At 35.2% G+C, this 72,089-nt stretch overlaps 1 protein-coding gene and 2 pseudogenes across 1 annotated transcript; 2 read left to right on the plus strand and 1 right to left on the minus strand.

Moving 5' to 3' along the window:
* Positions 1-33,873: 33,873 nt before the first annotated feature.
* LOC150031972 (uncharacterized) lies at positions 33,874-34,586 on the minus strand (annotated as a pseudogene).
* Positions 34,587-36,324: 1,738 nt separating this feature from the next.
* Positions 36,325-39,986, plus strand: LOC150031973 (putative RNA helicase SDE3; annotated as a pseudogene).
* Positions 39,987-41,408: 1,422 nt separating this feature from the next.
* Positions 41,409-51,130, plus strand: LOC120067803 (pyrimidine d). Its single transcript, XM_039019394.2, has 11 exons — positions 41,409-41,931; positions 44,157-44,239; positions 46,078-46,401; positions 46,665-46,920; positions 48,726-48,806; positions 48,884-48,991; positions 49,084-49,113; positions 49,237-49,374; positions 50,187-50,224; positions 50,339-50,438; positions 50,780-51,130. The coding sequence occupies exons 1-11, from the start codon at positions 41,797-41,799 to the stop codon at positions 50,852-50,854; spliced, it is 1,368 nt and encodes a 455-aa protein (XP_038875322.1). The 5' UTR covers positions 41,409-41,796; the 3' UTR covers positions 50,855-51,130.
* The last annotated feature ends 20,959 nt before the right edge of the window (positions 51,131-72,089 follow it).

Genomic DNA, 72,089 nt, shown 5'->3' on the forward strand with positions numbered 1-72,089 from the left:
GTATGTTTTGAAAATTCAGGGACCAAACACACCTATTCTTCAAAACTTGGGGACTAAAAATGTAATTTTTTCTACAAATAATAGATATGTTAACTTGTATAAAAATTATAAAAGTAAACATAAAAACTAAGCAACAAAATGTCATTAGTGTAAATATAATAAAATAGACATGTTAGCTTGTTTAAAAATCATAAAAGGTTTATTTACTAATTTTAAATTTTAAATTTTTATTTTATAATTTTCCAGAAATATCTAACGAAGTCGATATTTTATAAATGCATTAAGATTTAGGGCAAATTTAGGTTGAACATTTAACAAGGAATAACCTTAATCAAACATTCGGTTGATTTGATTCTAGGTTGGTTAGGACAATGCTCATCTAGGTGATTTGCAAGCTACCCTAACCTATTGCTTCTTATTGATTGACAAAAGATTACATGTCACATATCCAATGCCAATCAAAAGAGAAAACTAAAACATTCCCAAGTGTCCAATGAATTAATCATAAACACAAGATAAATAGAATCGAAATCGAAAATTACAAATCTCTAGTTCGAAAACTCATGTATACATCATTTAGGCAAAAAATCCTAACAAACCTAAACTAGAACGAGGATTTTAACCCCTAATAGTCATGGAAAATGCCAAGAATTTGTCTCGATACATTCCCAAACTGAAAATAGAAGAAAGAGAGAAATTGAAGTTGAAATCGACTGAAGACGTCCCCCCTTGACCTAGGCGATCAAACAACAATTTATAATTGCAGTCGTATCGTTAACACTCACATCGAAGCACTGCATGTCTGAAGTTCGCAGCGTCGTAATGCTGATGGCAGCTTTGCAACACTGCCTTCATTTTCAGCTAATGCCTTTTAGTGTAGCTCAATGCTTTCCAAAGGGTTGCTACCCTGGATACAGGGGCATTTTTGTCATTTGGCCTTTAAGTTTCTGGTTGATGCAATTAAGCTCTGATTTGGCCTATTTTAGATCCATTTCGCTACTAATGCCCTATTCTACCTCTTAAATGTTCGATACATATAAAATAATAAAATAAACACATAAAATCCTAGAATAATTGAATTAAGCAGAGCCATGATAGCATTCAGTGCTATCATAACCTCCTGACACGTTAGGATGAGGTTGCGATCTCTAGCCCTTATGTGTTTAGGATCGGCCTCGACCATCTTCCATAGTGCGCATGGTGTGTATGGACGCATTTAGATGGTGAAAATAATCTTGATACGCTTAGGATCGACGTCAGTCAGCCCCATGTGAAATTTTGGTCATAATTTGATGCTCCATTAATAATTTTGAGCCTCGACCTCGACCTTAGCTCTTTGCCTCAACTTAGTCTCCTCGGCCTCGACATTGGTTATATTAGCCTCGACTATTTTTTTCAACATGGTCTCCTCGCCACGACATTGGTAGTTTCGGCCTTGACCTTCCGTTTCAACTCAGTCTCCTTAGCCTAGACATTGCCCGCCTCACTCTCTGCCTCTTTCTTGAATTTTCGCTTCAACTTGGCATTAGTAGTCACGACATCAGCCTTGGCCTCGACATTGGTAGTCTCGACCTCTGTATTGGTAGTGTTGACCTCAGCCTTGGTAATCAACCACTAGTAATTTATTTGTTGAGTTGATTTTACTGTTATTTACATCGGAAGTGAGTTTTCTAGAAGAATTGAACACGCTGATAAAATTCAAACAAATTCTAAATAGCAAATTGTAACTAAATCCAAGATCAAGTTTTAGCAAAAAGTAATAATGTACCCATAACCATTATTTATTTGCAACGATACTTTAGTGAGTCAGAATATGTGCTACCGTGGGACAGTCAGATAGTCCTTCACTAAAGCAAACAATTTTGACTAAACACTATCTTTGGAATAACTCTTATTCCTATTGTCTCTGGAATAACTCTTATTTCTATAATCGTTTAGTTATGGTTTTCGATCAAGATCTTTACTAACAACTTAGTAATTCTTGTAAGTGTGACCTGCCATTTTCAGATCTTATAGAATGGTATAAACTTCCCTCCGAAATTGAAGATAATATCCAAGACGGAACTATAAAACCCTATTCATTTTACTGAAGCTTGGGTTGTTCCGAATCCTATGTTACAACCATCCATAGGGATAGCCATCGCTAAATGACTAGCAAAGGGCCGTTTAAAGCTAACCAGCTGACGCAGCATAGGAATCTCATAGTATAGACTAATGGAGGAAACTGTAGGATATATTGACACATATCCTTCACCCAAGGTGACACGAAGTACCGCTTAAATCTGGAATCTCCCAGGGTGACACGAATCGTCATGTGAATCTCATGGTGTAAACTATGTGGAGATGTGGCAGTTGAAATCTATTTATCGTATAATAGACTTATGTTTGAACAACTTCCTCTTATTCATCGAAATCTAGATTTAAGCTAAAAAAAAATACTCTCCATAGGGAGGTGACTCCCAAGGTGACACGAAGTACAGCTTAAATCTGGATTATGAACTCTTAGAGACGTGAGAGCTAAAAATAACGTATCATATATGTTATTAATCTCCCACTGAAGTTTTCTAATAACTCTATCATATAGAAGTTATTAAACTGCCACTAAAATGTTCTATTTGGGTTGATTTATACTTAGGTTCTTTTCGGCTAATAAAACAACCCTAAGTCTATTTGGTTTATCCAAATATAACTCTTATAATTGGATTTTAACCTACAATGTCTAGGTGATAAACCATTTTATTACCTCACATCACTCACATATGCTCATAAAACCGGTTACCAATGCTCAATAATTTGGCTATAATCCCCAGGTAGAAGGTGTTCTGTAAACCGTCAACTTTAGTACCCCCAACCTTAGATAGGATTATATACTAGTTGAGTTTATAATCAAGGTTTTATAAGTTTTAACAATTAAAACAGGTGGTTAACCTATGTAAGCATGCAACTATTGTTTATGGATTTTAAATGTCTAACCCAATTTTATAACAACTTATAAAACTTTAGATATGCTAAACATCCATAACTTACATAAGGCATTCAATATTCAATATTTAAATACAAGAAACCCTAACATGCATACTATATATTATAACAATTACAAGATATTTACAATGCATGTAACATGCTTCCTATGGTGAGATTTTAAATCTAGATGGCATATTGTATGCACATACAAGATTTATTTAATTATAGCATACATCAAATGCATAAATAATTAAACACAGATTGATATGATTTTAGTTTTGACATAAACAAGCAAACAGAGACCTAACTATTATAAATAGCTTTAAAAACGTCTTTGAACCGCTCGAACCGTTTCAAATCGAACCCAAGCACCTTGAACTAGACAGGATGAGTCTGAATCGAACCAGCCATAAACACTTTTAGGCTGAACCGGATTTGACATTGAGAAAACCGGTCGAACTGGCTGCTCTCGGTCCAACCTCAAAGTTTTGCTAAGGCCGATCGTGTAGCGCTGAAGGCAATCGTCTAGCTCCATCGCCTTGTGTTGTGAAGGGATACACGATCGCTTAGTGTTTGCCGCAACTAAATGATCGTTTAGCTCCATCCCATAGAACTACACGATCTCTTAGTGTCTACCGAAGCTAAACGATCGTTTAGCTCTGTCGTATAGAACTACACGATTGTTTAACTCCATTGTTTAGCTATCGCTTAACTTTATCGTATAGAACTAAACAATCGCTTAACACCATCGCCTAGTGCTTCATGTCATCGTTTAGTATCCGCTGCAACTAAAAGATCACTTAGCTCTATCGTATAGAACATCATCGCGTCGTTCCGCATCGTAGGTAAGCGATCGTTTAGTTCCATCGCATAGAAATTTCAATGCATCGCTTAGCACTTCATCTACACGATCGCTTAACTCCGCATCTAAACGATCGCTCAGTGCTATCGTGTAGCACTTCATCGCATCGCTTAGCATGCATCATAGCTAAATGATCGTGTAGTGCCATCGTTTAGCAAATTCAACGTATCGTTTAGTTCCTACGCCAAAGCTAAACAATCGCTTAGTGCTATCGTATAGCAAATTGAACGCATCGTTTAGCTCTCGCAGGTACATTATCGTTTAGTGTTCAACATCACAACGACTAGTGCCCATTGTTATGCGATCGTCTAGCTTTTCTTCACACCATGTAGCGTTTGGAGCTAGACGATCGCTTAGCAACTGAACCTCAACACCGATTTTGAACAGAAGCTGAAAAACTGGAACAACAGCTCGACCTCCTTCACTTGTTTCTTCAATTACATCTTAATTTCAACTCTAATGACTCCAAATAAAATATAAACTCTTGCTAACACATAAAAGCTCATCAAACAAGAGTCAATTACAAATTTAAATGAGAAATTAAAGAGAATTAAAATGCCAAAACTCAGAAAACCACATAAGTGCATCAATTTCATATTTCTCATATAAAATACCCACCAAACCAAAATTAAACCAAATTGAATGTTGCTCTTATACCACTTGTAGGATTGTATCAACAATAGCAGAAGCACAAGGATCATCTAAGCATTCTAATTCACTAATTTTGGCAAAATATAAAGCATGCCTTTGTAAAAAACAAGTGAGTTCCAAGACATACCTCTTGTAGAACTTCTTTAAAGCTCATTCTCTAGCTGCTATCTTTTTCGAATCTGATTGCAGACCACCTCAAGATCTTCCCCAAAATTATCTTGGTACTCTAGATTGAGTTGTAGGACTCAAAACAAGCTTGAATCAAGGGATTAAGAAGAAAAACTCACAACAACAATCTTGGTGAAGAACCATTTCTTCAATCCGAATTTTCTCTAAAATTCTCTATAGATTGCATGCTCGAATTTCACTCCAATATCTTCATTATATTGCATATCAACATGCAAAAGAGAGAGTTGCATGAGTTTCAGCTCATGCTTGAAGAAGACAAGGCAAATAAGATGCTATTTGTGTGAGTAAGTTGAAAGATGGATAAAGGAAAATTTACTTTTTCCATTTTGTGTTTTGCTTTTCTAAATTTCCAATTTTATCATAAAATAAAATAATATTGTATAAAATCTATTTTGATTTTAAAACTGAAAAAATTAATTAATTTCATAAATTAGTTATTAAATAAAACTAATTAATTTAATATCAAATATCAAATTAATTTTAACACATATCCATCTTTATATATTTAAATCATATTTAAATATATAAATTCTCCTATTCCGTTTAATTCTCAAAATTAAACATGCAATTATATCTCATATAATTACTAATTCCCTTAATTCTAATTTGAACGTTTTAAATTTACTTATCACGCTATTCTAGAGTTAATCCGTTACGAGCTAGTAGGGGGACCTCGCGGACCTACAGATCATGTGCTCCAACGATCCGAGATTAATTGACTAAACTCATTAGACCAGATTAATCTCCATTCGTTAACTAATGGGTCACTCAACTAAAGGTCATAGTTGCACTCCCCCACTGTAGATATATTATGTCCACATGATTTAACCATAATCAGCAAGTCGACTCTTCACAAGTTGTTCGTAATAACGGCCGGGTCAAATATCTGTTTTACCCCCAAGATTACGTCTTATTTCTCAAGTCCTTACTGATCCTCTAATGAACAACTGATTTGTGATCCAATCACTAAACCAAACTCTCTCAGCCCAATGAGAGGGTGGGGCACCTTTTTCAAGACCTGGATTCAGTACTTGAGAGAACAATCTTTCTTCTATCCCTAAATCGAGTAGGCATGAACTTCATCTTGCACCCTATGTCCCCAGTTATCTATTAGGTCTTACCCTTGAAGTGGGAGTCTTATTGAGCTGGCACTATTGAGCCAACCCTCACCTATGCAAATCTAAGGGCAATCCCGAATAAACAAGAGTTCATAGTTAGCTCAGGATTAAGATCGAGTTACCTAGATCATCTAGGTGAAATAGTCATTCTTATACAGTAAACAACGTTATAAAGTAAGAGTGATTTATTTCTTGGTTCTGATTTTATGCAAACTCATTGCATAGGACGCCCCAACTTCTCATGTCATAACATATACGAATTAGGATCACATCGTATGTAGCACTTTACAACTCTTTGTAATAACTACAGAGTAGGTCACATCCAATGGTGTTACCAGAATAAGGTATCCAATCTTATTCATGTACCATAGATCATTTTGACTATTTACTCGAATCTGATCCACTCTTATGTCTCCATATAAAGTTCAAGTACTCATACAATAATATTGGGTCTTAGTTGATTGGATTTAGACTTTCATACAATTTATGAAATCAATAATAAGTATATTGATTATAGAATATATTTATCATTTTACAAACTGTGAGTTTTAGGATATAAAACCCAACAGGTAGTCCATGCCTTGGCCTTATCCTCAGCCTCGACCTTAGTAATCTTGACTTATGCCTCGGCCTAAGACGTCTTGAACTCGACTTTGACTCTTCAACTCATTAGCTTCTTCCTTTTATTTTGATTATGTGGGAATCTAATTCACCCAAGACTTCTATCTTTAAAATTTCTTCTTTAACATGATTGTGGAACTAAGCCATCGAGACCTTTATTTCCTTAATTTTGCAAAGATTCTCAATTTTGTATTGGTAGATCACTCTTGTCCTTACAGAAAACGCCAACTATTGATGCCAAATTTTGCCCAAGGAAAAACACACCTATCACATGATAACAATGGCAAATTTATAATTTAAGGAAGAGAGGACATGCAAAACAAAAAAAAATGGCATCGGTGTCTAAGTCAATAAGGGAATTATAGAATAGAGAAGAAGTCGGAAGTTCTTAGTTTAAGATCTAGATCCTAGATCAAGTTCAAGATGCCTTATATTTGAGTTATCATGATTTATTTATAGGGAGAATGAGATAGAGTTTACCTTTTTCTCTTATGATAAGGATGATATGGATCTTTTCTAATCCTAATAAGTTGGGATTAGATATGATTAGATTGTAGGGATAAAACCATAAGGCATCGAAAAAAAGCAAGACTCAACTAGTAATTATTTTAGATTTCAAGATACCAGTACACTGGAAAAAATAAAGAATAACATCGAGACCTAAAACCTTAACCTACTGTAAAATTTAAGTTAAGCATGTTTTACTATTTGGGAATTTAGTATTATAATGAAGAGAAAAAAAATTATTTACTGTCGTTGACGACTCAAACAAAAAGATCAATTCTCCTTGGGATTGAATGCAAAAACACCACCAATTAGGAACCTTCTTATTATATTCTTTGAGAATTTGGGGTAATTGGTTTGTGAGAAACAATCTAAAAATTAGGAAAAACAAAGGAGAGAATTTTAGAGAGCTTTTTCTTTCTAAAACGATTATGTGAAAAATATCATCATCCCTTTTTTTTTCCTTCTCAAAGGTATATTATCCATGAGAGCTTGAGAGATAAACGTGGGAAGCATCCCATGTTTTCTGATAACTCCCATACGTGAGAGTTATATCTTTTTCTCTTTTTTTTTTCTCTTTAAATAAAATAACTAATTTAATTAATTAATTCACCAATTAATAATTAATTAAATTAGTAGTTAATTAAATCTGGTTTAATTAATAATTCCATTTAAATCATATTTAAATGAACATCTCTTACATAACCTATCTTTTTAATTCAATTAATTTAATTAAATCAAATTTTATGAAAATAAAATAAAATAAAAAATTAATTAATCCTCCAATTAATTATACCAAATTAAATATCAAATATTTAATATAGACTACATTTGAATCATATTCAATTGTATTTCTCTCATATCCTATAGTATTAATGTACATCTAATACACATTAATTTTAACCGATAGTTTTAATATGAAGCCAATTCAAATTAAATTAATATTTGAACTCCTTCAAATATTTAATTCTTCTCTAAATTAATTTTGAATCATATCCAAAATTAATTTATATTATAAAGTTTAATTGAAATATAAACTTTATATTATAATGTGTACTATTTCCCTAAGTGAATTTGGATATTTCAAACTCTATTCAAGACATAATTACCTAAATGCCCTTTATGAGTTAGGAAGGGGACATCATGGACCTACAGATTATAAGCTTCAACGATATGAGATTAATCGGCTAAACTCATTAACCACATTAATCAATATTTGTTAAATGTGGGTACACTCCATTAAAGATTCACAACTGCAATCTTCTCACTGCGGATATATTTACTGTCCACAGATATATACCAATAACAGTAAGTTAGTCCTTCACGAGTATTCATAACATCAGTTGGGTCAAAATTATCATTTTACCCCAGGTTACTTTTTTATCCTTAAGTATCAGTGCTTCTTTAATGAACAACTTGTTTATGGTCCAACTATTAAAAGAAACCCTCTCGGGCCAATGAGAGGGTAGAGCCATTTGTGTTGGGATTGGTGTCCTAATTCTCCCAGAGTCTCGTTGTTTTGTAAAGATACACATTGTTCAATGAATAAAATAAATGTTATTTAATTCTGGCATTTACTCATATCCAATAAACAAAGCTCCTTGGTTATCTTATGTGAACTTAAGCATGCATATGTGATGTACAAGTGGATCATGCCTTAAGTGATAACTTAAATAGGTTTGTAGTATAAGGATTAAGGTGGGCTACCTGATCCTAGTGACACTATGGATACGACTTGCTTTGTAGAGGTTTGCAAATGTTGTATTATAATGTTGTAGATCCTGACCATTCATGTGGAGACGTGGAGCGGGGGTGTCTTATACAAAGAGTTTGTATAAGACCAGGACCACGAGATGATTAGACTCTGTATATAATGCCGTTGATACTAGAGACTTGCATCTTACCTAAACGACCATAGGTGACACGACCTCAATCCTGAGTGTTTTGGGAACTCTTACCTTTGAGGGCAGTCCTTTGATTAGTATGGGTGAAAGTGACCAGATTGCCAACTCAACATGCCTACCTTTTTGGGGACTTGTCTGATCTGGGAACTGGGAACTCAATCCACAAGATGGAATTCACTCCTTTCCCCAAGCAGGGATAAGTAGAAAGATTGCTCCCTTAAAGGCTGATTCTGAGGCTTGAACATAGTGGCTACAACTTCTCTTTGGAAGAGAAGACTCAGTTATAGTAAGACTATGACTTATGTTCATTAGAGGGATCAGTGGTACTTAAGGAGACAGATGTAACTACAAGGGCATAACGGTTATTAGCCCAGCTGTACTTACAAGCTATTTGTGAAGGGTTGTCGCACAGTTGATTAGTTAAGATGGACACATAATATATCTGTGGTAAGGAGAGTTTAGCTGCCGGTCTTTAGTGGAGTGCCTGACAATTAACGGATGGTAGATCCCATGAGTTTAGTAAGTTATTCACGTACCGTTGGAGCTTCGAACTACAGGTCCATAAGGTCCCCTTGGTAGCTCAATAGATTCAGTTGAGGATCAGTTCTTGGTGTTGATTTGAAATGTTCAAATTGACAAGAGGTATTTTGATTATATATGATATAATCGGTATGATGTATGAGATATATCTAGTGGAGGATTGATGTAAATGAGATTTACATTAAGTACCATGGAATAGAAAGAGAACTATGGTTTATATGTTTCATGAGATAAAATATTAAAACTATAGGTTATAAATATAGTATGATAAGTTGGTTATCATTTATGTTCATAATAATATTAATTATTGGATAATTAATTCTTTTTCTTTTAAATAACCAAAGTAGTGGGTGGTTATTGGATCATGGTAACCGTGAGTTTAAAAGGAAAATGGTTTTCCTATTTTCAAAAAAGAAGTTTTTATAAAAACGATTGAAAAGGTTTTGAGTTTTCTCTCCGCGAAAAAGAAACTCACGAAGTTGTCAAGTAAATTCAAATCTACTAAACGACAACTGGACGAGCTAAACGATCGTGCAGTGGCGAGCTAAACAATCGTACAGTATTTACTAAACGATCGCATAATTTTGCTAGACGATCGTTGGCTCGAAGTAAACGATCGTGTAGAGTCTGTAGGCGACAGACCAATCTAAATGATAGACTAAACGATCGCATAGCTGTTACTAGACGATCACATAGCTTTATCTAAACGATTGGGCATCAACCTATACGATAAGTCTCCGCCATCTCCCACTTGCCCAGTCATGTACGCAATCATTGTTTCCTCCTTTGTCTGCCTCAATCCAAGTCCGAACAGAGCCCACCCTCTGGATTCTCATATCGAGAATACCAAGGTAGCCTTGCTGGCGGTGTCAGACTCAATTCGACACCATCGAGGTTTTGTGGAGGCCGTTCGTGGTGTTGTGGAGGCCGTTCATGTTGCAAAAGAGTTCGTGGCCAAGGAGATCGTTGAGGACGAGCATGAAGTGTTTGTACTATGTTTTTTGTGGTGTTGCGATCGTGTAGATTGAGCGTTCGTGGTTGCTGATTATTCGAGCGGTCGCATAACAAAGTGTGGAGATGCATCTGTAAATGTGTGTTGAGTTTTCTTTTACTTCATTTGTATTTATTGATGCTGTAATTTCTCTGTATGAATTGTATAACCGCTTGTTTGAAGTCGACTGTAAATATATGTTTATTCATGATTGTAATTTGGAATAGTCTTGTTCTGCTGTTCATGAAAATCTCATATCTGATTTCCTTCACTTTGTTCTAGTCTCGGAGACACCACTTAAGGGAACGCTCATCTACTTACCTTAAAGACGAGAATGAGCGAAATCCATCTTGTATTATTATGCTCTCAACTCCTCTCACGGTTTTGTCCCCAAAATGGTAGGCATATTGAGTCGACGAACTAGCCACTCTCACCCATACAAATTAAAGGACAATCCCTCACGAGCAGAAGTTCGTAATACACTCAAGATTAAGACTATGTAGCTCAGGTCATCCTATTGAAATAGAAACCTGACTAGTCAATGGAGTTACATCTAGTGGTTACTATTTCACGGTTCGGTCTTATGCAAACTCATTGCATAGGATACCCCCACTCGTATGTCACTTACACGAACGTGTTGGATCATTGTGTTTGTATCAAATACAAAGTGGGTTGTATCCATAGTGTCATCAGGATAAGATATCCGTCTTTATCCCTATACTATAGACCCTTGATGCTATATATTGAACATTGATCCCCGTATGTCTCCACATACAGTACAAGACTCATAAGATAGCTTAAGATGTTAGCTTATTGGATTAGGGTTATTAAGACAAAAATAAATATAATATAATCAATACCACTTATTGAAATAATATCGATAACTCTTTATTGATGATAGTCAATTATTTACATTTTCTATCTACGAGTTTTAGGGCATAAAACCCAACATCGATAAATACACTTTATCTACTATTTTTCTTTCTTTATCTTATTAAGGTTCTACATTGGGCAGAACGTGTGCGGACCTTACTCGGATTGAGGCCGACCATCCTAACATTCTACCTAAGCAAGCTCGATTTCATCCTTTAAGACCTAATCATGTTGGGCCTTTGGCTATTAGACCAATCGAGGCTGACTAGGCCCAATTCGCCTATTGACCTGTCCTTTTGATATTCTCTTGCTCCTTCTAGATTCTATTATCCTTGATTCTAGAATCCACTTGTAACATATGTCTTATCATAGACTTAAGTTAGCATTTTTTATTAATCCAAAAGAAAATTGTGTCAATTTTTTACCACGATAGCCCAAGTGCCATAAAATTTTAGTAACGAAAGTTTTATTTTATAAAGGAGAAACAAACATATTCCTAATTCAACTCATTGAAACATATATATTTATTCTAATATTTCAATTCACTTCCACATATATATTTTTTTAATTTAAAAAAATTGACCTAAACCACTCTAGGGTTTAGAAGTTCGCATCATTTATTTGTTTTAATTGCATTGCTAAAAAATAAAAGAAACTTTAAGCTTAATGTTAGTGCATTGGTTCGACATTATCATAAGTTTGTTATTTTGACACCGATACAAGTTGTTTATGATATTTTATTATACTGAAAAATTTTTTATAAAGTGTTTTATAAAGAAATGCTACTAAATGTCAAACAAGGCCTCTTTTTTTTTTTTAGTTAATTGTTGAAGTGTGAAATAGCCTTGAACTAGCTTGCCCAAGCTGTTTCCCATGAAAGAACTAAAAACAAGAAGAAGATTAGCTTTAGTAGAATGCACTAATTAAATTCTTATCCTACCTTCATCTCTTGCCATTGACATGCTTCTTAAACCAAATGTAGTCTTAAAGCTTTAACTGGCCAAGTTGCAACAAGACAATTCACTATTCTGTTCAAAGGAATCTTGAAGATGGAACCATCATATTCACCACTATATAAAGTTGGTAACATCCTATACCTCATTATAAGTTACCCTTCTTTCACCATCTCAATCTTTTTTAAAAAAAAAAAAAATATGGTAGGTGAAGGAATCATAATCTAATTTCGAAGTTGATGATACAAGTCTATGTTAGTTGAGATATGCTTGTATTGACACATCTCAATCAAATTGATCTTAAATTCTTCAAAATGTTTAATATTAACTAGATGACCTCCTTCATAAGCTTAGGGAATGTAACCTTAAACCAAAGTTAAAAATAAATTTTATAACATAGTCCAACTCTCAATTTGACAAGAGTTTGCTTACTCATTCTTCTTTCAAATTTGCTTGAAATCTTCAATAATTAGAGGACCTAATCTTTGCATGATCCTCTTTTAACAAGACATAAATATCTAAGCAAAATGCACAACTTGTCTTGCTCATGATGGCCACTTTAGATGCAACAAACTATGTTATATATGCATAGTTAAGAGTGTTTTGGTTTTCTAATTTTCAAATGTTTGTCTTTTTGAAAAAAAAAATATTTTGAAAAAAAATGTAGTATTTGACAACCACTCGAAATAACTTTTTAAAATTGAGTGTTTCCATTCCTCATGATGCAAAAGATATCTTCCTAATTTGGACAATTTCAAGCTTTGCATGCCAATGGAGGATTTCATGCGAAAAGGGTGGTTGATCTTATTTCCCCCAATGGTGGCTGGAATATTAAGTTGCTAAAACAATGTTTTCCTTCCCCATGATGCGGAAGATATCTTCAACATTCCTCTTGGCAGTATCAGTAATGAGGGTGAATCATTTGGAATGCAGATAAGAAAGGCAATTTTTCTGTGAAAAGTACTTATCATTTGAGAAAAAACTCTTTCTCATCTTTCGATGGCTTCCCGGTCGTCAAAAGGGAAGCTTGCTAGTTTTTATAAGATTGTTTGGGAATTAAATGTTTTTCTTAAGATTAAAATTATTGGATGAAAATTTATTGACGATATTATCTCCATTGTCTTTAATCTTTCAAAGAAATGGATTGCTTACAATCTTTCCTGTTCTTTTTGTAGGGTGCATTTGAAAACCAAGTGTCACTTGATGAGAGAGTAAGATTACATAAAAGATTTGGAATTCTTTCTTATCTTCTAATGTTAGTGTGTTTTCGATTGGCAAAGGTAGCTTATGATTACTAAGAATGTCTAAAGGAGATTAATCCAAAAGATAAGTTGGGGAAAGTTCTCACTTTGCTTTGGAGCATTTGGAACCAGAGGAATGTTATTTGGTTCAATCACGGATCAACAAAAGAAAAATTCATTCTACGTCTGTGAAATCCTTGCTTGAGTTCTATCTAGGGTAGCTTCTCTATTCTTCTTCCTCCTTCCATATGCCTTGATGTGTGGATCGTTGTTGGCAAGCTTCAGAGGGGGGTCATTGGAAACTCAACATTGATACAACCTAGTATGTTCCCCTTCATCGTGGGGGTTCGGGCTGGATTCTAAGATATAGTACTCTTGGGCATCCAGTTCTGGGCAATTGTAAGCACATCTACCATAATTGGGGATGAAGGTTGTGGAAGCTAAAGCGGTAGTCTAAGGTTTAAAAGAGATTGATTGTTTGTGGCATGGCCAAAATCCTATGGTGGAGATTGAGCCTGATTCTCTAGAGGTCATTAGATTGTTGAATCTTTTAGATATAGACCTATTGGAGGTTGGTATTTTTGTTAAGGAGTCCCTTTGTCTCACTGTCAATGTAAATATTTATCACCTCTGTAAAATCTCTAGAGAGGAGAATAAGTTGCTCACAATCTTGCATCTTTGAACTTCTCTTTGAGACTTTTAAGGTTAAGAATAATGTCTTTTCGCCTTATGTTTTTCCCTTTATTCTTGAAAGAGGATGATGTGGTTTCTTGTTTGTTGGTGTTATTGATTTCAGTTTCTTATTGAATTTTTACTTAAAAAAAAAGGGAAAGAAAAGAGTGTCTGAAATGAGTTAGTTTGAGAGAAACACTTGAAATAAACCTTTAGAAAAAAAATGTTTTTAAATGTTTAATAGATAATCTCTCTCTAATTAATTCGTAGAATATATAAAATCACCAAAAACCTTTAGTAATCCTCTTCCTCACTTCTACCATGGTTGTTTTCGTTGATGACTATTGAAAAGCATATGAAAAGTGTTTTTCTTACCTTGGATTTGGAGCTAATATTGCTAGTTGGTGTGATTTTACATGGTTAAATTAGTTAATTTTAGGAAATCGAGTCATAAGAGTAATTCGAGCTTAATTGAATGAAAATTGGTGCAAATTTCTAAATACAAGGACTCTAGAACCAACCATGCAAGGAGAAGTGAAAGAACGAGGTCAAAATTATGAATTGAAAAAGAGGTGAGCGCAACTGCACTAAGCAAGGTGTTGAGGTCAGCGCTCTAGACCTAAAAGCACACTTTTGGTGAGTGTCCTTATGCTACCTTGGAGTGTCGTGGCACTCCGAACTTTTGCACGTGCATCATCAGCATAGTGCAATTGTGCTCCTCATGAGCCCAGTGGCGCTTCGACACAAATTATGTTTTAAACCCTCGCCATCAGCATGATTGAAGGAGGCTTTTCATTGAAATTTCGACCAAAAAGAGAGGAAAGACATCAGAGTAAGATAGCCACTATTGGAGATCGATCCAGAGCTCAACAATGAGAGTCAAGAGATCAAGATTGCAACATAATGACGATGAAGAGAGATCGATTACCTATTTTTCTTTCTTTCTTGCATTCCATGATAAATCTTTGTATAAGATCTATTATTTTGACAATCATGAGTAGCTAATTCTCTGAATTCTTGGGTGTTGTTCATGTTATGAATTCACATTGAACTGATTATTAACATTTGGATCGATTATATGATGATTGGATTTTAATCTTTTTATGCAAATTCTTTTGTTTGATTGGCCATCAAACAATTGCATTCTAGGTTGAATTTCCTACTTGTGAAAGAGAAATTAAGTTAGATCTAAGTGATTAAACTATTATTTGTTAATGCATGAAAATGATTAAATAATAATAGGAGCTGAAATTTAAGAATCTTAATGCGACATTGGTGTAACCGTTATAAAGAAATTCAAATTGGTACATTCGTGCTAGAACAGATTGAGCTTGACAAAGGATATCCTAACTTTAGACTTCTAGGTTCATTCGGTCTAATTCATTGATTCGTTTATTAACAACAGTTTATAAATCATAACAAAATGACACACTAGAATCGTTTTGCCATTGAATTGTTAGATTTATTTTCTTGTTTTACTTAGCTTAAACAACGAATCTTTTTGTCGATTATACAAATAAAATTAGCGAGTACATAACAATAGTTAATAAAAAATTCTTCATCACTAATCCCTAAGGACGATACCCGTTTTAGGATTTATTACTTTGATACGTATGCTTGTGTGTTATCAAGCTTTTGGCGTCATTGCCAGGGATTGGCAACATGATTTTTGTTTAATATTGTGAAAAAAAAGCTAGTCTTAATTTGGATTGTATTTTTTTTTTTTTTTTTTTTTTGCCTGAAGTATTCGGTGTATGCAATGAAATCGTTGAGTTAACATTTAACCTTTGGAGCTAGAAATCGAATGAATATTGAGAATAATAAAGAGAAATTTAAGAGTTGAATTTGCAACTATGGGAGAACAAGTGAACACAAGGACCATTAGAGATTATTTCCAGCTGGTTGTTCCTGTATTGTAACCTGGGATCGTTGGAACTCCAATAAGTGCAAATAATTTCGAATTAAAGGGTGATTGAATTCAAATGATGTGAGATGGTGCATTTAGAGGAAGACTGAATGAGGATTCACATAAACATATTCGTGATTTCTTGAAAATTTGTAGCACAATAAAATTAAATGGGGTTTTCAAAGATGCTATTCGTTTAAGAATATTTCCATTTTCTTTGTAGGACAAGGCAAAAGATTGGTTGGAGTCACCTAAACTAGGAAGCATAACCACCTGGGATGAATTCGCTCAAGCCTTCCTCAACTAACTCTTTCCACCATCAACCAGCAGGTTGAAAACTAAAATTGGAATATTTAGGCAGAAAGAAGATGAACAATTGTTTGAAGCTTGAGAGAGGTATAAGAAGTTATTACGAAAGTGTTCCCAGCATAGATATTCTGTCTGGCTCCAAATCCAATTGTTTTACAATGGACTGACTAGCACGATGAAATCTATATTGGACGTTGCAGCAGGTGGTTCCATCTTCTCTAAGACTACCGATGCAGCTCGAGCATTGCTTGAGGATATGGCTGCAATAAGTTATAATTGGCCAGTAGAATGGTCCACATTCAGAATGGCAGGGATCTATGAGCTTGATAAGGTAAATTCATTAAAAGCACAATTGGCTTCCTTAACTAATGTGATTAGTTATTTATCTACATGAACTCAACCATCAATTGCTTCGATTGTGGCACACAATGAAAACTCACAGTGGGAAACACCTAATTCTGAACAGGCCAATTATGTGCATCGAATCAATCAATTCCAAGGATCACACTAGTCTTCTCAATTTTCCTCATATCAGCCGCATCAACCTACCACTATCATCCAAGTTTGCATAATCATGAGAACTTTTCATACGCTAACAACAAAAATGTTTTGCGGGCTTTTCCAGGTCTTTTGCTTCTCATCCATATGCCGAGAAGAAACCATTTATCAAGGAATTACTAGAGGAATTTATTAAGGAATCAAGGAATCGAACAAACTTCTTAGAGAGCACTATAACAAGCTATGGGAAAGCCATCTAGAGCATAGAAGTTCAACTTAGCCAAATGGCAACTACAATGAATGTCATGCAAAAGGGCAATTTCCTTAATTGTACTAAGAAAAACCCCAAGGAAGAATGAAAAGCAAAACCTTGAGAAGTGAGAGGAATGTATCTTATCCAAGGGTGAATGAAGAAGAAGAGCAGGTTACTGTAGAACATGAGTTAAAGGAAAGAAAGAAGATGTTGAGAAAAATGCTGATGGAACCACCTAATTCAAGGAGTAATTCTGATCCCTTACTTACTATTCTTAATAGTATCCACTATCCCCAACATTTTAGAAAAAAGAAATTGAATGAATAGTTTTCAAAATGTTTAGAAATTTTAAAAAAGCTTTACATTTATATTCCTTTTGTAGATGCTGTGGAACAACTGTCACATTATGTGAAGTTCATGGAGAACATGTTATCAAAGAAGCAGAAATTTAAAAAATATGAAACAGTGAGCCTAACTAAGGAGTGTTGTGTCATTCTGTAAAAGAAGTTGCCTCAGAAATTGAAGGACCATGGGAGTTTCAAAATCCCCTGTGCCATAGGAAATTTGACAGTAAGTAAAGTTCTTTGTGATTTGGTAGCCTCAATGTGTATAGGAAGTTGGATATAGGGAAGGTGCAACAAACGACTCTATCTCTTCAACTAACAAATCGTTCTCTTACTTACCCTCGAGGTATAACAGAGGACATGTTAGTTAAAGTTGATAAGTTTATTTCCCCGTGGATTTGTTGTGTTGGATATGGAGGAGGACGCGAAAGTTCCAATCATCTTGAGACAACCATTGTTGGATGTCCAGGAAGGTAAGCTTACACTAAGAGTTGATGATGAAAAGAAAAAGTTTAACATCTTTTGATCTTCAAAATATGTTGATTCTGGAAATACTTGTCATAGGATAAATGGAATGGATAATATGTTGGGGTTGATTCTCTAAAGCTTGTAAATCCTGTAGTTTGTAATTGTAATGTATAAATAATTTATTTATCTAATAAAATAAGTGGTATTTTAGTTGACATTTAATAGCGTTAACCTACAAAACCAATAAACTAAGATCCAAGGTTATCTTCTGTAACTTAAACATGTATGTGGAGACATACAGATGGATCATGTTTAAGTGATAACCTAAACGGTCTGTAGTAGATGGATAAAGTTGGGTACCTTATCCTAGTGACACTACGAATATGACCCACTTTGTAGATATTAAAATTTTTGTAAAGTGTTACAAGTGATCTGATCCTAATCATTCATGTGGAAACATGTGAGCGGAGGTATTCTATACAAAGAGTTTGTATAAGATCGGACCACGAAATGAATAATCTCTCTATATACTGTTGATAGAAGAGACTTACATTTCACCAAGATGACCATAAGTAACTTGACCTGAATTATGAGTGAGTTATGAACTCCTAAATATGAAGGCGGTCCTTTGATCTGCATGGGTGAGAGTAACCAGTTTCGCCGACTCGATATGCCTACCATTTTGTGTATTCGTCTGATTGGGGAGTTGGAAACGAAGTTACACAAGAAGGAATTTACTCATTCTCTATAGTTAGAGTAAGTAGAGAAATTGTTCCCTTAAGGGATGATTCCAAGACTTGAACAATATGACACCACACCCTCTCCTGGCCCGAGAGGGGATTGGTCATAGTTGGACTATGAGTAATTGTTCATTAGAGGGATCAGTGGTACTTAAGGAGTTAGATGTAATGATAGGAGCAAAACGGTAATTTTGACCCAGTTGTACTCACGAGCAATTTCTGAAGGGTCAATGCATCGTTGATTTGGTTATATCCAATAAACATAGAAATATATCTGTAGTGCAAAGAGTGTAGATGTCGGTCTTTAGTGGAGTGATCGACAGTTAATGGAAGTTGGGTAATTTAATTAAAGAGTTTAATTAATTAACTAAGTATCATTGGAGCTTTAATCTATAGATCGATAAGGTCCCCTCGGTAGCTCAACTGGGATTATTGAGATTCGAATTAATTCGAATTGTTGTTATTAATTGAGGAAATTAATTATATATGATATAATTAATATAATATATTTGATACATTATAATATAAAGTTTTATTTGAGAGGAAATGAATAATTGAATATGATTCGAATATTAATTATATGAATGTGATTCATATAAATACTATAGGTTAAATTTAATATAAATTTGATTTATACTAAATACTATAAGTTATATTATATTTGATATAATATAAACTATAGGTTATATATTATATTAGATATAACATATAATATAATATATATGATATAATAAGTTAGTTATTATATAAATATATATTAATTAAATTAAAAAATTAGTTTTAAATTTTTATTATTTAATTTTTTTTTTTTTGGGAGGGGGGGTGAAGTTTAATAACTCCCTCCTCTTATTTCTCCCATTTTTAATCGTGGGAATGGGAGCAGTTTTATCGATCGCCTTCTTCTCCTTCTGTTTTGCCCAGAACAAGCTCTAACTCCCAAGCGATTACTTCTGCATGTTTCTTACTCTTAAAAGATCCTCCTTTCCCTCTGCAAAATTAATCAAAAGCACTCCTCTCGTAAATTCTCATCCCTATAGAGAATACCAAGAAAATCCGATGGTGGTGTCCGACCAATTGGGATATGGTGTTGCTTGTTCTTGGTTCGTGTTCTAAGGAGATTGCTGAGTTCATGATTAGAGAGGAATTCGTGAGTTTTTTGTGACTACAAGGGTAAGTAATACCTAACTCTAATTTCCTCTCTTATCTATATTGAAGCATGTTGTATTTTTAGAATGCATATGGTTTCCATCTTTTGAATTTTAATTTTTTCTGTAAAATAAATAATTGGGATCTGATCCGCTTCCGCTGTGGATGTTCGCGCATCCTTCATAGTGAATGTGATGTTAAATTAAGAATTGAAAATTGGAAGAGCATTTTGATAAAAAGCATGTTTCTACTTGTGTTCCTAGTGATTATACGTCTTTAAAATCTAGTACTAAGTTGGAGTGTAAAAAATAGATGGAGAAGTATATCAAAGAAGATGTGGTTAGTCCTGTGAGATTTCATAAAGATGGTACGTTGAATTTTCTTGATTATATTCATAAATGAGATGTGGGGTGGAGTGATAAGGAAAAGATGCATTATATATTTTCTGGCAAGGATAAATTTGATAATTATTGTTGCGAATGCCGGTGTAGGCGAAAACTTTTGATTCTAGGATATACAAGGAATGACATGACAAAAACACCTTTGGATAGGGCATGATGGATGAGCCCCATCTAGCTAAAGACATTAAAATTAACGCTTCTCAGGAGGCAACCTAAGTGTTTTTAGTTTTTCTTTGTGTTGTCCCAGATGACTATGATCAATTTGTTTGCAATCACAAACTAGTTAGAATTAATAGTAAAGACTCAGGGGAGGCTATATGCTTGAGGCTTCAAAAACTCTTCAATCGTTTACCTGATGGCAGCTCAATTGTGTAGACAAAACTCCAAGAACTAGACGATGGTTCAATTATGTAAATGATAGAACGAAGCACTAGACGATCGTGTATGTTGATTAGAGCTAAACGATTGTATAGACGATAGCTAAAGAGCTAGATGATCGTATCGACGATGCGATGGGAAGCTAAACGATCGTGTACATGATGCGATAGGAACTAAGGATCGTGTAAACGATACTTAAGTAAATGCTAAACGATCATAGAGTAAGAAAGAAAGAACACAAGAGTTTAAGTGGTTCAGCCAAAGGCCTACGTCCACTGTGCGAAACGGGAAGTTTCTTTTATTACTTCTTCTTCAAAGTTATTACAGAATGAATGTATTGTTCTCTCTTACGTTATTCTCACATTCGTTTTCCTTTTATACACAGGTGCTCAAGGTCAACGTTGAAACTCTGGTGGTTACAACAACATAACAGAAAGAAGACGACAACCTTTCAATTGCCTGCAATCTTTATTTCTTGTCTTCGGTCCTTTCTGTAACAATCTCCACCTTTGTAAGCATCCAGAGTACCTTTCCCTCTTTCCTTGTTGAGCCGACTTGAGCTAACCTTTTTTAGGTAACTCGAATCCGAGGAGGTCCAAGCATCGACCAAGCTTGCTTAGAAGAACTATTTTGGTCAGCATATCAACAGCCTTGTCTGCGGTATGTATCTTTACTACCTCTACTTCCCCTTTCTCAATCTCCTGTCTGATAAAATGGTATTTGATGTCAATGTGCTTGGTTCTACTATGAAACTGTTGGTTTTTAAATAAGTACATTGTGCTCTGGTTGTCACAATATATTTTTACCTTTGTTTATGTAATGCCGAAATCGTTTAGTAAATATTTCAGCCACAAACCTTCTTTCACATCCTCAGATAGTGCTATAAACTCAGCCTCTATTGTGGAAACGGCCACAATAGATTGCAAACTAGCCTTCTAATTTATCAAATTGTTTCCCCATAGGAAAACATAGCTAGACAGTGAGCGCCTTCTGTCTAAATCCCCTGCATAATCTGCATCAACATAGCCATACACTTCATCATTGGAAGGATCATTCTGTCTATATAAGACCCTTGCTTCCTTTTATGAACACATATACCTCATTATCCATTTGACTGCTTCCTAATGTCATTTACCAGGGTTTGCCATGTACCTATTGATACTTATAGCATATGATAGATCTGGTCTAGTTGAAGTCATTAAGTACATCAGAGATTCCACTGCTTGGGAATAGGGAACAACTTTCATATGGTTTAAGTGATCTTCATCTGTGCTTTTAGGACTGTTTATAGCTGAGAGCTTGAAGTGAGGTGCAAGTGAAGTGCCAACTGGTTTAGCACCCTCCATTTTGAACCTCTGCAATATTTTTCCACAATATTCTGATTGACTAACATGTAATCTGTCATGTTTTCTGTCTCGTTCAATCTCAATGCCTAGAATCCTTCTAGATTCCCTTAGGTCTTTCATATCAAACTCTTTCTTTAGAAGCATTTTAACCTGTCTCAACTCTTCTTTGGAATTTCAGCCAGCAGCATATCATTTACATAAAGGAATAGATAAACCGGTTCCTTGAAGCTATTAGAGTTAGTATATACACACCAATCATATGAGCTTATCTTGAACCCTATTTTGGAGACCACTTCATCAAACCTCTCATACCAACACCTTGGTGACTGCTTGAGGCCATAGATAGACTTATTTAGTAGACACAACAAGTCTTCTTTTCCTTTCTTCACATACCCTTGAGGTTGCTTCATGTAAATTGTCTCATTCAGCAATCCATGTAGAAGGGTTGTCTTCACATCCAATTGATCTAACTCCAAGTCCTTTTGAACAACTAAGGAGAGGAGTAGCCTAATGGATGTATGCTTCACCATTGGAGAAAAGACCTCGGTATAATCTATACCTCCTTTTGTGTGAACCCTTTAGGAACTAGCCTTACCTTGAATATAGACTTTTGAACCCCTGGAATTTCTTTTTTAAACTTGTAAATCCACTTACATGCAATAGGTTTGACTCTTTAGGCAAAGGCTCTAGTTTTCAGGTATCATTTTGGTTGAGGGACTTCATTTCATCATTCATTGCTTCAATCCAGTGTCTAGCATCAGGGTTGTTTGTTGCTTTCTCAAAGTTGGTGGATTCATTGTTGCTTAATGAAATGGTAGCACTTAAAGCAACACTAACAAAGTCATATTCAAGATATCTTACTGGTGGCACAATGGTTCTTCTAGTTCTGTCTCTTGCTAGGGAATAATTCTATAAGTCTCCATGTGTCTCTACTTGTTCACTTGACACATGCTCACTAGTCTCAGCAGTGTCATCACCTTCAACATCTAGATTTTGAGAGGAAGTAGAAGCTCTATGATCATTTTGAGGCTTTACCTCAAACCTTATGCTACTTGTCTTAGACATAGATGTAGTTGGTTGCTCAGACATCATAAACATCTTATTCTCTCTAAATACCACATCTCTACTGTTTACACATCTCTTCTCAATAGGGTGCCACAACCTATAACCCTTCACTCCCGGTATAAAGCCTAGAAACATGCATTTTACAGTCCTAGGTTTTGACTTACCTTGGCTTTGATATGCATAGCCTACACATCCAAACACCTTCAAGTGTTCCAGCTTGGGAGGTTGTTCTGTCCACCTTTCTTCAGGAGTTTTCAGCTCTATAGACTGATGTGGGCACTTATTTAGAGTGTAAATTGTGTAGGAAACAGCTTTAGCCCAATACTTTTCAAGCAAAAGGGCATTTGACAGCTGACATCTAACCCTTTCAAGCACGGTTCTGTTCAATCTTTCACCTACTCCATTTTGTTGAGGTGTATACCTCACTGTTCTGTGCCTCACAATGCCATTCTTCTGCAAAACAAGTTGAATTCCTCTCCACAAAGCTTTAAACCATTGTTAGTTCTCAAGTGTTTAATATGTTCAGAGGTTTTCTTTTCAATCAAGGTCTTCCATTATTTGAATCTACTAAACACTTCATCTTTGGTTTTTAGAAAGTAAGCCCAACTCTTCCTTGAGTAATCATCTACAAAGGAAAGAAAGTACCTTGCTCCAGTTAGAGATGGAGAGTGAGCTGGCCCCTATAAGTTTGAATGCACATATTCAAGGATCTCTTTGGAGGTGTGTTGTCCTTTAGGGAAGCCTTGCCTTGTTGCCTTGCCTAGTATGCAATGTTCACAAAATTTTAAGTTGTCTCCAACACCCTTAGGAAGAATCCCCTATTTTGAGAGAACTTGTAGCCCCCTCACACTGATATGAGAAAGCCTTTTATGCCATAACTCATCTTTTGTGGGTTCTTCATCAGTTGTCATCAAGGCCGAATGTGCCATTTGCACATCTTCGATGACATACAGGCCATTCACTTTCCACCAACACTATTTTTGAATCTTTAATTATTTCAAAGGTGCTTCCAACACCTCTATACTCACAGCCAATAACATTAAACATCCCCAAAGATAGGAGATTTCTCTTCAATGTAGGAACATACCTCACATTCCTAATCAACTTCACTGAACCATCTTGCATCTTCAAGGATACAGACCCTATTCCAAAAGCTCTATAGATGTTGTTATTTCTCATGTAGATCAGCCCTCCATCCCACTTCTTGTAGGTACAAAACCACCCTTTAGATGGTGTCATATGGACTGAACAGCCAAAATCTATCACCCAGTCTTGAGCCTCCATAGAATTCTGCTCTTCACACTCATCAGTTGCAACTAAGGCATCTGAATACACAAAGGAATTCTCCTCTAGGCAGCCTCGGTCTGTTTTCCCTCCTTGTTCTGTTGGTTCAACTTCCTCTTCAAGGTATAGTCCTTCTTCATGTGTCCCATTTTGTGGCAAAAATGACACTTAATCTTGGACTTGTCACCACCATTCTACTTCCCCTTCCTATTGTTCTTTGTTTTCCCCCTTGAAAACAAGCCTTCACCTCCTTGCTAATCTTTCTTGCTCATTTGTAACTCTAGTTCTTTGACTTTTACTGCTGATATGATTGCTTCTGTAGTGATTCTTTCTCTACCGTACTTCATGGTTGTCTTCACATATTTAAATGATTCTGGTAGAGATTTAAGTAATATGAAAGCCTCATTTTCTTCCCCAATATTGTCTTCTATTGATCTGAATTCTGAAGACAGTCTCTTGAACTCGTTCAAATTATCAGTAAGGGACTTTGTAGCATCCATCTTGTATATGAAAAATCTTTCCCTCAAGAAAGCTTTGCTAGGCAAGTTTTTGTTGAGATAAATCTCGTTTAGTTTGTTCCAGAGGGTATAAGCAGTAGGTTGGTCAACAATCTGCCTCAAAACACTATCTGTGACATTTAAAACAATGGTTCCATAAGCATTTACCTCGATTGTCTCTTTCTCTGCCTCGGTGAGTGTTTTAGGGTATTTTGTAGGGTCTGTAATGGCCAGTAGTGCCCTCTGTTGTCCTAAGACTGCCTTAATCTTCGCTTTCCATAGTTCAAAGTCTGTCTTTCCATCAATCTTCTCGATTTCATACCTAGTTGTAGTCATTCTTCATCATCAAGATTGACTTATCTGATTCGAAGTATGCAAGAATTCAAATTTTGGATCCGTCTTGAACTGTTCTCCGAGCTCTGATACCACTTGTTATCCAAGATGACAATGATCAACTTGTTTGCAATAAAAAACTACTCAGAATTAACGATCAAGACTCAGGGGAGGCTGTATGCTTGAGGCTTCAAAAACTCTTCAATCGTTTACCTGATGGCAGCTTAATCGTGTGGATGAAACTCCAAGAACTAAACGATAGTTCAATTATGTAAACGATAGAACGAAGCACTAGAGATCGTGTAGACGACAGTTGATTAGAGCTAAACGATCGTATAGACGACAGCTGAAGAGCTAGATGATCGTATAGACGATGCGATGCAAAGCTAAACGATCGTGTACACAATGCGATAGGAACTAAACGATCGTGTAAACGATACTTAAGTAAATGCTAAACGATCGTAGAGTAAGAAATAAAGAACACAAGAATTTAAGTGGTTTGACCAAAGGCCTACGTCCACTATGCAAATCGAGAGGGTCTCTATTATTACTTTTTCTTCAAAGTTATTACAGAATGAATGCCTTGCTCTCTTTATTACGTTATTCTCACATTCATTTTCCTTTTATATACAGGCGCTTAAGATCAACGATGAAGCTCTAGTGGTTACAACAACATAACAGAAAGAAGATTACAACGTTTCAACTGTCTGGAATCTTTATTTCTTGTCTTTGGTTCTTTCTGTAATACTTTGGATTTTTTTTTAATTTTTGTTTTGAATAAATTAAGTAGGAGTTTTGTCACGATGGTTCATTGATTTTCAAGATTATTCTCATGGCCAAATATGTTCAAGTACTTGGCAAGATTTTGTAGATCCTCGCTTATGTCCAGGCTTGTATCACTCATATGTTGTGTGATTGGTTTTAATTTTCTTGCATTGGGGACAATGCTTAATTTTAAGTTTCGGGTGGGGGATGTACTTGTACTTTTTACTTGTAATGTTTGGTTTATGGTGCTACGCATGTTAATTGGGAAAAATCTTGTCTTATACATGTTAATCTTTGACTAGCTAAATTTTGGATACATTTTTTCGATTTTAAGTGCAAAAATATGATGTGTGCTTTAATTGTGAATTTGATGAGTATGTGATGACTATGATTACCTTTGAGTTTTTCTGAATACTTATATTAGATGATCTGCTATGGAAATAGGATATCATACTCCTGAATTAAGTTATCTTTAAGTCTCTTTTTGAGTCCCTTGCATATCTGAGCACGTAGCCATTTTCTTTTAGTTTTCTTTTAGTAAAGCATGCGTTTACTTGAATTAATCAGGTTGTCACCTCGAAAGGTCTTGAAATGAGTTAGAAAATTCTATATGCTTTGTGTAATTATGCTACTAGATTGTGTGGAAAAGAAAAGTATGATTGGAAAAAGAAAAAGAAAAAGAAAAAGAAAAAGAAAAAAATGGAAAAAGAAAAAATAGTCTTTGATGAAGATTACTCCTCATTCCTTTTTATGCTAAATTAGGAAGTGAGTAAGCCTAGGCACTTCAATTGAGACACTGCTTGTAGTTGAATTTCTCCATGCACCCCATAGTTGGCAAGCCAAAACGAAGGTGATGTGTCTCGAGAAGTTTTTCTTTTGTTGAAAAAAAAAAGAGAATAAACTCCCAATCTAGTTGTATTTTTGCTACATAAACAAATAAAAAAAAATCTGATGAGTTTCACTGAACCAGAGTAGGGGAAAACTAGAGAGGTTTATTTAAATTCATGACAAGCTATTAGAACTTAATTGAAAAGGCTTGCACACACACATGTGAGGGATGATAAGATTTGGCCTTGAAATCTCTTAATATTAGGATGTGCTTGAAATTTTTCTGGTAATAGATCTAATATATTTATTTGGAATGATGAGGTTTTAAGTCACTTGCATGCTTGTTTGAATTTTCCTATTATCTTGTTCTTTCTTTGCTCGGACTAGCAAAGTTTTAAGTTTGGGATGGTGAAAAGCACCTGAAAAGTGCTTTTCTTACCTTTGGATTTAGAGCTAATATTGCTCTTGGTGTGATTTGCATGGTTAAGTTAGTTAATTTTAGGAAATCAAGTCACAATAGCAATTTGAGCTTAATTGGATGAAAATTGGTGCAAATTTCTAAATACAAGGACTCTAGGACCAACCATGCAAGGATAAGTGAAAGAACGAGGTCAAAATCATGAGTTAAAGAGGGGCGAGAACAATTGCGCTAAGTAAGGTACTGAGGTGGACACTCTAGACCTGAGAGCACTCTTTTGGTGAATGTCATGATGTGGCGCTTCGAACTTTTGCGCGTGCATCATCAATGTAGTACAATTGCGCTCCTCACGAGCGCAACGACACTTCGGCACAGATTCTATTTTAAACCCTCGTCATCTACACAATGAGGCTTTTCATTGAAATTTTGACCAAAAAGAGAGTAAAGACATTTGAGAAAGAGAGTCACTAATGAGGATCAATCTAGAGCTCAACAACGAGGTCAAAGGATCAAGATTCCAACACAGTGACAGTGAAGGGAGATCAATTACCTTTTTATCTTTCTTTCTTGCAATCCATGATAAATTTCTATATTATATCTATTATTTTGACAATCATGAGTAGCTAATTCTTTGAGGGTGTTGTTCATATTATGAATTCATATTGAATTGATTATTAACATTTGGATCAGTTATATGATGATTGGAGTTTAATCTCTCTGTGAAAATTCTTTTGTTTGATTGGCCACATTAAACAATTGCATTCTAAGTTGAATTTCCTGCTTGAGAAAGAGAAATTGAGTTGGATCTAAGTAATTAAACTATTATTTTCTAACGCATGAAAATGAAAATAATAATAGATGCTGAAATTGAAGAATCTTAATGCGACATTGGTGTAAATATTAGGAAGAAATTCAAATTGGTACATTCATGCTACAAACAAAAGATATCCTAAATTTAGACTTCTAGGCTCATCCGATCTAATTAATTGATTCATTTGTTAATAACGGTTTAGAAATTCATAATGGAACGATGCCGTGGAAGCATTTTCCCATTGAACTATTAAATTTATTTTCTTGTTTTACTTAGCTTCAACAATGAATCTTTTGTTGATTATCTAAATAAAATTAACGAGTACATAAGAATAGTTAATAAAAAAATTCTTCATCACTAATCCTTGAGGACGATACCCATTATGGAATTTATTACTTTGATACGTACGCTTGCGTGTTATCAACCACCCATTCCAGTGACAACCATCATTGGACCACCCATAATGATAATGAGCTGGAATTTAACTGGCTTGATTTCTTCATAATGAACTTGGCTTTCCAAGATTCTCCTGAACTCTTTGGCCTTGCCTGGAGTGTCTGATTGAAATCTTTTTTTCCTAAAAAAGTACAATTGAGTTCCTGGTACGCATCCACCACAATTAAATAGTGTTATGTGACATATTTGCACCATGCTCGTCCTTTTTTTCCGAGGAGCATAGGTGTACGACATTCACATTTTTTGTCTACTTGGGACTAAACCCCTAGAGACAAGCCTCATTAGGATATTGACTAGATCGTCATTGTATTTAACCAATTTCCTAATCTTCTTCCCAATATACTTAAGTAGGTTAACTTGCCTATCTTTTGCAACGGACTTCAACACATGTTTAATCTGACTCAAGTTGGTCCCCAAATTTTGTACTTTGTATTTGGTTAGTTGATTGCGGGGTGACTAGCCCCCCAGTTTTTCACCGAAATATCTTTATTTAGAAAATTATTTGAGTCCCAATTGGTTTCCTCATGGTAATTTTCTCTTTAGTGAATAATCAAATCTCCAGCTCCTGGTTGTTGTAGAATATTTCATAGTCTTCTGCATCCAAATACTTTATTATATAAGCAATTACACTGCTCCCAAAAGTTTTTTTTAATGAATATTCTTTACATATTTGAGTTAATTAATAATTTAAGATATACATGAACAATGAACTAGTGTAGTATCAAAGTAGAACTTATCTTGTGTTTTTGCAATTTTATAGGAATATGCAAACTAGTTGGGGTTTTCATAATCTTGCTTCTAATTGTAATTGTTCAAACTCTTGTAGCTTACTTTACTTGAGTTTGTGAAAATATTCCATCGTCATCAAATAGCGTCATTACTTCATCGTCTTGTTTATAAGTGAATCTTCTAGTTCAGTTGTCTAAATTTTTAATGCTTCGATATTTGAATCCTTCCAATTCCCTTGTCAATCAAACTTCTTCATGTTGTATTTCAAAAATTGTCTTCTAGAGGTCTACATAAATTTTCTTTCTTTTTGAGTTCATATGCTAGAATTTTTGTCATATAAATTCATGGTTTGGGTAGATGTTTGTCATCGGTGTAGTAAAAAGTCTCATCAAATAGTTAACCGTTTCCATTCGGATTCTACTCACCATCATTGTTCACCGTCACTGCCTCTGCTCGTCACCTCTACCGCCACTCGTTACCGCTATCAACCACTGTTCGATGTTATTGTTTAAAATCATCGTCATTCAAGACAGTTGCTCGTCGTTTGTTGTTTTTGTTCCAAATCTGCTGCTCTTCGTTTTCATTCGAAGCTTGTCACTCATTACTATTCCATTTGAAGTCGCAGATCGAGTTGTTTGCAATTGACGCTTCTTGTTGCTGCCTCCGCTCATGATTCATTGTTGCTACCATTTAAAATTGTGCCTGCTGCTACCGCTATTTGACTCTTTCCAATTTCACTCTCTAAAACTTCCACTTGGTAGCATAGCTGGAGGTGCGCAATTGCTATAATATTGGTAGTTTGTTGTCCTGCTCGCTTTTGCTACTTGTTATTGTTTGTTGAAGATAACGTTTTTCCTTCTTTTTTATGATCTGAATCTTTTTTTTTTAGACTAGAGTCATGAGGATCTAATTTACTCATAGGTTCGTTTGATTTTGGTCACAAAATCTAATTCACCCATAGTTTTCTTTGGTTTTGGTTATACTAGAAGTAAAAGAGAAAAAGGAGCAGTTACCTACCAATGAGAATATTAACAAAAATAAAAAAAATAACAAAAACTTGTTACAACTAATAACAACTAACAAAAAATAGCAAAAACTTGTTACAACTAATATCCCCCCCTCAAGTTGGACTGAAAATGTTAGACAAACCCAACTTGGATTTTATAGTAGAAAACAGTGGAAAGGAAAGAGCTTTAGTGAAGCTATTAGCAAGTTGATGTATAGAACGGATGGGCAGCAGCTTAACAGAAACATCGGCAACTTTATCTCGAAAAAAATGACAGTCAAGCTCGATATGTTTGGTCCGCTCATGAAAAATAGGATTGTTGGCAAGGTGAATAGCAGTTTGATTATCACAATAAAGCAAAGAAGGTTGATGAATAGGAATGAGTAAATCATGAAGAAGAGACTGAAGCCATACAAGTTCACAGGTTGTGGAAGCAAGAGCTCGATATTCAGCCTCTGCAGAAGATCTTGAAACCACATTCTGCTTCTTAGACTTCCATGAAACAAGAGGCCTGCCCAAAAAAATACAATAACCTGTGGTAGACTTCCGTGTATCAAGGCAAGATGCCCAATAAGAGTCAGCAAAGGCACGTAGCTGAAAAGAATCAGTAGGGATGATAAAAACACCTTGGCCAGGGGCTGATTTCAGATAATGCAAGAGATGATATGCTGTAGATAAATGAGCTTTGCATGGTTTGGCCACAGATTGACTAAGTTTATTAACAGCAAATACAATGTCCAGCCATGAAATAGTCAAGTAAAGAAGGCGACCAATCAGTCTTCTATAGGGAGAAGGATCATCAAGAACTTCATGGTCAGAATTTCGAAGCTTAACATTCGAATCCATGGGGAGATTTGCCGGCTTAGCACCAAGAAGACCAGTATCCTCAAGGATTTGAAGTGTATAATGCCGTTGAGAAATGGAAATACCTTGAGATGAACGAGCAAACTCAAGGCCCAGAAAATACTTCAACGGTCTAAGGTCTTTGAGCTTAAAAGCAACATGTAAAACTTGTTTAAGTTCATCAATAAGTTTGATATCTGCACCAGTAATGACAATGTCATCAACATACACCAATAAAGCAATAAAACTAGAGCCAGAACCACAAACAAACAGAGAGTAATCGACTTTAGACTGTTGAAAAGTAAGAGAAACCAAAACATCAGAAAATTTGGCGAACCATTGCCTTGAAGCCTGTTTGAGACCATATATAGACTTCTTTAATCTACAAACAAGCTTGCCTTTGTGATGAACCTTAGGTGTATAGCCAAGTGGGAGGTCCATATAAACCTCTTCAAACAAATCTCCATGAAGAAAGGCATTGTTGACATCGAGTTGAACCAGAGGCCATTGATAAGTGACAGCTAAAACAAGAAGAACTCAAACAGTGACTAATTTGGCCATAGGAGAAAATGTCTCAAGAAAATCCAGACCTTCTTGTTGAGTATATCCTTTAGCAATAAGCTGAGCTTTGTATCTCTCGATGGAACCATCAGCATGATGTTTGATTTTATACACCCACTTGCAACCGATGCTATGTTTGGATGGAGGTAAAGGAAGAACCTCCCAAGTCTCATTGTCTTCCATAGCTTGCAGTTCAAGCTTCATAGCTGTCTTCCAATAGTCATAAGGTATGGCTTGATGATAAAATTGCGGTTCATAATGAGAGGAGATGGCAATGGAAAAAGTACGAAAAACAGGGGAGAGGTGATCATAAGAAAGAGATGAGTGTATAGGATGATGTGTAGAAAAATTGGAAAGAGAAGTTTGGGATGTGAGGCTGCAGTGATAGTCTTTAAGGTAGGAAGGGGGTTTGATTGGTCTGGATGTCCTTCTAGGTGCAGCAAAGGGTTGAGTATTTAGGTTGGAAGAAGGGGAAGGCTGTTGAGATGAAAGATCAGTGGAAAGGGAGGGGGATGTGACATGTGAAGAAACTGAAGATGTAGTTGTAGGAGGTACCGAACAAGGAATGGATGAGGAAAGATTTGTAGAAGAAAAAGGTTCAATGAGAGTGGAAGGTAAGGAAGGTGCAGTGGTAGGGTGGGTTGAAAAATCAATGTCAGGGGCTATAGGAAGAACAATATGCTGAAAAGGTTCGAGTTGCTCAGTCTCCAAGGTCACTTTATGAAAAGGGAATAAATGTTCATGGAAAACAACATCGCGGGAAACAAAGAACTTGTTACTAGTGATATCAAAAAGTTTGTAAGCCTTCATACCTGGTGGATAACCAATAAAGACAGTAGGGACAGCTGGTGGAGCAAACTTGGATCGACCATGAAACAAAGTAGAAGCAAAACATAGGCACCCAAAAGTTCTAATAAGAGAATAATCAGCCAAAGTACCCTGCAACAACTCATAAGGTGTTTTCCAACCCAGAATAGGTGAAGATGTTCTATTAATAAGATATACTGCAGTCAAAACACATTCATTCCAAAATTTGAGAGGGACTCTGGATTGAAAGAACAATGCTCTGGAAACATTTAACAAATGTTGATGCTTACGTTTAACTACAGAATTCTGTTCTGGTCTGCCCACACAAGAATATTGATGTAAAACCCTTTTTTGTAAGAAAAACTCAACAAAGGAAAGTTCAGGAGCATTATCAGAACGAAACACTTTGATTCTTTTATCATACTGAGTCTCAACATAAGAAAAGAACTGAGGTATAATCTTCAAAACATCAGACTTGGATTTTAACATGAATATCCAAGTAAAACGACTGTGATCATCTACTATAGTAAGAAAAAATTTATGTTCAGCATGAGTAGGTGTAGAAAAAGAACCCCAAATATAAGCATGAATCAAGTCAAAAACAACAGATGATCTATTATTATGCGATTCAAAAGACAATTTCTTTTGTTTTGCTAAAGAACAAATGTCACAAGGGAATGTGCTATGCAAAGAAACAGAATCAAGATGTAAAACATGTTTCAAAGTAGATAATCGAGATAGGGATGAATGTCCAAGCCTAGCATACCATAAGGAAGAATTATTTAAAGAAGCAGCAGTAATAACATAAGAAGGTACTGTACTGATGTGAGGTTGCTCAACAACATACAAACCATCACGCAACCTACCCTTGCCAATCGTCTTCAAAGTGGACTTTTCCTGAATATCACAAGAATCAGTGGAGAAATGGATAAAGACATTACCATCAGATGTTAAAGTACTGATAGAAAGTAATTTGTATTGAAATTTTGGAACATATAGAACATGATGAAAATGCAGTGACCCAAAAGTGTGACGGTGCCAATAAAAGAGACTGAAATTCTTGTGTTATCAGGCAGAACAACAGTAGTACTAATCGGTAGGAGCTCGTGAAATAAATGCCTTTGGAAACATATATGTGTAGAAGCCCCATAATTAATGATCCATTCATGATTAGAGAGAATTTGAGAACAATTACCTGCTACATATGTGACTGAATCAGTTTCGCCCTTGGCCATATTAAGCTTGGATTGCAGCATAGTGAGGAGTTGCTGAAGAGTGTCATTGGTAATCATATTCCCAAATGGAGCAGGGGATGAGGAAGAGGCAGAATCAATAGGATTAGCAGATGAATTGGAGGAAGGATGTTGCTTATGAACCTAATTTGAGCGTCCTTTATGCTTATAGCCTGGTGGATATCCATGGAACTTGTAGCATTTATCAGCAGTATGATCGGTGATGTTGCAATAGGTGCAAACAGGGCGACTTTTAGTCTGCTTCGAAGAGGGTTGGTGATGACTCTGTTGCAAAGGGTTATCATTCTTCTGCACAGCCAATGTAACGGCAGAAGAAGGGGGATTAGCAAGGGATTGATATTGTTCTTATTGAACAACAAATGAAAAAGCCTTATTAATAGGTGGAGACAGATCCATGAGAAGAAGCTGAGAACGAGTATGGTTGAAGCTGTCGTTTAGCCCCATCAGAAAACAGAGAAGATACTCGAATTGAAGAAAATTTTCCATGGATTTGATGTCGCTGCAGGTACACTGCCCACACGTACAACCAGGGCAATAGAAAACATACTCATCCCAGAAACTTTCATTTTAGTAAAATACACAGTGACAGAGTCTTGATCTTGCTTGAGGCTGGATAACTCGCGTTTGAGATGAAAAATGCGAGGTCCGTTGCGTCTTTGGAAGCGATCTTGAAGGTCAAGCAAGATTACTCAAGCCGATTCGGTGAAGAGAATACTTGAAGAAATACTCTTAGAAACAGAGTTGAGAATCCAAACAACAACAACATTATTGTTGCGAATCCATAAGGGAAGAAGATCACCTGTGGGTCGGGGGAGAGAACCATCAATGAAACCAAGTTTGTTTCGGATGGAAAGGGCAAGAATCATCGATCTGCTCCAAGAAACGTAGTTGTCGTCGGTGAGAAGTTCGGAAACAAGAACAAGATTGGAAGTGTCACTGTGATGAAGAACGTAGGGAGTATACTGATCTGGATGAGAAAAAGGAAGCCCAGTAGTCGAAAAATCGGCTGAGGAAGATGGATCGGCCGGAGGACGAAGAGGTGTCTCGGGAAAAACCATTTTGACTTCACGAGGGAAGGGGAAAGGGAAAAAAAATTTAGGAATTTGGGGAATTTTCTCTCTATGATACCATATTGGAAGTGGAAAAGCCAAAAGTAAATAATACTTTTCTCTCTCGTTTATTTAATGACAGTAAAGATACATTATATAGATGTACAATAAAGGAAAAAAAAGGAGTAGTTACCTACCAATGAAGATATTAACAAAAATAACAAAAAATAACAAAAACTTGTTACAACTAATAACAATTAACAAAAAATAGTAAAAACTTACAACTAATAACAACTAATAGGTTATAAGAATCTAATTCACCCATGATTTCGAACTTCTTCTACAAAGAAATCATAACCTTGATTTTCTTTGTTTTGCAAAGATCTCAATTTTTGTAAGGTAGATCACTCGAAATCACATTTGACCCTCACATGACACCAACAATTGAATTATAGAAAAAAAGTCAAAAGTTTAAGTTCCTAATCTTAAGCAAGATCAAATCCGATCCTATTTTACTGGATCTTATTTTGTATAATTTCATATTATCTTGATTTTCAACTTTATTTCACAAGGCCAAAATTCATTCCTATATATATATATATATATATATATATATATATAACTTTTTGAAAAACAATTTTTTTCTCAACAATTCAATCCTTAGTTTTTTTAATTAAATAATTTTAAAAGTTGAGCTCCTATTATTCGTCGAATTGGATATATGGTTAAGGAATCAGATGCTAATATTAAAAGTGAACATCCTTTTCAATTTGTATAATGAATGAGATGCTTTCTTGAGTGGTTTTTTCAAGCCTAAAAAAAGTTTATTGATTCATCATAGTAGATCTTATTTTTTGTTTTTTTTTAAAAATTAAATACATGATTTAATCTCAATAATTTTTCATATTGTTTAAAAAATTATAATTTAATCTTTATGGCTTAACAATTTTTTTTCTAATTCAATCTCTTACTTGTGGTCAATATTAAAATTAGTTGTTGGATAAACTTATATGACATAAATGTTTAGTTAAATGGCAAAACTTTGAGAAGAGTTTCCAAGAGAAGGAAATCAAAATGGTATTCTCTTACGGACATTCGGGGTGCTGAGTTGGTTGTAGTTCGTGAATTATAATAGTTTGTGTTTTTATTGCAAATTATTTTACTTTAGGTAAGAAATAGTAAACATTATAACAAAGAGTGGGAGAGAGAATTAGTAGGAAATAATATATATTGTAACAAAGAAAGATCTGAAATAATAATATTGTAGTTAATTATAGATTATAATAATTGAAAACATCAACTATTATAATTGGAACCCAAAATATGAAGTGGACTATAATAACCCACTCCACCCACTTGAAGTTAGAGACCAAACAACCCCTTGATAACAAATTTTCCCTTTAAAAATTTTGTCGATTCATAGTATTATGTCGTGCAAGTTTGTCATTATCAATTTCAACATTGACTTGGATTGAGTTGAGTTGGATTTCTAACCCAATTTATTGTTTACCTGATAGCACCCAAAATGTGTTATCCTAATGCCTCTAATTTAGCTCATTTATGATGTTTAATGTATTAATATGATTATATTTGTAGGATCTCGAGTAATTCATTCATTTTAGAGTGTTACGAGGTAGTTAAAGTTAATTTGGAGCAATTAGAAGCTAAAAAGAGCAACTAGACTTCAAATAAGTGAAAAAAAGCAAAATGTTCCTAAGAAGGCTGGTGCAATTGATAAGCGCCCGCGATGCTTGTTGGATGCAAAGCTAAAGGTCCTTCTAGGATCCTTGCAAACACTCACAAAGAAAGAAAACTTAGATCAAACTTAGAATCTTTGATGGTCACTCTTGAAGGAACTCATATCTAAGAGTTCCATGAGCGCGCTCGGATCGCTCCAATCTCACAGTGACCGAAATACATCAATATATATTCAACACATACAGTTATGCAAACAAATCTTAATTAACGGCATGCGAACATGTTAAATAACAAGGAAAAAGTTCCATACCAGTTGAAAACAGTCTTCACACTCTGGAACTCCAATGCAGCGGAAAACCTCCACGCGATCTACCAACGCCCAACGGAAGCATCGACTGCAGTAGTACGAACAATGCAAACTCACGAACACCGCGGGGACGACACCACTACTAAAGAGCCTGGGTATTCTTGGAGTGAAAACCCAAAGGGTGGGCTTTGGTGAATTTGGTAGAGGAAAGAGGAAACATAAATCGTGTAGGTGATAAAAATTGACACACTATACGATCGTCTAGGGAAAATAACACTAGAAGTGCGGATTTACTGAACGATCGTTTAGACAAAGGTACACGATCATTTAGTAAAATTGACACACTATACGATCGTTTAGAGAAGTTATCCAATCGTGTAGGCGAGAGTGTGTGATCGTTTAGTGCGAGGTGGACGATCGTTTAGGCAGAGAAGCGACTATCGTATATGCTCTCGAGCGATTATATTCTTTCAACAACGCGCGCTTCACGAAATCTTTTGGGCGAATGACAGACTATGAAAAAATGAAAATTATTTTCATTTTAACTCATCGGTTACAATAACCAATGCTGCCCACTAACGCACATCCGAACGTGAAACTTGGCATAATTATCTTATAATTAACCAACTAATTAATTAATAAATATAATCATATTATATTTTTATCCTATAGTTTGATATCATATATCTACTATAGTATTTTCTCCTCTACTTGATATAAATCATATTTATATCTAATTTCCTCCAAAATAATGTATCTCATACATTTAGCCAATTATATCATATATAATTAACTAGTCCAATTATATCATATATAATCGAACTTCCTCTTGTCAATTTGAACATTTCAAATTAACCTAAATGTTGGTTTTCGACTTTATCCAAGCTACCCAGGGGACCTAATAGACCTGTGGCTCGAAGCTCCAACGATACGTGAATAGCTTACTAAACTCTATAACCACAAGATCCACCATCCGTTAGCTGTCAGGCATTCCACTAAAGACTAACAGCTGAACTCTTCTTACCACAGATATATTTCTGTGTCCATCGAATATAACCAATCATGAGTACGATGACCCTTCACAGGTACTCATAAGTACAGCTGAGTCAAATTATCGTTATGCCCCTGTAGTTACATCTCACTCCTTAAGTACCATTGATTCCTCTAATGAACAATACAACATAGTCCAACTATGTGTGAATACCTTTCGGGCCAAGAGAAGGTGTGTGGCACCACATCGTTCAAGCCCCGGAATCAGCCCTTATGGGAGCTATCTATCTACTTACCCTAGCCTCGGGGAAGGAGTAAATTCCATCTTGTGTAGTTTAGTTCCTAGCTCCCAAATCAGACGAATTCCCAAAATGGTAGGTTTGAATTGGCGAACTGCTACCATAGTAAGGATTTCCGTGGAACCTAGATAGCAAACGGGTGGGTTCGCAACCCTCCCACTACGTCGAGGTTCCCTCAACTCTTGAGGTGGAACTGACCTACTGGATGAACTCCCATCAACAACTCTTATTGATGTAGTAGGCTCTTCAACAACTCTTATTGAAGTTTTAGTAGTTTCATTGGAAAGCTCACGTAACACAACTTTACTTCGTGGACTGTGCTCCCTTAGATGATCCCCCTCTAAGAAAGTAACGTTTGTTGAAACAAACACCCAATTTTCCATCGGATCATAAAAACAACCCCCTCGTGTACCTTTGGGGTAGCCTACAAAGAGGCATAACCTCGACTGTGGTTCTAACTTCTTGGGATTAGCCTCAAGCACATGTGCAGGGCAACCCCAAATGCGGAAGTAACATAAACTAACTTTACGCCCGTTCCACAACTCTAGAGGTATTCTTGCAACACTCTTGGAGGGAACACAGTTGAGTATGTATATCGCAGTCTCCACTGCGAAACCCCAAAACGAGTCTGGTAAGGAAGCGTAACTTATCATCGAGCGAACCATGTCTAACAAGGTCCTATTTCTCCTCTCTACTACACCATTCTACTGAGGTGTACCCAGCGCTAAGAGTTAGTAAAAGATTCCATGTTCTATCAAATATTCCTGGAATGCCGAGTCCAAAAACTCTCCACCTCGATCCGATCGAAGTTTTTTAATCCGTCTATGTAATGCGTTTTCAACTTCAACCATGAACTCTTTGAACATTTCAAAGGATTCAGACTTCCGTTGCATAAGATAAACATACCCGTACCTTGAGTAATCATTAGTGAAAGTGATAAAATACTCATAGGCTCATCGGGCTCACACATTCATAGGACCACAAAGGTCAGAATGTACTAACTCAAGAGGCTCCTTGGCTCTATAACCTTTTCCAGTAAAAGGTTGTTTAGTCATCTTACCCTCAAGGCAAGATTCACACACAGGTAAAGAATTTTCTTCTAACTCATTTAGAAGTCCATTATTTACCAATCTCTCAATCCTATTGAGATTGATGTGCTCTAAACGTAGATGACAAAGTTGGACATTTTCCTTTGGAGAAATTCGTCGACGTTTTGATTGAGTTATTGTCCATCAGGAAAGAAAAATGTTTTATTGGTTGATTTTGGAGAAGATTTTTACTCTCGACATCGTGAAACCAATAAATATGACATAAGTCTTACCTTCAACAGAGTTTATCTAAAAAGAGCTCACCAATCTATAGAAGAAACATCTGATTCTTTGTTCCAAAATTTCCTCTTTCCTAAAGCTACATCAAGAAAAGTACATACCTACATTTAGGTCACACATTCTAGCCATCAACAACTTGGTCCTCATCAAAAGAATGCAATTCGTCGAATTTCGCTCTTACGTCGTTCACCACCTTACATAATCAAAGGACCACCCTGTGTTGAAGGAGCAACGTTTCAAATTTATTCAACCTCTCCTAATTGTAAAATTCTGATATGTGCTCCTAGGAATGCAACATGTGATGAGTTGATGAGATCATTGAAGGAGGTGATCCTTGATTCTAAAATGTTTCGTGCTACCGTTGGTTTTCGAGAACGAGATGAGGCACCGGATGACATATTGCCCTTGTGTGACTACAATGAGGACTTGAAGTGTTTCACTTGTCCTGAACTCGATGAGTTCCACAAATACAAGATAATATTGTCTACGTTCATGAGCAGCTTTCGACTACATGATAAAGGCTTGGCTGCTGGACATTTTACCCATATTTTTTTGTTGGATGCATCGGAAGCAATCGAGCCCGAGGTTTTGGTCTTGGTGCCTTTGACTAAGTTTTCCATTGATACTACTAATGTCATAGTTACTGGAAAGACATGGAAACAACCATGTTGGGTTCGCTCGAAGCTATGGATTGAGGATATCGTACTTCAAGAGACTTGCAGACATGATGCCATATAAACGTAATAATCCATCCTTCATTTCTACGAGGAAGATGTTGAAAGTGTGAGGGTAGCTTTGTATGAAAATCAACTACTATAGTGAACATGGGTTGAGGGATTGTTGTCTAGTTAAATGTCAAACTTTTAAATTATCGGTCTCGTTTGGTAATTATTTAGATCTCATTTAATAACTTTTTTTTTTAAATTAAGCTTATTTCCTCAATTGTTTTTCACAGTAGTTTGCATTTTTTAGAGGATTATTATAGATTCAATCCCATTTCAAAACTTATTTTCATAAATATCCAAATTTTTTTATATTTTCATATATAAGATTTAATGATTTTTTTGGACTAAAATAGCTTGAGTGTGGTCGATGGGAGAAAAAAATTTCCATAATTACGAAGCACCCTTAATATAGGAAAGAGAAAATGCATTTATTTGTTGAGATTTTATTCTTTTTGTTTAATTAGAAAGAGAATGTATTTAATGAAATTTTATTTTCTATTTATGTTGGTTTCATGTATCAACTTATTGGTTTATTTGACGAATTCATGTATATACCTTAGAACATTTTGTTAGTATTTGAAAATATCTTAACCAATATGTGAAATAGACCACAATATATAAATTAGAGTTTGACTTCATGCTTGATATAAATCACAGTAAAACTAATCTATGAAATTTATCATGGCATTCACAGTATATATCATAAATTTCATTTACATCACATTATATATATCATATATACCATTTAGATAGTCAAAATCTCGACAAATCAAAGTGTGAATGTGTATTTATCATAATATATGAAATCTAAATAATGATAACAATAATAACTCTCATTTATATCAACTAAACGAATATATACATCACAATATAGATCAAATTTCCTATAAAGCTAAAAAAAATAGAGAAAAAGTGTATATATATATATGAAAATTCTTATAAATAGAAAAATCTAAAAAATATTTACATTTTATTTTAGAAGTTTTTGTTATAAATTGTAAATATTTGTTAATATATTTAAAAATGTCCCATACGAGGGTTTTGATAGAGAAATTGAAGAATATGAAAAGTTGTTGGTATTTGAAAAATATTATAATTTAATATATTTTTACTAAAAAAATACGCCTCATTTAAAACTATTTTTCACTTTCTATTTTAAAAACGTATAATTAATTTATTGTTGGGACTAAATGATAATTTGGTCCTAATTTTATTATAATTTTTTAAGAAAATTAGACATTCTTGTAAATAAGGAAAAACTTAAATATTTTATTGTTGGGATTAAATAAAAATTTAGTCCTAATTTTATCATAATTTTAAAGAAAATTAGACATTCTTGTAAGTAGGTTGGAACTAAATTATAATTTGATCCTAATTTTTTATAAAAATTAGACATTTTTATAAATAAGAAAAAATTTGAATATTAATGAAATATAGGAGAATAAATTCCTTGTTAAAGCTGTAGAAAGCCTTTTTTTTCTCATATACTATTCACACTATTCACTCTCCGTGTCATATCAATCCCATGGAAACGCATAAGGACAATATCGTGGTTACGGTTACCAATTAAAATTTATAGTGTGCGTTCGACACTTATGTTCGAGAGTTGGAAAATTGCAAGGGCCACACAGAAAAAAAAAAAATTCTTTGTGGCGTTCACCACCGCACGCCGCCGCCGCCGCAATAACGACCACCGTTCGTAATTTGAAAGTCGTGGGAGTTACGAGCGAGGGTTTTTTCAGTCTCACTATTTATCAGCTTTCATTCCCTTTGGTGGAGTCAGCAGACCCTTTTTCTCTTCTCCATTTCTGCTCACGCTTTTCTGTTCTCTTTTAGCTTTTTCTTCCTCTCTTCACCTCGGTTTTATCGTTAATGGCGGCTACAGTTTCTCGAAAATTAATAAGAGATGCGTGCTGTAAAGGGGCGATTTCACGTCTTATCCAAGGCGCAAGGCACCGGTCTTCTGCTCCTGAGACCATTCATAAGATCCCTCATACTTCTAAGAAGGTACATACTCTATTTCTGTTTGTTTATTTGTTTTTTGGTATGTGCATTTGATCTTTTCCCATGAAGTTTGACGATTGCTGTTTGATTAATGGGCGTTGAATTTTTTTGTGGTCACTTGCTTCAGTTGAGTTTAGAAACAAGATTACTGACCAAGAAGGTTCCATTTGTACTCTCTTAGGCCCGGCTTACATAACTGAAATTGGAATCAATGGATGAGAATAGAAATTTATGGTTCCACTTCATTCCCTTTCACGGTGTTTACCAAAACCAGGAATGACAATAAAATGTGGGACTCACTCCAAATTTGTAATCTCTTCGTCGTTCCTCTAACTCATCTTTATCCTATGATATTTGGCGCCAAGAGAATTCATAGAATATTAAATTCTAGATTGATGACCACCATGGACTGAACCCATTTCTTCTTAGTTCTTTATCAAGTCCATGACCCCGTTTTGGTCATAGGCTAACCCATGACGATGACTCATATTTACTTTTCTTCGTATTTTTAAGTTTGAGTCTTTAAGATATTGAGTTCCGAAGCCAAAATGATGCCAATTGGACGAACAAGAATGTGAGTACTAATAAAAAAGTCGACTAACAGAGAGCGAGAGCAAAAGGGAACGTATTGGGAAGAGGAAGAGGGAAAAATACTCACAATAATGAAAGTCATTGAAGACCAAAGGGAGACATGATAACGAACAAGGGATCACAACTCCCTAGATTCCCTCTCCAAACCCCTAAACACCCTTCTTTCCCCCCATTCCACCAAACCCAAAGTACCGCACACACTCATGTAAGACTAAACCATCGAGAGCTGTAGGAAAAAGAGGAAGCTAGAGAGAGAGTGATAGTGAAAATGTAGCTCGAGCTAGAGCGAGACCTAGAGGAAGAATAAAAAAAAATAGGTAGCCAACAACGGGAAAAAGGAAGAATAAGCCACTCCGAGAGCCAGTTTGTAATTGTTGAATTTGAGTTTGTTAAAAAAATACAGTGGAAATCCCTGAACAGTTATGGAAGAGAAGAATGCCAAATAGAAGCCTTTAGCTTATCCGTATCAAAACAAACTGTCCAAAGCCTTTGCTTGCTGGAAACAACTCTTTGATTACGTTGCCACCAAATTTCTGAAATGATAGCTTTAGCCGCATTAATCCATAATAACAAAGGTCTTGAAGGGATACAAAGAACAATGAGCAAATGAGACGTGTTGTGCTTCTAACATCTTATTTTCTTTTTTCGAAGAAGAAATAGTTTCATAGATTGATGAAATAAAGGAGTAAGACTCCAAACACCTTTTGGTGAATTACAACAAAGATCCTTAATTGGAAATTAGAAAAGACATGCTTTGATGAACAAAAGGGTGTTTTGTTTTACACCAAAAGAAAGCGGTAGATAAAACCCTGTCCATAAAACAATCAAAAGAGGAGGAAGTATCCTTTAAAAGGTGGCCATTTCTTTCACTCCTAAGCAGGCAGGAAAAAGCATGAACGATAGCCAACCATAAAACTTGTTTAGGACAACCAAAAGGATGACCAACCAAAACTGAAGCCAAAATGTCGAAAACGTTGTTAGGAATGTTAATGACCAGCCAAAGCCTCCAAAATAATTATCCAAAAAGGGGATGCAAAGTGGCAGACAATGTACTTTTGGTTTTGTTATTTGAACAAGACATTGCATTGTGATCATTTGTCATTTGGATATTTTGTGTCTCCTAGATAATTTGATATGCCTCTTATGAAATTCATCTAAATTCTAACTGTAAGCAACAGAGGCATTTCTTTGGTCAACTTAATTTTCAAATACACAGATTATCTATTACTCTAGCTTTCTTCGGGTTCATTATTTTTTTTTTTGTTAAACCAATGAGTTGTATTATATAAATTCCACCCCTCCAGAATGATCTCTCTCTCTCTCTCTCTCTCTCTCTCTCTCTCTGCTGGTACTCATGGCTCTGCTTGGACTGCGCCAGTTTGCTTGTCACTGGTAGATCCTTCTCTTATCTATCTGTAAATAAGCATACCTATTTAGGAGTTCATTGGTCCTTGTATCATTTTCTCTCTGTCACAAATGATGTCATTATTAAAGAAAACGAATGAATGATAATGGAAGCAGTGCCTATTTTGATTATTTTTTACTCATAAATGTTGTTTCTTGTTCTACATAGCATAGATAACTTCTCCAAAGATAATACCTGTAGCCTGACTATATGCGTTTATCTTCTATTGTAGGGGAGATTATTAACCGGAGCCACCATAGGCCTAGTGATAGCTGGAGGAGCTTATGTGAGTACTGCAGATGAAGCAACTTTCGGGTACCACATTTGGATCTTTGTGTGATTTGTCCCTACTTATTGGAATTGGATCCCATTCATCATGGTGACCTATTTAGATCTGTGTGATGTTGTTAGGTATCCAAACACAAAAGTTATATGTAAACAGCAAGTATAACTATGTTGTAATATCAATGAAAATTTTACAATATAAACAAACATAAACAAGTTATTTCAAGTACTTGCACCCTCTGAAGTCCTAATTCACTCATCAAATGCTCAATGCCCTCTTTCCTCACTCTATTTATAACTAAACTTCATAACCACCTCCCTAACTAATTACTAATATACCCCAGCCACAAAATACCACCATGCACGTCCTACTATCTCACTAACTAACTGACAGTGGATAATTTCCCACATTTACCCCTCCTAGATTAAGTTTTCACAAGGAGAGGCCTCACACTGAACTAATCGAAATTATATTATGCATTACAGCTGCTAAACTTCATTGTATAGCATTATTTTCACTGGCAAATGAGAAAAAGTAGAATGGAGAGGGATGAAAAAGCAAGGAAGCACCACTATGATCCTGGCTGGAGCAGTTTTGTTGTGATAACCTTGTGAAATCTCGTGTTTTGTTTCCTTTAGTTTTCTTTCAAATTTTAATTGAGAAAAAACATAATGGTCCATGCTTGTTGTTGGCTTTAGGTTAGAATTCACTTTGTAAATTGTCAGCTTTGAATTTTGAGTGTAGGGTTGCTTTCTTGCAAGGGTATATTCATGCTTTGAGCAGATAAAACTCCAAGACTTGTGATCATATTAGTATGGAGGAAAAGCCAACCCTTCTACAGTTTAAAAAGAACATCTCTTATGCTTTATTTTCAATAGTTGCAAGTTTCGATATATTCTGCAGCTGCTATCCTTTATGTGATGCATTTAGAAATTAAAATAAGTACAGGAGCTACTTGATGCCTGGGCTACTGTTTCTCGTTATGTTCAATTGGTGAATAAAACATTAGAAAATCTCTTATTTTCAGCACCGACTATTACAAACTGGTATTTATCAAGAAATATTGGCTGTGATTTTGTGTTTATGTCTGGACTTTCCCTAATGAAGTCCAAGGGGACGAAGCGTGCTCAGGATTATTCAAAAGGGTCTTGATGTGATAGGATCGTTTGGATTGTTACAACCTATGGACATTTTATCCTGTTTGGGTGTGGACTTTCTTGATTGCTGAGTTCTATCATTTTGCAAGTCCCCCGGAAGAATCTAAATGAAGGGTCGGTTTCCACTTTCCATTTGTTTGCTGCCTTCAATCTAAGCATGATGTTTGAATGCTACTACGCATCCTTAACAAGAATCTCCTGTAAGATATGTCCCCTGAATGAAGAAGTTGTGGAGGCTCAATAGGATTGTAGTTTTGAAGGTCATGTGTAAAATTTTCTTCTTGTATTGAAATGCAGTAAGTAAATGACAAAGAGGTCCCAAGAAGAGGCTAACAAAACTGCAGAGAACTTCATGTACGACAAGTCATTATGAATTTATGCGACATTGTTTTTCAAATATGTGGCACTCTGATGTTGGCCCGTTGCAGAAATGTGGTGGAAAAGCTATAACAGTTTCTATGCCTTTTGTGTATCTTGAAGATATCTTTTGGCTTCTAAAAGTGGGGGCAGAATTTAAACGTAGATTGCCTAAAATCAAATTTAAACATATGATATGTTACTGTATTCCCTAGTGTTGTCTTATGGTAGTGGAAACACTTTTTTCACTTGTGCAATTTGTATTCTATGTTATTCTTTCATTTATCTATTGTTACCAACTTGAACATGTTATTGAAGTCTTAAATTTGATTACATATTTTGGTATCTTGCAGGGGTTGGCTATTCTCTGCTACGAAACTGGTGAACCCCTTTTTTGCCCTTCTTGACCCTGAGGTTGCTCATAGGCTAGGTGTCTCAGCAGCAGCTCGTGGTTGGGTTCCAAGGGAAAAGAGGCCTGACCCACCAATTTTAGGTCTTGAAGTTTGGGGAAGGAACTTTTCAAATCCTATAGGTCTTGCTGCAGGTTTTGATAAACATGCTGAGGCTGTTGATGGACTTCTTGGATTAGGCTTTGGCTTTATGGAGGTTGGTTCTGTGACACCCATTCCACAAGATGGCAATCCAAAGCCTCGTGTTTTCCGGTTGCGCGGGGAAGGGTAGGAAATGGATTTCATTTGCTGTCATGTCACATGTAAAAAGTCTTGCTTTGAAAACAAGATTTTCCCCCTTTTTCTGTGCACTAATTACAATGTCATTATGTTCAAATACTTATATTTCATTTCATTAAATAGACAGACATTCAAATAGCATAGTTTTTCATTTGTGGAGATGCATGCTGCTGTGAGCATGGGTCTATCTTCGATAGCCCATTTATATTTCTTTGAATTGATTAGATATATATACTTTTTCATTTGGGCAGAGCTATCATTAATAGATATGGCTTCAATAGTGAAGGAATTGTTGTAGTTGCAAAGAGGTTAGGTGCCCAGCATGGAAAAAGAAAGCTAGATGAAACTTCGAGCACTACACCTTCCTCCAGTGATGACGTCAAACAGGGTGGTAAAGCTGGTCCTGGAATTCTTGGAGTCAATCTCGGAAAGAACAAGAATAGTGAAGATGCTGCTGCAGACTATGTGCAAGGCGTTCATACATTATCACAGTATGCTGACTACTTGGTATTCTTTTCTGCTTCTATCATGTTTTATCTAGTTTATCAATGTTTATTCTATAATGTTCAGAAAAACATGAAATTAATTGTTTTACATGGAAGTAACATATTAGACATGGTTTCCATCTCAAAACTAATTTGCAACGAGTGGAATAGCCCACGTATCTTATAGACATTGTGATGTCCTTTGATTTTTTGAATGTGAGATCCTCAACATGTCCTCTAAAGATGGTACCTCTTTGGGTTCAAGACAGAATGTCCATTTGGGCTTTATGAGCTCTTATACCATATTAGATAAACATGTAGTTATATCTCAAAACTAATTGGCAATGAAAGGAGTAACCTGGGTATCTTACAAACATTTTGAGGTTCCTTAATTTTTTTCAATGTGGGTTCTTCAACATAACTAAATAACAGATATTTAAAATTGCTTTTTTCATCTGAAACTGTTTTCAATGGTGTTATGTTCATTTTCATTTTATCCCTACCCTTTCAAGTCTTAAATTGAGAGCGAGGTCATAGTTCCTTTTCTTCTTGGGAGTTGTGCTTATTGACTAACAGGAAAATAAAGGGAACAACTATTTTTGTAAACAACTTCCTTTTCTTGATCTTGATTCACTGAGAAATTCATGACCTATAGATGCTTGGGTTCTCCCCTTATTCATTTATTCAATGAAAGGTTTCTTCTGGGTAAAAAAAGAAAAAAAAAAAAAAAAAAGGAAATTCATGACCTATCATCTTAGTGAACAAGAGAGAACAAGATTCATACCAGTATTGTATATTTACTTAGATGAGTGAGAGACTAGAGCATTAGGTAAATGGACCCAACAAAATCCTTGTATGGCCTCTTCGATAAAGAAAAATATGACAACAGCGGTTTGAATGTATACACAAACATATATGTCATATATTTACTTAGGTGAGTAGGAAACTAGAGCATTAGGTACCATATGAGCAGGCCCAACAAAATCCTTGTATGGCCTCTTCGATAAAGAAAAATATGGCAACAGTGTTTTGAAAGCATATGACAGTTTACATACAATCTTTACTATTAGATAGTTCTCATAAATCCAATGGTAAAGATTTATAAGTGAACTTTGATAGGAGCTTCTCTTGAAGCTATACGTTTATCTAGTTGGCATTGGAGCTGGAGATGACTATCTATCTTGATTCTTTTATCTGTATTCTGTGCTTGGGATGATATTTGTTTGGATGATAAAAGTAATGGGAAGTAAACAAGCATTTTTGGCAGCTAATTTGCTTTGATTTCTGAAATACTTTGATGGATTTTTTAATGAAGATTGTCTTCTTTAGGGTGCATGACTATCTATTAGTTGTGCGAATTTCTATGTTCGAATGTGGGAAACAAAAGGAAGGTAGGTGTTCTTTTATAGTACTATGATTTTTGCAAAGGAGTGATGTGGTTTTTGGTAACGATAACTCATATAGCCATCGGATTAGTAATTTAGAATTTGGTGGAACAGTATGTGCTCGGGACATGTGTCAATTCCCCTATAGAACCATTTGAAAGTTTTTTGTCCATCTTTTTATTATAAAAAAATATATGTTGAAGTTAAAAAATATAATTTAAATTAAATACTACAGAACTGCCAGGCTTATGATTATTATTGGAAAATCCATGACATGAAGTTTCTAATGGTCGAACATTATTATAATTGTATGTATCTTCTTCAGCTAGTCTATTCAATGTTTTCTTATAATTCTTAATCCCAAAGGAAATTCTTTATCTAAATCCAGTTTTAAGCAATTGTTACATTTTCCTCAATCCCAAATTCCTGGACCTCTTTACAGGTGATTAATGTTTCATCTCCCAATACCCCTGGTTTACGTGCGCTTCAAGGTAGGAAGCAATTAAAGGACCTTATTCGTAAGGTATAAAGCAATTGCTTCAACATATTGGTTAAGTTTGTTGAGAGTTATTGTCATGGTATCTTTTACTTTTCATCTAGGTTCAAGAAGCTCGGGATGAAATGCAATGGGGGGAGGAGGGTCCTCCTCCACTGCTTGTAAAAATTGCCCCCGACTTGTCTAAAGAAGACCTTGAAGATATAGCAGCTGTATGTGAATGCTGATTTTGTCTCTTCATATGTATGTTCTTAATCTTCATTTCTTACATAGTTTTGTTAAGTGTTACTTTCTTTCTGTGTAGGTTGCTCTAGCCCTCCGTTTGGATGGATTGGTATATTTTCTCTCTACATCATGCTATGCTAAATTTGCCATGTTACGTCCTACCAGTTGCAGTTTTTTTTGCTTAGTTAATTAACTTGAGCGTCATCTTATTTTTGTCTGTATTTGGTTTCAGATTATAACTAATACAACTGTTTCAAGACCAGAGCCTGTTGATAAAAATCCATTGGCTGCTGAAGCAGGTGGACTAAGTGGGAAGCCTCTCTTCAATCTATCCACCAATATCTTGAAGGAGATGTATATTTTGACCAGGGTATGTTGGCAAATCTCATGAAATATGAACATTTTAGTTAATTGGACGGCCTATTTAGTTAAATAATATGAAAATCGTAGTAATAATGGCTATTTCAACTTCAAGTTTTAGACACTCTGTTGGACATCATCAACTCAGTCATTTACTTTGCATTTCACATGCTTATAGTATGTTAGGCATCTAACTCTAATACCCTGTAGAAATCAAACAAAACAACAAGCAAACAGCTAAATAACACAGTATGGATGGAAATATCCCAGTAACAATGTTATATTGAGAGTTCTTCAATATACAGTGAGAATTATGAATCTGAGAAAGCTACTAAGCTCTTCTTCCTTAGAGAGAGAATAATCAACCCTTGCAATAATAATCAACCCTTCGATTGGAAACAATAGAAAGGTCTGCCACCTCCAAAGACTCACAATCAGTCAGAGGATAACGAAAGCCCAAAGAAGGCGGGGGAAAGGTATGGAAGGCATCGACACTGAGGAAACCACATGTAACTTCTTAGACAAATGATACAACTGCTTATACAACTCACAAAGAGGCTTGTCATCTACCCACCTATCATCCCAAAGGTAAGTATCAGACCCATCCCTGACTGAGCTCTTAACAAACTAGGAAAACAAAAGGAAGCCTGAGGCAATAGCGGTTTAGAGATTTTTACTATAGGCTATAACCTTCCAATCCTAGAGTCAGTGTTGTGTTTATGATGTTGTGATGGATGATATTTTCCATAAAGGCAGGAAATAGATTTTCATTTAACAAATCTCTCGGTACTTTGAAATTGACATACTTGTGTTTCTTTTTAGGGAAAGATTCCCTTAATTGGCTGTGGTGGCATCAGCAGGTATGTTTAATGGGATCTCTCTGCTATAGTAGCCACTTATTTTATATGATCTTAAAGGTAATGAAATTATCACCTACCAGAAATCAAACTTAATGATCATACTTATGTGTACAGTGGTGAGGATGCTTACAAGAAAATACGAGCTGGAGCAACTCTTGTTCAGCTTTATACAGCCTTTGCCTATGGTGGGCCTGCCTTGATTCCTCAGATAAAGGTATCTTATGCATACATCCGCACTTAGAAAATTTTGGAAGGACTGGATAACATAAAAATTCATGTCTGTACGCGATGAGACATGGTAATTCAACTTATTTCTACTTTTGTTGAAGATCAAAATTTAATAACTTCTTGAAATATTTATTATGGCTCGTACTGCCTCAACCTTATGCTTCACCTCTTTAAAGAAAAGAAGCCTCAATGCCGTATTTAGCCAACATTGTCCTTATGATGTTTTTCATTGCTTGGTTCGGTGGCTTTCGCTATCCAAGATATCAAAAATGGAAAAAAGACGAAGCTGTATATGATGATGATTGCCACTTTTTTCCTTTTTTGTAGAGGGAACTTGCTGAATGCTTAGAAAGAGATGGTTTCAAGTCTATCCAAGAAGCAGTTGGTGCAGACTTTAGATAACAGCTTGTGCATTTTGTTAGTGAGCTGAAGATGAAGGGTCATTCAAAAGGTTTTCCTTGCGGCCTTCTTTGCTTATAATTTCTTAAAATTAGGGCTCATGTCCCTTCAAGGTTTCTTATTTCTGGTGGGGTTTGATTTGGGTATGGAGAGGCCAAAGCTGTTTTCGATTTTCAAATTGCTGTTGCTTTCTCTCAATGGGAGAGAATTGTAAGGGATAATTGTTTAAACCTTTCTTTTCAGTTATTATGGTGAGAGGTTCGAACATTTTGTTTGCCAGGGATGTGTTAATTCATTTGGTCGATTAATTTCCATACAATAATTTAAAAATGACAATGATTTAGTTATTTTTATTAAAAAATATTTATTACTTTCCATGACAACAATTTAGAAATAACAATGATTTAGTTATTTTTATTAAAAAAATACTTTTTATTAATAAAGTAACCAAGCTTTAAAATTAAGTTTTATAACAAATTTAATTTGCTTATAGATTTCTAATTTATCTCTTTTTAAGTAAAAAATTTATCTTTTGATAACAAAGTAGTTGAAATTTAAAATATACTAACACATTTATAACAAAGACAGTTTTGCTTTAAAGTCTTAATTTATTTCTTTTTTTCTTGTAGTCATGAAATGCATTTTACTTTTGAGGTTGGTATTTGGTAATATTTTGAATTCATCATTTTTTTGGTGGGAAAATGAAGAAGAGATTAGGAAAGTGAAGGGAAAAGAGGGAAGATAGGAGGAAAGAAAAAAATTGCCGATATCTTTTGGTGGGTGTGATGGTAGGTGTGCAATGGACGGTGAAGAGAATTTGATGACCCATAAGTAGCATGATTGATGCAATACTTCAACCTTTAGAGCTTTGATGAAGGAGTCAATTTCATGAGCCAATTTCTTGTTTTTGAGTGTGTGAAAATGAGTAAGAAGAGGAGAGAGAGTAAGAAGAAAGAGAGGAAAAATAAAAATAAAACCCTAGTGATTGGCAATGAGCGGCAGACAATAAAGAACATATGACTATTCATGACGAGCATAATCGACACAATGCTTTAGCGAGGAGAAGATCTTAGAATAAGGGTGTTTGTTTTTTTTATTTGTTTTCATTTTTTGTGACAATAACGAAGGGGAAGAACGAGAAATTTAAGGAGAAATGATGGAAGAAAGGGAAATGACGGGAAAAAAAAGCTGGCAACGGGCAAAGGTCACAAATAGCATGATGTGAATTCAACCATTGAACCATTGCATGTATCTAAAGGACCATTTACATGAAGTAAGGTAAAGAAGATTCAAGATGCATTTACACTGTATCTTAAAAAACTAGCAAATTCACAAGAACTGACAAATAACTTTGAGGCTAAATTTCTATATAATGCTAGTTCAATGAGTTAAGAAGAGAATGACATGAAGATGGCATGGGAAAAGTCCTATAATTTGGAAGATGGCATAGTGGTAAAAAAATGTACGTAGATTTTGTGAAGAAAATATTGTCAAGTGTGCACTGCATAGGAAAATGTGATATCAAACTTTGTCAAACGTGCACATCTACTTTTCCACTTTGAGATATTTAAGATAATTTGAAGACTTTCTACATTTCTAGTTTTTCATTTTGACTTATAATTTAGTATGCAATTAAGTTTCAAGTTCCTAGGTGTTATTTTTCACAATTTGCAATTAATTGTATTTGAATGACTTTTGAGTTTCTTGGTCTATCCACGACCATTTGGCCTATAAAATGACTTCTAATGCTCTTGAAAACTTAGATTATCAATATTAAAAAGCTTGTGCTTATTCAACCCTTTGGTGTTGTCTTTTCTTTCAAATCTTGCTTTAAATTTGATGTTAAATCAATTCACTAGATTAGTCTTGATCAAGCTATTCTGGAGTGAGTCGTCTTAGGATCTAAGAGTGACCATCATAGATTCTAAGATCAAGTTAGCTTTCTTTGTGAGTGTTTGCAAGGATCCTAGAAGGACCTCTAGTTTTGCATCCAACAAGCATTGCGGGGCGCTTATCATTTGGCATCAGAGCATTTTGTCATCGTTCATGATCGACTTTAGAGGTGTTATCTTTACTTTATTTCAACTTATTTTCATTTCAATTTTTTTCTCCAAACCAATTACTTACATCTTGTAATATAAGATATACTATAACTTGTCTTAAAATCTTCTTCAAATTTACTCTTGGATCATTAAAAAAAATAGCGAAAAAAGTAAAAAAGTCAGCAACAAAAAAAAAAATGAAGAAGAAAAAGGCAATAGCAACAAGAAAAGAAAAAAAAAAATAAAAAAGCCAAAGCACATAAAAGTTCTTATCATTAATTTTTTTAAAAAAAAAATTCCAGATTTATTTTTGAGTTGCTGATCCTAAGTTTGAGTTACTCTAGTCTTAGTCTGTGATAGCTAATCATTTTGAATTGGTTTTTCATCAAACTTTTAGTGGGATTGCACAAAAAAAAAAAAAAAGTCAACCTTTACATCTATGACCTAGTTCCAAAAGTCTACCTATGAGTGATAAACACGAATGTCCTTGAGTGAAATTGGTGAGAGGTGTATTGTTGGGCTTGGTGTCTTAATTCTCCCAGTGTCTCGTAGTTTGTAATATATACACATTGTTATGAATAAAATAAGAGTTATTTTATCTGGCATTTACTCATATCCATTAAACAAAGCTTCATGGTTATCGTATGTAAACTTAAGCATGTATATGAGATATACAAGTGGATCATGGCTTAAGTGATAACCTAAATAGGTCTGTAGTATAAGGATTAAGAAGGAATACCTGATCTTGGTGACACTACAGATACGACCTGCTTTGTAGAGGTTTGCAAGTGTTGTGAACTACTACAGATGGTAGATCCTGACCATTCATGTGGAGACATGCGAGCAGGGTATCCTATACAAAGAGTTTGTATAAGACCGGACCACGAGATGATTTGTCTTTGTATATAATGTCGTTGATACTGGAGACTTACATCTCACCTAAACGACCATAGGTGACATGATCTCAATTCTGAGTATTTTGGGAACTCCTGTCTTTGAGGGCGGTTCTTTGATTGTGGCCAAATTGCCAACTCAACATGCTTACCTTTTTGGGGACTTGTCTGATTTGGGAGTTGGGAACTCAGTTACAGAAGATGGAATTCACATCTTCCCCGAAACAGGGGTAAGTAGATTGATTGCTCCCTTAAGGGCTGATTCCGGAGCTTGAACATATTGGCCATAGCTTCTCTTTGGAAGAGAGGACTCAGTCATAGTAGGACTATGACTTATATTCATTAGAGGGATTAGTGGTACTAAAGGAGTTAGATGTAACTACAGGGGCATAACAGTTATTGGCCCAGCTGTACTCACGAGCGATCTGTGAGGGTTATCGTACTGTTAACTGGTTGATATAGACACATAATATATCTGTAGTAAGGAAAGTTTAGTTGTCAGACTTTAGTGGAGTGCCTGGTAGTTAACGGATGGTGGATCCCGTGACTGAAGAGTTTAGTCAGTTATTCACGTACCATTGGAGCTTCAAGCTACAGGTCCATAAGGTCTCCTTGGTAGCTCAATGAATTCAAGTTGAGAATCAGTTATTGGTGTTGATTTGAAATGTTCAAATTGACAAGAGATAATTCGATTATAAATGATATGATTGGTGTGATGTATGAGATACATCAAGTGGAAGATTAATGTAAATGAGATTTAATTTAAATACCATGAAATAGAAAAAGAACTATAGTTTATATGTTTCATGAGATGAAATATTAAAACTATAAGTTATAAATATACTATGGTAAGTTGATTATCACATATATTTATAATAATATTAATTATTGAATAATTATCTCTTTTTCTCTAATAACCAATTGATTAGGAGGTTATTGGTGGTTTCATGGTAACCATGAGATAAAAGGAAAAACGTTTTCCTAAATTTAGAAGTTGTTGATTGAGAGTTTCTATTCTTGGAAATTTCTCACGGTGACTGTCAAGTGAATGAGATTCACTAAACGGTAGCTGAAGAGAGACTAGACGATCATGGAGTGACAATACACGATAGTCATTTAACTGGCCGAACGATCGCGGAGTTTCTTCTAAACAATTGGGCATTGTCTATACGATAGACTTGTCATCTCCCACTTGCTCAATCGTTTACATGATTGTTCTTCCTCCAGTTTCGTTCTCTAACCAAGTCCACACAGAGCCCACACTTCTGGATTCTTACATCGAGAATACCAAGGTAGCCATTGTGGTGGTGTCGTACTCAATTCGACATAGTCGAGGTTTTTGGAGGTCGTTCGCTATGTTCATGGTCTTGGAGTTCATTCTGTTCGTGGTCACTGCGATCGTGCTGTGTTGCGGTCGAAGTGTTCGAGCGTTCGTGGTTTTCGTCTTGTTGTGAACGAGGGTTTGTGATCAAGGGTGTTGAAGATGAGTATTCAAAGGTATGTGTAAATATTCCTTTGATCTTAGAAAAGCATGCTGTAATTTTGTTGTATGCATGACCTGTATGTTTCCGTTTGTGGATTATAATTATGTATGTTCAAATACGATTGGAATTTGGAACGATCATTCCGCTACTCATGAAAATCCTCATGTCCGATTTCCTTCCATTGGTATCAGAGCCAGATTATTCTGATATTCCAAATTTACTTCTGTTTTGAACTTCTTTTACAGTCATGGTGGCTTTTCTGCATTTGCATTTAATTGTTAAATGCGTTTATGGATGGCGTTGATGAATATTTACGGGTTAATTGACTCTGTTTAAAGCTTTCTTTAAATTAAAAAGTGTTCATTTGTAAGGGCCCCTGTGTTTTTTGGCATAATTAACATGCAATCGAGTCTATAATTCAAAGTGTTTGAGTTAGTCGAGTTGTTCGTGATGAAGTTTCGAAGCATGGAGATGCAGTTCTCAATGAAGAAGAAGACCAAGAATTGGTCATATCGTGTAACCTCAGATAAACGATCGTTGAGATTTAGCTAAACGATCTTGTAGATTTTTCTAATGCTAAACGATGGGGTAAATCATTTACTCTATTGCGTAGTGTTGGTTGCCCGATTGCGGTGACGCTGGAGGTAGACGATCGTAGTGGGAGCATATGATGCTCATCATTTAGTAAAAGGCGCACGTTAAACAACCATGTAATTAGCATGCTCATCGCATAGTTACTGACTACACAATCATGCGGTATATGATATGAAGGCACTCGCTCAGTGATCGTTTAGATGGTTGTGCTTCATCACATCGTTGTCGTTTAGGTGATCGTTTAGAGATTGTGTTATTCGAAGCGCACTACACGTTTGCGTACCTTGTGTTTCATCTCATAGTAAAAGGCATACGATCGTTGCTAAACGATCGTTTAGCTTTAGAAGTATAGGTAAACGATTGAGTAAAGCGTTTACTTTTTCATGTAGACGATCGCATGAAAGTTTGGTACACGATCAGTGGAGACTTCGTCCGGACGGTTCAAGACTCGGTTCACCTGTTTGAACCAAAGACTCCTTGTTTTTGTAATAGTTAGCTTTTGTTTTGAGGATTTTGAGGCAATTTTCCCGGTTCATCAACTTTTATTTATTATACATGAGATGTATGTGGTTTATATGGCAAAGTGTTTGACATATAGATTTAAAACCCACCTTAGGTTGTGCAATTATTCATGCATAATGTATTATAAGTGTTATAATATGGCATGATGAAATTACAAGAAAGCATGCACATGCATCATGAAAATATAAGAGTTATATTTGTGCATGTAGTAAACATATTCATGCATCATCTTTATATTATAAGCGTTATAGTATAAGAGTGTATGGAAGCATGTTTTGCTTAATTCGTTACTTGTTTGTATAAGTGTTATATAAAAAATAGCAACGAATGAACAATGCCTGGAGCATGACACTTAGACTGTTTATAAATACTATGAATGCCTTGTGTATGTTTTGTTTTGCATTGTGTTTGGTTTTGGTTGTTTCTGTTATAAGTGTTATAATAGAAATTAGAACTAAAATCAATAAAAAAGAGTTACATGCGGACTTAGGGTGAACCCATGTTTTAAAAGGTTTTAAAATTGGATTGAGATAGACCTAAGTTCAAAGGTTCTAATGGGATTAGTAACCTAGTTTAATCTTTTTAAATCGGTTTAATAGGATTAAATTGATTGGTTTAAAAGATTAAAATTGTATTAAATCTATCTATAAGGGACCTTTTGTCTAAGGCGGGTTCTGTCTAGGTTAGGGTACTTAAGTTGACGGAAACGGAACACCCCTACCTGGGAACCTACCTGGAAAGGTGAATTAGATAGATTTTTTGCAAGCATGCGACTTGATCAAAGACCCCGTTAAAGAGTTTTATGGATGGTGATCAAAAGTTGTTAAACTATCCAAGGTAAATGTTACTCTTGGGCAAACCTAAAAAGTGACTTAGTTAAAATTCTTAGCCGTATTTTTTCTAAGTAAACTAAACCCTAGGTTATAAAATACTTAGTGAGAGGAAGAGATGTATCTGATATGTCAATAATTCCACTCACGTTTCTCCCTGAATGTTCACGCCGTGAGATTCATGCTTGGCCTCGTGGTGCCCTGGGAGCATCCCCTTCGGATAGTGTTTGCATGAGTCAATATCAAGGTGGACGAAGATAGTGTTTATAGTAAGTGGGTGAAGGGTGTGTGACAACACGTCCTACGGTCTCTATCATTGGTTCGCACTATGAGATCATTTTGTACTCCCTCGTGGCGCCCTGGGAGCGTCCCCCTTCAGATGAGTTTTGTGCAGTTGGTCAAGATCAAAGTAAACTCCAGAAATGGATAAAGTCGCTTTAGTTTTTGTCCCAATTGGATTTTTTCCCTTCGGATTGGCTGCTTGGGGCGGACTCTAGGGTCTAAAATGGTGGGTCACACTTAGAGAAATTGTTAAGTAAGTTAATGATTTCTTAACCAAATCAATGATGGCTAGTCGTTATAGGAACAAGAGTTGTTCTGGTATTAATGACCGGTTGAGAATTTCTCAATTCAGATGAAGGATAATTGACCTCCCTTCGATGACTTTTGTCCTAAATCTTCGAAGCGTCATTGTGAAACTAGATGTCACACAAGGTTCATGTTAGTTTTGCTAAATCTTATTGGATGTTATATGTTTTTTAACGGGCATTTGTTTAAAACCTAACATAGGTCAATGTGCTTTTTGTTTTCAACAACGTGTTTGATTTTCCGTTTAATACCTTTAATTTGACCAGTTACATACAGTGGAAAAAGTCTTGTACAACATATTTCATGGTAAACGACCTCGAATTTTTCATGGTTGTTGAATGTCCTCAAGTCCCAACCCTTGATGCACCGCGAAGTATTCGTAATGCATATGAGGTGTGGATGAAAGCTAATTCATTGGCCTGACTTCATATATTGGCTAGCATACCTGATGCTTTGGCCAAAAGGGTTGAGAACATGGTCATTGCACGTGAGATCATGGACTTGTTGCAAGAATTGTTTGAACGTTAATTCTCACTTTTCAAGCACAAAGGGATGGATGACAAAACCAATAGTGTCAGTTCCCAAGTTAAACTTCAGGAAGAGAAAGAAATTGTTGATGTTCATAGAAGAGAAGTGTTCTCTGACATGAAACGTGAAGCTTATTTAGGTTCTGATACCGATCTCACTACTCTTCAAAAGAGAAGGATGTCTAAAGACAGTAAATCTGATTTATTGGTCTTGGAGACTTGTTTGGTAGAGAATGATGATTCTACCTGGATCCTAGATTCAGGTGTTACTAATCATCAGTTCCTCTTACCAAGAATTCAGTTCCTGACAAACGTTGTCACAGGGAGAGATGACTCTTCGAGTTGGTATTGGTGAGGTTGTTTCAGCTGTTGTTGTAGGCAGACTGGAGTTATTTTTGGACAAAAAACGTTATCTGTTACTGGATAATGTTTTCGTAGTTCCTCGTATCAAGAGGAACTTAATCTCGGTTTCTTATCTCATTGAACAAGGATATACCGTCTTCTTTTCTAAGAATAAAGCGTTTATTTTCAAGAATGGAATGGAGATTGGTTTTGGTTCGATGGAAAGTAACTTATATGTACTAAGGCCGTTAGCCATAAAAGCCTTGTTTAACACTGAAATATTCAGTACAGCGACAACAGCTAAAAGACCAAAGGTTTCTCCTAAGGAAAACGTCCATCTTTGGCATCTAAGGTTAGGTCACATCAACCTCAATAGAATTGAGCAGTTGGTGAAAAGTGGACTTCTAAAGAGTTTAGAAGAAAACTCCTTATCGATGTGTGAATCATGCCTCGAAGGCAAGATGACCAAACGACCTTTTACTAGAAAAGATTACAGAGCCAAGGAAGCCTTGGAGCTTGTATATTCTGACCTCTGTGGTCTGATGAATGTTATTCATGGTACGGGTAAGTACAACTGTGATAACCCTTCACATATCTCTCGTAAGTACAACTGGGCTTATAACCGTTATGCCTTTGTAGTTACATTTAACTTCTTAAGTACCACTAATCCCTCTAATGAACATAAGTCATAGTCCTACTATCACTGAGTCCTCTCTTCCAAAGAGAAGTTGTGGCCACTATGTTCAAAACCCGAAATCAACCCTTAAGGGAGCAATCTATCTACTTACCCCTGTTTCAGGGAAGGAGTGAATTTCATCTTGTGTAACTGAGTTTCCAGCTCCCAAATTAGACAAATCCCCAAAAAGGTAGGCATGTTGAATTGGCAATCTAGCCACTCTCACCCATACTAATCAAAGAACCACCCTCAAAGGTAAGAGTTCACAAAACACTCAGGATTGAGGTCATGTCACCTATGGTCGTTTAGGTGAGATGTAAGTCTCCAGTATCAACGATGTTATAGACAGAGACTAGTCCTCTCGTGGTCCGGTCTTATATAAACTCTTTGTGTAGGACACCCTCGCTCGTATATCTCCACATGAATGGTCAGGATCTACCATCTGTAGTATTTCACAATACTTGCAAACCTCTATAAAGCGGGCCATATCTGTAGTGTCACAAGGATCAGGTATCCCTCCTTAATCCTTATACTACAAACCTATTTTAGGTTATCACTTAAGGTATGATCCACTTGTATATCTCATATACATGCTTAAGTCTACGTATAATAACCATGGAGCTTTGTTTATTGGATATGAGTAAATACCAAAATAAAATAACTCTTATTTTATTCATAACAATGTGTACAGATTACAAACTACGAGATTTCGAGAGAATTAGAACACCAATCCCAACATCATGAAAGCTTGAAGCACCTCAAAAGCCAACAAAATTGAACAAGAGGCATGCTAAATGGGTAGAGTTCATTGAGACATTTTCATATGTCATTCATTACAAGAAAGGTAAGGATAATGTGGTGCCTGATATATTATCAATAAGACATGCATTGTTTTCTTCTCTTAGTGCAAAAATTATGGTTTTAAACACATGATTGATTTGTACAAAGTTGAGAAATTTGAATTTCATGATGTGTATATTCAATGTTTAGAAGGAAAAACGTGCATGATTATATTGTGTTTGATGAGATACTTTTTAGGAAAGGTAAACTTTGTATTCCTAAGTGTTCCATTTGTGAGGTTCTTGTAAAGGAGGCTCATGGGTGAGGGTTAATGGGGCAATGAAGATATTATTTTTTGTGAGGGTATATAAGTCACCCCCTATGGTCTGAATGAAGCCAGCCTTGTTGAGGAGATAGCCTGAGACCAGATTCTTCCTTATTTCTGGGGTTTGCAGAACTTTCTTCAGAGTGACGGTCTTCTCAAAGGTAAACTTTAGCTCCACCTCGTCGATTCCAACAACTATTGTTGAGTGGTGATCACCTAACAATATATTTATATCCTTAGTTTTAGAATATGATTTAAATAAACCATGGTCATAATAGACATGACACATAGCGCCAGTGTCTAGCCACCACCCTTCAGAACCCCCATCACATTTACTTTTGTGATCATGGAAACTAATTCTTCTTTAGTCAGGTTAGCCTACGAAGTGTAGGACAATGCATGTTCCTACAATTCCTGGCCATATGCCTAGGCTTGTTAGAATTGAAGCAAAGAAATTGTACCATTTCTGCTGAGGGAGTTTTCAGATTCTTTTGATTTTTTTGGTTGCTAGATCCACAATTTTGGACTTTCATCTTGTTTTTCTTTGGCTTTAGTCTAGGTTTTTAAACAACAGGGGCAAGTTTTCTTGGTACAACATTTACCTCCTCCCTCTAGTCCTGCTTTCGAGTTTCCTCCTCAATCCTTAGTCGTGTTATCAGACTTTCCAGGGAAAATTCCTTGGCGTTGCTGCTCAGAGTGTTTTTAAAGTCTTTCCACATAAGGTAATTTGTCAATAATAACAACAACTTGAAATTGCTCATTTAGAGGCATACCTTCATTGATGATTTCATGAGCAATCTTCTGCACCTCATGGGATTGCGTCCTAGACTTCTTTTTCTGTGGTCATTATGCTGTAATAATCATACAAATCATTAGTCAAATAATTTAAGATAAAATTTCTGTGGAGAAAGTCATTTAATTCAATGTTTACCTCGTTGTCAAGACCCGTAACTTGACTTTTAGATGTCTAAGATTGATTTGGAAATCCTTTCATGCTCAACTAACACAAGAAAGAAAATAAATCAAAGCAAAATAAACTTTAACTAAAACTAACTAAGAAGAACTAATTAGCTTCCCTGGCAATAGTGCCAATTTGATAGACGGGTATTTTTAGTGTCGCTCCCAAAAGACCACCAATCAAATAATATTTATAAATCATCGAACGAACCACTTATACTAACTGGTAGTATTTATGGAAAGTCTAGGATCGAACCTCAGGGAAGCACAGAAGATTAGTTCCTCGACGTGCATTTTTAGTTAAAGTGGTAAAAGGAGGGGTTTGGCGTGGATTGGATAAGTCGAATTGCAAGAAAATAGATGCGAGAAAATAAAAGATAGAAATGGAATTAATCAAGATGTTCCAGTTTAGAGGACGAATATTGGAATGACTCAATGTAATCTTGTTCATCGAATTATTCGAATGCTTGTGGTTCTTAATTATGCCTAGCTCAATTGTTTAGACATCTAACCAATGGTCCTAATTACCTAATTAGTTGAACATGCTAGATGAATCCATACTAAATACATTTATCTAACTACATTATGCTCCAGGACTTACGCTAGGATGGATATTTAGTTCCCAATGTCTAACAAACATTCAATATAGTTTTCCCTAGGTCAATAGAAACAATACTGTTCGTTATAGACGAAAAATCGCAAGCCTATCTGACCTTTTTCTTCATTTGAGATTAACCCATAATTTTATGCCACATACTACAAGTTAATCTCTTAAGCATTCAATCATAAAATCCCAAGTAGTTTGTCAAGCAATCAAGAGAAAATATGATTAAAAAGTGATTCAATCAGAAAGGAAACTCATAATCAAGATGTAAAGATTACATTTAAATAAAATTCCAAAGATTACATAAAGTTCAACCCAAAATCCCCTAAGCTAGAGAAAGCCTAGAACTTACCTTCCTATGTGATGAAGAAGATAAATTCGGGCTCTATCTCAACTAATTACATGAGAAGAAGGAAGAAATTAGAGAGAAATGCAAATGACGAGGAGAGAAGATGAAGAAATTGGATTAGGAGCCGAATGGGAGTGATTAATCTGCCCTAAAATGAAGAAGAACTATTTTATACAGCAGTCGCAGCGTTGCAACACTGGACCTAACGTTGCAACCCTGCGATAGATAACGCACGCGCCTCTGTCAATATTCAAAGCGTTGCAACGCTATCCTATTTTTCAGCATTAAACATAGTAATGACCTAAAATTAAGAAGAGGAAGATAGCAGATTTCCTTGAGTTTATTACCTCATGTTCACGAGGGACTCCCTACTAAATTAATCAATGTGGGATTCTATACTTCCCTTTTTCTTTACTTAAAAAATATAAACTTTCACCAACAAATTGTTTTGTTATAACGTTGATATAATGTCTAGTAGTCATGTTAAATTGTTACAAGCAATCGGGTGGAGGGGTATGAATCTTTGTTCTATAAGGATAAGTAATGTCTTGCCTAATTAAGTTATGTTTGTTTGGATAAGTAAGATAATGTTGTGGTACAAAAGGATGAGATGTATGCTTAAGAAAATGTTAAAGCTATTCAATGTCAGACTCAACATAGCTGCATCTACTTTACTTTTTAAGTATTGGATTTTTTCAATATATATTTTTTTTTTTAGAAAAAAAACACGTGAAAAGTCATTATAAAAGGACTTTATTTGAGGGCTTTCTAATTAAAGGATTTTCGTGGATGACTTGTGCAATTTTAGAAGGTTGTTTCTACTCCTATTTGTACTTAGTTTAGTTAGTCAATTTAAATTTTGAATACTTAGTTTTGATCATTCTCAAACTTTAATGAGATTTGCAAGGATTAAATTATGAGTTTAGTGGATCATTCAAATTTTTGTATTTATTTGATTTTTTAGTTTTAAAACGTTTCTAATAGTTCAAATTTAAAAATTGTTTAAATATGTTTTTAAATTTTGAATTTTGTGTTTAATAGGTCATTGAAGATTTAAGAGTGTTTATTAGGATTCAAACTTTTAATTTTTTTATATGATAGGTCTTTGAATCTTTAATTTGATGTCTAATAGGTCATTCATTTATTGACATCTGTTTAAATCAGTGAATTAACTAAACTCAACTTTGAAAACTAGATGTCTTATTAGACATGACAATTCAAATTTATTTCTAATAGAATAATCAATTTAAAATCTAAAATGTGTTAGCGATCCGGTAGTTATAGAATTTACAGTTTAGAGATGTATTAGACAATTTTTTTAATGAAAAAAATTAAGAATTTTTTAGACCTAATTCAAATTTTATCGACTTAGACACTTTAAATTTAGGGATCAGAGGCTTTTTAAAAAAAGAAAAACAGAAACATTAGGATAATATTTTAGAGTTTCAAATTAAGGCACTTATAACTTTCTTGAGATGGAAGGTTTGTTCACTCACTCTCTTCTTTTCGTACAATAAGTAGGATATATGGAGATTGAACTTCCAATTTCAAAGGAATAACTACATGTATATTCACTTTGACATATTGCTTACTCTCTTATCAATAGAATTTAGAGACTATGAGCATTTATATTTTAAATCCCGCTTGATAACCAATTTTTTTTTTTTTTTCGTTTTTGAAAATTAAGTCTATAAATGTTTCTTCTACTTCTAAATTTCTTGCTTTGTTATCTACTTTTTCACTATGTTCTCAAACTAAGCCAAAAATTAAATCTAAAAAAATATTTTTTTAAGATTTGTTTTTGTTTTTGGAATTTGACTAAGAATTCAACTCTTATACTTGAGAGAGATGCAAACTATTAGAAGAAAATGAGGGAAAATAAGCTTAATTTTTAAAAACAAAAAATAAAAAAGACGAAATAGTTACCAAAAGGGGTCTTAGAGTTTTAAATGGGTAGATTTCAATAATTTTTTAAGCAAGCATAACAATATATAAATTGTGTTGTGTTCGTAGGGAAATGCCTAAAAAGTAAATTTTCTGAGAGGGTGTTTGGCTCACCGACATGAGTTAAGTTGAGTTGGTAAAATATATTAACTCAATGTTTAACCCACCGATCGACCATACATGTATGTGCGATAAAAATAAAGATAGATAAAGTCTGAGTGCATGTATACACTATTGATGAAATAATAATCTTGGAGTATTCCAAGTATTGAATCCCACAGGCTTAGGTCTAATATTATGAACCAATGAAACCAAGGTAACCAATGGAGAGTTTATATTAGGATAGGCAAGAGATTAACTTAAAAATAGTAAACAATGATGGATGAACACGAGTGAACAATGATTCAACCTTTCAGGGACTATACCTTAAGTGATACAGTCGCATCATACCATAACAGTGAGTTACACATAAACAGAAAATTACTCCTATTTGGTCTTATGTCAACTTCCTTTAGGAGGTCTAAGCAGCTAATGCCTAATAGATGTTTTCGTGGTTAGCTGGATCTTAGATTAATGTAAGTTCAATTTCTTTATCTTGTGATGCCTCTTATTTCTAAGGTGATGTGACAGTCCTATTTATAGGCTCTTAGTCCTATATCTCTTTTTTATACTCATTTACACCTTAACCTTCTCAGTATTAGAACTCCACTAGATTGTTAAATTAAATTATCAGTTTAACTTACCGATTTTACCTTTAAATTCAATAAAGAAAATTTGTAGAACAAAGTATTATGAAGTGCAACATTGTTTAAGCCATAACAACCCTAGGGCATCTACATTGTTGAACCCCTAGGAGGATTTAGTTCATGACTAATGATAAAATAATAAACTTTACTAAATCAGAAATCATAGTTACAAGATAACGTTCGATAGTGAGAAAAAGTAAAGAAAACTACAAAAAATAAATGAATGAAAAATGCTGGAAATACACCTCAAGATGTCTTGAGACAAATCCTCAATTCCTTAGTTTTTTCCTAGGTTGATATTCCTTTTTCAAGGATGAACCTTCTCTCACCATACACTTTCACGAGATGAGATGACCTAGAGTAATCACGCTTCAGAGGAACTTTCATTCTTAAGGCTGCTGACTTGAGAAGTTGAGAAGGCACCCAAGGGGACTGACTAAAATGACAGAAGTTGTTGGAAAAAAGGTGATGGATTCACGGATGGAGAGTTGTCCTTTGAAATAAAGAGCTTCCCTTCCCTTTATAGGCCCCAAATCGGTTGAGGGTCAAGATTCAAGCTGAGGGTTTATCAGGTGATTTTGGGGCTAAAGAACTGCTTGGAAAGGGAAAAACACAACTACCATTGACTGGATCGAATTCTGGAAATGAGGGCTCAGTGATGCGATTGCGGTGAATCTAGTGATGTGGCCATCAAATCTGGCAATGCGGCTGCATTGAACAAAATTCTCCAAACTGGTCAAAATCACCTATCAAAATTCGCAAAACCACCTAAAACCAGTCAATATCAAACTTTTAAGACAAACACAACCCTGGTAAGCTCATTTCATCCAAGTCTAAATTAGGGGAAAACTATATGCAATAATGCATTTTTTAAAAATAAAAATATAAAAATAAATGTCTAAAGCATGCATTTCATGGCATGTATCACCCACCAACTTTAAATGTTGGTGGAGTTGTGTTGGTATATTTCACCAACTCACCTCAAATCTCCCTTCTTCCAATGCATTCAATAGCTTCACCCATCAGTCACTGTTGACAAACTACACTGCCTATAAGATCTTTTTTAGGTAATTTACATTAAATTATCTTGAAATATGTGGGCGTTATTTTGATAAATTAGGGCAAAAAATTTAATTTGGAAGACAAGAAAATTAATTTAAAAGATATTTGTAAAAATTTGGAATTTTAATTCAATTTAAGGGAAAATTGGATTAATTTACTTCGAAAAAAGTGTGTTTTTAAATTGATTAAATATTTAAAAAGATGTAACTTATCTCAACTATTGGATTGTATGTTCCCTTTAATTTTGATTTGGAGCCAAAATTACGTTAATCGGAGAAGTTAATTGGTGTGAGATTAATTTGATAAGAGATTTGGAATTTTTGGATTATTTTGGATAAAGATTTGAAAATAAAGAAAAGGAAAAAAAATAGGATTTTGGAAATTAAATGGAATTTGAAATTTAACAAGGAAAGAGGAAATTATAGTTCTAAATTTTATCCTCTTTAATTTTGGAGTTTGGATCCAAATTAGAGAAGATAATTAATTTAAATTGAGTTGATAAGAGAAATTTGAATTTAAATCAAATTAGTCAGATTACGAAATTTCTAATTTAGTTAGATTGTGAAATTTCTGATTCAATTAGAATATGAATTCCTAAACTAATTAGATTATGGATTTTCTAATTAATTAAAAAAAAAATTCCTAATTAGAGAAAATGTCTTATTAAAAAGAAAATCTAATCTATCTACTACTTTAATTATTGATTTTTCTAAAAGATAGATTTCCTAATTAGATAATGTTTCATATTAAAAAAAGAAATCTAATCTATCTACTATCTAAATTATGGAATCCAAACTAATTTAGAATTATGATTACTTTTCCTCTATAAATACAATCATCAACTTCATTTCAAACCATTCACTTCATTCCAAATGGAGGTCAATTAGAGAGAAAAATTCATGTTACTTTCATGTTTTTTTTAGCCATTTGTTGTTGTGCATTTGTCGGTCACTGCCGCTTGCTGGATTTTTATTTGGTGAGTTGTTGATTATTTTTCTTTGGATTTCTTGATTGATTCTTTAGTATACACTGAATTTTGGGCCAAACTTGATTTACCCATAAAATTTGGAGCATCGATTCAAGTTTTTGAAAGTCGTTAGTGTACTATTCAACGAGTTCTAGAGCTTTATGGCACATAATTGATTAGCATTAAGACTATGGAATATTTTGGATTAGTTATAAATGTTGGAAATTGGATTTTAAATCCTAAATTATGGTTTATTTGTAGATTTGAATCTTTAAGGAAATTTTTTAAATAAATTTGGAGTAAACAAAGCGTTTGAGACATCAATTTAAGTTTCTATTGGAGGTAGATTTCTTGAATTAATTTTGGAATTTCAATTCGAGGTAAGTAATCTTATTACTAGAACCGCCTTTGTGTCAGATAATAAAATTAAAGATAAATTTAATGGTTCTAAGACTGTATGAATAATGATGCCTGATTAGAGAGGAAATATGAACATATGACTGTGTCCTGTTTGATGTATGTGATAAGAATGAGCTGATCTTATTTTATAAAATATTTTGTAAGAACGTATGAGTATGATCTAGATCTTGTTTGACATTTATGAGGATGAATGAGCTTTATGTTATGATTTATGTGTGAGACCCTATTCTTGTTGGGATTGGTGTTCTAATTCTCCCAGAGTCTCGTAGTTTGTAATCTATACATATTATTATGAATATGGAATTTACTCATATTCAATAAACAAAGCTCCATGGTTATTGCATATAAACTTAAGCATGTATATGGGATATACAAGTGGATCATGTCTTAAGTGATAACCTAAATAGGTCTGTAGTATAATGATTAAGAAGGGATACGTGATCCTTGTGACACTATGAATACGACCCTCTTTATAGAGGTTTACAAGTGTTGTGAACTACTACAGATGGTAGATCCTGACCATTCATGTGGAGACATGCGAGCGGGGTATCTTATACAAAGAGTTTGTATAAGACCAGACCACGAGATGCTTAGTCTCTGTATATAACGCCGATGATACTAGAGACTTACATCTCACCTAAACGACCATAGGTGACATGACCTCAATCCTGAGTGTTTTGGGAACTTCTGCCTTTGAGGGTGGTCCTTTGATTAGTATGGGTGAGAGTGGTTAGATTGTTAACTCAACATGCCTACCTTTTTGGGGATTTGTCTGATTTGGGAGCTGGAAACTCAGTTACACAAGATGGAATTCACTCATTTCCCGAAGTAGGGATAAGTAGAGAGATTGCTCCTTTAAGGGCTGATTCCGGGGCTTGATCATAGTGGCCACAGCTTTTCTTTAGAAGAGAGGACTCAGTTATAGTAGGACTATAACTTATGTTCATTAGAGGGATCAATGGTACTTAAGGAGTTAGATGTAACTATATGAGCATAACGGTTACTGGCCCAGGTGTACTTACAAATGATCTGTTAAGGGTTATTACACTGTTGATTGGTTGATATGGACACATAATATATTTGTGGTAAGGAGAGTTCAGTTGTCGGTCTTTAGTAGAGTGTCTGATAGTTAATGGATCGTGGATCCCGTGACTAAAGAGTTTAGTCAGTTATTCACGTACCGTTGGAGCTTCGAGCTACAGGTCTATAAGGTCCCCTTGATAGCTCAATGGATTCAAGTTAAGAATCAATTCTTGGTGTTAATTTGAAATGTTCAAATCGACAAGAGGTAATTCGATTATATATGATATGATTGGTGTGATGTATGAGATACATTAAGTGTTGGATTAATGTAAATGAGATTTACATTAAGTACTATGAAATAGAAAAAGAGCTCTGGTTTATATGTTTCATGAGATGAAATATTAAAATTATAGGTTATAAATATACTATAGTAAGTTGGCTATCATATATATTTATAATAATATTAATTATTGGATAATTATATCTTTTTTTTTAATAACCAATTGAGTGGGAGGTTATTGGTGGTTTCATGGTAATCGTGAGATAAAAGAAAAAACGTTTTCCTAAATTTAGTAGTTGTTAAATTGAGAGTTTCCATTCTCGAAATTACTCACAGTTGGTTGTCAAGTGGATTAGATTCACTAAATGATAGCTGAAGAGAGACTAAACGATCGTGGAGTGACACTACATGATAGTTCACTCAGTTAGCCTTTAGCTAAACGATCATGGAGCTTTTGCTAAACTTTGCTAAACGATCACATAGAATTTATTAAACGATTGAGCATCATCTATACGATAGACCTTGTCATCTCCCACTTGCTCAATCATTTACATGATTGTTCTTCCTTCAGTCTCTTCCTCTAACCAAGTCCACCCAGAGCCCACACTTCTAGATTCTCACACCAAGAATACCAAGGTAGCCATTGTGGTGGTGTCGTACTCAACTTGACATAATCGAGGTTTTTGGAGGCCATTCGTTGAGTTCACTGTGTTCGTGATCTTGGAGATTGTTGTGTTTGTGGTAGCTGTGATCGTGTTGTGGTGCGGTCGTAGTGTTCGAGCGTTTGTGATTGTTGTCTTACTGATTGTATGAGCGTTCGAGATCGAGGGTGTTTGAAGATGAGTCTTCAAAGATATGATAATTCTATCCCTTGATCTTATGTAAAGCATGCTATAATTTCGTATTGTGCATGACCGTTTAGTTTCCATTTCTTGATTATAATTGTGTATGTTCAAATACAAATGGAATTTGGAACGATCATTCTGCTGCTCATGGAAATCCTCATGTCTGATTTCCTTCAATTCTATGATGCATGATATTTATGTTAGTGATAGTTACCCCTACCCATTGATATGTATCTACCAGAGGTTTGTGTTTCCTACGAGATTCACTAAAGGTTAGTGTCTCCTTCGGGATTCATCATAGGTTAATGATCTCCTTCGGGATTTCATCAGAGGTTTGTGGGTACATCTTATCTATGTGAAGGAACTCTTATTCAAGAGTACCTACAAGCGGAAGCGGATCTTTTCAATTCATTGTGATAGAATTTCCACATATACATTCAAACATACTAATCTGCATTCATAATGCTAAATTATTGGCATGCTCAAAGGAACAATAAATAAGAGATCGAGAGATTATACCAGTTGAAAACTTATTCTTCACATCAAATCTCGCCTTCACTAAGATAGTAAGTTATCACTCAGATAATCTCAATCGTCTACCTCGAACAGTCTCCACATGAACATAAGGAAACGGGGATGACACCACCACTCAGAATCCTCAGTATTCTCGGAGTGAGAATCCAAAGGGTGGGCTTTGTTCGGATTTGGTAGAGAGAATGAAGAAGGGAGATCGTACAACGATCAAGAAAGTGGGAGATAGGTTCGTCTATCGTATAGAAAAAATGCTTGATCGTTTAGGTAAAGTATACGATCGTGTAGGAAAAAGTAAGCACTCGTCTAAACGATCGTGTAAGAAAAGCTAAGCGATCGTTTAATAAATATCGGGCACTAAACGATGGCTTAGGAAAAGGTAAATAATCATTTAGTAAATATTGAGCGTTAAACGATCGCTTAGGAAAAGGTAAACGATCGTTTAGTAAATAGCATGCATGGGTGTAAGCGTTAAGCGATCGCTCAGCACTATTGTATAGATAAGCACTCGTTCAAGCACTATCGTGTAGGCACAAGTTTTGCTAAGCGATGACACACTTCAACATAATATTCGCGTATCCAATGCTTAACACACCATGAGCTATTTAAGCTTCTCAAAGAGATTCTTCAATTTACCCATTCGTTATGAAAATAGAAGAGACGCCGACCTATTATTCCTTAACTATCCAATTAATAGACAATGAATATAATCACATTATATTCATAACATATGGACTAATATCATATATTAATCATAGTATTTTTCCTCCACTAGATATAAATCATATGTATATCTAATTTCCTCCAAATTAATATATCTCATACATAAAGTTAATTATATCATATATAATTAACTAATTCAACTATATCATATATAATCGAACTCCCTCTTGTCAATTTGAACATTTCAAATTGACCCTAAAACTGATTTTCAACTTGTATCCAAGCTGTCAAGGGGACCTTATAAACCTATGGCTCGAAGCTCCAACGGTACGTGAATAGCTGACTAAACTCTTTAGCCACGATATCCACCATCCGTTAACTGCCATGCATTCTACTAAAGACTGAAGTTGAACTCTTCTTACCATAGATACATTTCTATGTCTATTGGATATAACCAACATTAGTACGATGACCCTTCACAGATGCTCGTAAGTACAGCTGGCCAATTTACCATTTTTCTCCTGTAGTTACATCTTATTCCTTAAGTATTACTGATCCCTCTAATAAACAATACAACATAGTCCTACTATGTGTGAAAGCTCTCGGGCCATGAGAAGGTGTGTGGCGCCACATCGTTCAAGCTCCAGATCAGCCCTTAAGAGTGCAATATATCTACTTACCCCTACTTTGGGGAAGAAGTGACTTCATCTTGTGAAGCTGAGTTCCCAGCTCCCAAAACAGACGAATGCCCAAAGTGGTAGGTTTTAGTCGGCGCTCTGACCATTCGCACCCATGCAAATCAAAGGACCTCCCTCAATGGCAGGAGTTCCCAACTCACTCAGGATTGAAGTCATGTTACCTATGGTCATCCTAGTGAAGTGAAGCCTCTGTCATGAACGAAGTTATATGACGAGACGTTAACACTTCGTGGTCAGATCTTATACAAACTCTTTGTATAGGACGTCCCCGCTTACATGTCCCCTACACGAATGATCAGGATCAGACCATCTGTGACAAGTCACAACACTTGTAACTATTCCACAAAGCGGGTCGCGTCCGTGGTGTTACCAGGATAAGGTTTCCCTCCTACATCCATATACTACAAACCATTTTAGTTGTTACTTAAGACATGATCCACTTGTATGTCACTACATACATACTTAAGTTAAATAAAGACAATCAGGGATATTTAGTTTATTGGTTTGTGGTAAAATAAAAACATCTAAATGTGCAAAGTCAAGAAG

Source organism: Benincasa hispida, chromosome 12, assembly GCF_027475165.1.
Source record: "Benincasa hispida cultivar pf3 chromosome 12, pf3_genome.v1.1, whole genome shotgun sequence".
NCBI lineage: Eukaryota > Viridiplantae > Streptophyta > Magnoliopsida > Cucurbitales > Cucurbitaceae > Benincasa > Benincasa hispida.

Coding starts and splice junctions, on each gene's coding strand:
- LOC120067803 (XM_039019394.2), top strand. CDS start 41,797: ATGGCGGCTACAGTTTCTCGAAAATTAATAAGAGATGCGTGCTGTAAA. Junction 41,932..44,156: donor TCCCTCATACTTCTAAGAAG/GTACATACTCTA, acceptor CTTCTATTGTAG/GGGAGATTATTAACCGGAGC. Junction 49,375..50,186: donor AGATGTATATTTTGACCAGG/GTATGTTGGCAA, acceptor GTTTCTTTTTAG/GGAAAGATTCCCTTAATTGG.